The sequence below is a fragment of the Cibotium barometz genome, chromosome 40 (genome assembly GCF_041138505.1).
Source record: "Cibotium barometz isolate CiBa-2024 chromosome 40, ASM4113850v1, whole genome shotgun sequence".
NCBI classification, from domain to species: Eukaryota; Viridiplantae; Streptophyta; class Polypodiopsida; order Cyatheales; family Cibotiaceae; genus Cibotium; species Cibotium barometz.
This window is the reverse complement of record NC_141085.1, coordinates 11,991,045-12,063,133: the sequence shown is the minus strand read 5'-3', so window position 1 is coordinate 12,063,133 and position 72,089 is coordinate 11,991,045. Positions and strand designations below refer to the sequence as shown.

General features: G+C 43.6%; 2 protein-coding genes across 2 annotated transcripts; both read left to right on the top strand.

The window, feature by feature from the left end:
* The first annotated feature begins 19,409 nt into the window (after nt 1–19,409).
* On the top strand, nt 19,410–38,050 carry LOC147615209 (plasma membrane, autoregulation-binding site, misato segment II, myosin-like, tubulin/FtsZ protein). The gene is made up of 9 exons (XM_086779239.1): nt 19,410–19,862; nt 20,142–20,243; nt 31,522–31,567; nt 31,709–31,787; nt 31,898–32,288; nt 32,650–32,899; nt 33,008–33,247; nt 33,402–33,521; nt 36,985–38,050. Exons 1-9 carry the CDS (start codon nt 19,791–19,793, stop codon nt 37,386–37,388), a joined length of 1,704 nt encoding a protein of 567 aa, XP_086635365.1. The 5' UTR covers nt 19,410–19,790; the 3' UTR covers nt 37,389–38,050.
* Nucleotides 38,051–41,011: 2,961 nt separating this feature from the next.
* LOC147615208 (Class I peptide chain release factor) lies at nt 41,012–57,807 on the top strand. Its single transcript, XM_086779238.1, has 7 exons — nt 41,012–41,382; nt 41,970–42,029; nt 42,131–42,213; nt 49,917–49,981; nt 50,090–50,123; nt 50,203–50,273; nt 57,488–57,807. Exons 1-7 carry the CDS (start codon nt 41,097–41,099, stop codon nt 57,570–57,572), a joined length of 684 nt encoding a protein of 227 aa, XP_086635364.1. The 5' UTR covers nt 41,012–41,096; the 3' UTR covers nt 57,573–57,807.
* Nucleotides 57,808–72,089: the final 14,282 nt, after the last annotated feature.

Genomic DNA, 72,089 nt, shown 5'->3' with positions numbered 1-72,089 from the left:
ACTCTCTCAATGTGACCATCAGACTGCGGAATGATCAGCCATACTCATACTTAGAGTAGTGTCCAACTTTTTGAAGACTTCCCTCCAAAAGTGGCTATCGAACTTTCTGCCCCTGGGGCAGACCATATAGCTTGTAGAGATGTTCGATAAACAACCTAGCTAACTCAACAGTTTTCACGTCCTTTTTAGTATAGGCATAAATTTGGCCATCTTGGTCAATATGTGAACCACTACCTAAAACGAATCATTCTCTCAAGTTGTTTTAGGTAAACCAGTGATAAAATCCATGTAAATACTCTCTCATTTTTCTTTGGGAATATCCAATGGGATGTAGCAAACCTCCAACTTTGAGACGCTCATGCTTATTAGCCAAGCACTTCTTACATTTCAGCATGAAGTCTTGGATGTCCTTGAACAAACTAGGCCAATAAATTATCTTTTAACTAGTGCATAGGTCTTTTATACCCCATGGTGACCAACGCTTAGACCATCATGACTTTCAATAAGAATTTGGCATTGAAAGACACCAATACATGGGGCACAAACGCTATCTTTGTAAAGCAAGTACCCGTCATCATCGATTAAAAAAGTTCCTAAACCTTTCCCCCAAATAAACTTTATCACCTCTACTTCTTAAAACAATGTCGAATGTTGGTGAAGGGTCCATCCATGAGTTCTCCATCTCGGTACATAACACAAGAGACCCATCTAGTCTCTCTAGGACTAGAACTCCTTGTTGAAAGTGTGGATCAAGCTCTCCTAATGATAATAAACTACCTAATGAGATACAAAGTCTACTCTAATTAAACATAATTAAGATGATTAATCTAAGGTGGATGTAATCTAAGTGTACTCATGGTGATGAGTAAGTGCAATAGACTCAAGCAGCACAATTAGGTTACAAGATTAAGACTTGTACTCATAAAGAGGCTTGAGTTATGTGCAAGTGATATGATTCATTGCTTGAAATGGCTCCCTTTTATACGAGGAGATACACCCTTAGGCTTATACAACAATGTGGGATAAATCCCTTTGCTCATGTGGTTGCATGCTATGCCTTGCACTTTCTTAGCTTACTCAACTCACTCCCTTGTGCTCTTTGGCACCACATTTCTCAACACCCCCCTTGGTGCCGAATCTTTAGGCTACTCAAGGTGGTTGGATGTCGATTATAAAATATTGTTTTGAATTGTTGCTTATTACATTCCCCTATATGATGTGAGCTACTTTGGCTCATGTGTGCTACTTTGGCTCATGTGTGCTACTTTAGCACTTCCCCCCCTTGATGGTGACTTGACCTATATTTGAGGCCTAGAGGTCATCTCTAAGAGTGACGTCCCTCCCTTGATAGAGACTTGACCTATGTTTGAGGTCTAGAGGTCTCTTCGAAGAGTGAGGTTAGAAATTTTTGGCTATTTTTTCTACCTTGGCTACATCATCGGTGCCAGAAGATAGTTACAAGTACTTTTTGTAGGAAAAGTAAGATTTTTTTTAATCACAAATATTTGTTCAAGAATTGGGTAGTGGTTGTGGTAGCTTCTTTGATGTGGACTAGATGCACTTTCCCATTTATGGTTTTCACACATATGCTTGCATACTCATGTGGTTGCGGCATTTTTTTACAAAGATTGTACTTTTTCTTTTCACACACACACACACACTAGGTGCTCATTTGGCCGCTTTTATAATCTTTTGACTCATGATCAATCACATATACTTTCTTATGTAACTACTTACAAAGGTTACAATAATGATAAAAACATTGTTGAAATTTTTTGTCGTGGTAACTCCCAATTTCATAAAGAAGATTTATCAATGATGATGTAGTGGGTGCTAGTGAAGCCCAAGCCTTGCACTTTTGAAGGCCCAGATAAATAGTCTCTTATTTAGGACTCTTTCCACCAAGGTTTATAAAACCTAGGGTTTTAACCTTAATGTATTTTTATACTATTTTTTAAATTTTATTTTTTTTAAATGCAACGTTATCCTTTAACTCTCCGCTCTTGTGAGTTTTTATGGTGCCGGTTGCTGCTGGTTCTCTGCTTCCAAATCGCAGCATGGAGTTCTTCTCTCTCCTTTGCTCTTTTGTGATGGAAGGCTTCTATTCTTACACTAAGGATGATAGGCTCTTGTAATTTCTAACGCTTCCTTGCTGCTGTACATGATATTTGCTATGGCTTGCGCTCTAGAGTTGGCTGTTCTTCTACTCTTCTTCAGTTGGACAATGCTTGAAGCGGGTGCTGGATTGCTAGCACTAGTACTTTGTCCTTCTTCTACTCTTCTTCAGTCGGCCAATGTTGTTTTTTGATGCTTTGAAAAATTGTTTTTGCAATGCTACAGCCCTACTACAACCGCATACAATAGCTTTGCCTTCTTTCCAACAGCCTTCTTGCTGTCACACTCTACTAGGTTGCCTTCAAAGAGTACTTCTCTATTATGCCCAAACAGGAAGCTTCTCTATCTTCTCTATTATGCCCAAGTAGGAGGCTTCTCATAAAGAAAAGACACAAAGAGAAGATGATGACAACCATAAATAACTAGTCCTAGTTAGAAAACTCAAGAGACCCTAATCTCATGAGAACCCTAAAAACTCATAACCCTAATCATTGCTAACATGCTAGACCTAAGCTATGAGAGCTAGACCTAAGCTCTAATACCATGTTGAAAGTATGGATAGAGCTCTCCTAATAATAATCAACTATCTAATGAGATACTAATTTTACTCTAATTAACATGATTAAGATGATTAATCTAAGGTGGATGTAATCTAAGTGTACTCATGTTGATGAGTAAGTGCAATAGACTTGAGCACAATTAGGTTATAAGATTAAGACTTGTACTCATAATGAGGTTTAAGATGTGTGCAAGTGATATGATTCATTACTTGAAATGGTTCCCTTTTATATGAGGAGGTATACCCTTAGGCTTGTACAACAATGTAGGATAAATTCCTTTGCTCATGCGGCTGCATGCTATGCTTTGTACTTTCTTAGCTTACTCAACTCACTCCCTACCTCTTCCTTGTGCTCTTTGGGGCACCACATTTCTCAACATCCCCCCTTGGTGCCGAATCTTTGGGCTACTCAAGGCAGTTGGATGTCGGTTACAAAACGTTGTTTTAAATTGTTGCTTTCTACATTCCCCTATGTGATGTGAGCTACTTTGACTCATGTGTGCTACTTTAGCACTTCCCCCCCCTTGATGGTGACTTGACCTATCTTTCAAGCCTAGAGGTCATCTCTAAGAGTGAGGCCCCCCTCCCCTTGATAGAGACTTGACTTATCTTTGAGTTCTAGAGGTCTCTTCTAAGTGTGAGGTTACAAAGTTTTGACTATTTTTTCTACCTTGGCTACATCATCAGTGCAAAAGGGCAGTTACAAGAACTTTTTATAGAAAGTAGGATTTTTTTAAAAAAATAAATTTTTGTTCAAAAATTGGGTAGTGGTTGGTAGCTTCTTTGATGTGGACTAGATGCACTTTCCCATTTATGGTTTTCACACATATGCTCGCATACTCATGTGGTTGCAGCATTTTACAAAGATTGTACTTTTTCTTTTCACACACACACTAGGTGCTCATTTGGTCGCTTTTACAATCTTTTGATTCATGATCAATCACATACACCTGCTCATATAACGACTTACAAATGTTACAATAATGATAAAAAAAGTTATTGACATTTTTTGTCACGATAACTCCCAATTTCGTAAAGAAGATTTATCAATGATGATGTCGTGGGTGCTAATGAAGCCCAAACCTTGCCCTTTTGAAGACTCATATGAATAGTCTCTTATTTAGGACTCTTTCCACCAAGGTTTATAAAACCTAAGGGTTTAAACCTTAATGTATTTTAATTTTTTATTTTTTATTTTTTATTTTTTTTAAATGCAACCTTATCCTTTAGCTCTGCGCTCTTGTGAGTTTTTGTGGTGCCGGTTGCTACCTGCTGTTAGTTCTCTGCTTCCCAATCACGTCATCATCAACATGGAGTACATCTCTCTCCTTTGCTCTTTTGTGATGGACAACTTCTATTCTTTTTGCACTGAGGACGATATGCTCTAGTGATTTCTAGTGCTTTGCTGTTATACGTGATATTTGTTATGGCTTGCACTCTAAAGTTGGTTGAGATGCCACTGTTCTCAAGTCGCCTACTGTGGGCTAGAATGGTTTCCTGCCCACACGATAGCCTTGCTTGGGTGGTAGATCTCGATGGTGAGGCAGGCTTCCTCGATCTCCTTGTTCACATAGAGTGTGAACTTCTGACTCTAGCTTGGCTCGGTGTCCCCACCTACGTTCACTCTAGTGGTCACCTTGGCCTGCTCATTCACCCACGACGTGACTGCATAGGCACACAATTCTCTTTGCTTCCAGTTCACATTCTTCAGGTCTTTTTCTCAGTGTGCCCCACACAAGGGAAGGGGATGTTACTTAATGCGAGCACTAGATTACTAGCACTGGTACTTTGTCCTTCTTCTACTCTTCTTGAGTTGGCTAATGTTGTTGCTTGATGCTTTGAAAATTTATTTTTGCAGTGTTTTACAGCCTTACAACCGCATACAACAGCTTTGCCTTCTTTCCAATAGCCTTCTTGGTGCTGTCACACTCTACTAGGTTGCCTTCAAAGAGTACTTCTCTATTATGCCCAAACAAGAGTGTTATGGCTCACCCTAACCCTCCTTTGCAACCCATCCAAAAAGAGATTACCTGGTGAACCGCAACTATCGCGAGGATCTTTTCAATGGCCGAACTCGTAACCCTTGAGGTCTCCAAGCTCTACAACTCCTTGAGAAGCAATTCCACCATGTCTCACACAGAGCGTTATCACACCGCTGCGTTGCACTATAGGTCCTCGTCCCTCCTCTCACCTCACTTCACTCAAACACACTCACTAGCATACATTAGGGAGAGAGATTAGCAAGAGGATTAGCAAGAGCAAGACTCAATTGCACAATGGGAGAGTATGTTGTATTATGAGAGAAATTCACTTATATACATGGCCATAAGTGTTCACACTCACTTAAACTATGGCCGGCCGGGCACTTTAGGCTCATAAGAGGCCTAATGCTATTACAATGACTACTCTCATAATATATCCATGAAGTACATCACTTAGGACTTCATCCTAACTTGTTACCACATGCTCTTGAAGCAAGAATCGCCATAAATACTTCGTCATACCATTACGGGCGCCCGTCCAAGTTGTAGCTTTGGACACTATTGCTTCATATCTTGAATGTATGATCCTTGGTGTATCTATCGTGACTCCTTGATGTAAAATAATGGCGGTAGCTCTTGTTAGTCCTAGAATTGGATTAACATCCCCCCCTTCCTGATGGCAATCATCACGTCCTCTCATGATCGCATTGAAGACCTTTGTGTGGGCTTTGATGTTGAATGGTATTCAATGGTCTTTGTTCCTCCGCGGAGGAAATAAGAAAAGCTAGTTAATGAGAATGAAGAGGTTAGTGGTTTATTGGGAATTTTGAACAGGGTGGGGGGTGGGGTTTTTAACGAATGATTGCATTTTCACATTTGTGTGAGTCCCCCTTTTTTGGACTCAATTTGTTTTTGGCAATCATCAGTAAGGTTACATGTGATTTTTGTTAGGGGGGACACTAAGAAATGTTAATAATAGAAGAGAAGAGAGAGAAGAAGGATCCGAAGGATCCAAAGGAACGTAGACTTAATCATCAGAACGAGATGGTGATTCTCAGTTCCTCGTTTGATTCATTGAAACGACATTCATCCTTTGAAGTAATTGGCTTGTGATGATGTCCCTTTGTGTGGCAGGATTCTTGTCAAATGTTGTTGAGTAGGACCTGATCCTGTCTTCTTTTGTCCATATGCTTTTTATGTTTTTATGCATATTTAAGTGCTCTAATGAAGCAGATTTACATGAAGTACAAGAATTGAGTCATATAGACTCTTATTGAACTGCGCTGTGTTGAAGTAGCCACTTTTTTGGTGAGGATTGAAAGAATTACGTCGACTTGCGAGGCTAATATAGACATCTTCACTAGGGATTGAAAATCATTGAGTTGTGAAGATTGTGGTATCGTTTGGAGAGGTTTGTAATGTGAAGGAAAACTCAAGGTGATGGGTTGTACCATTGACCAGGCTTTTGCCCACCATGGCCTCCCCATCGAGAGATGTACTTGGAAGTTGTCGATGGGGTGAGGCTTTGGTGCAAATATTCTCCAGTGCATGAGTATGGATATGTACTCATGGAGCAGCTGCTACATTAATTTAGCCAAAAGAATAGTAAGCAATAAGCTTAACAAATACATAGTGGCTATTACGTGATATGGCTTAATCCGTGATGGGGCTTAAATCGTGAGACAGTGCCGGTTCTTAAGACGTGAGATGAAACTCCGTGAATTGTAATTTTATGAGATGGAATTCTGTGAATTTGCAAGTTTTGACCTCGAGGATTTTTTTAAATGGGTCATCTAGTCATGATTTGCAAGCAACAGCTCCTTGTGCGCTCATTTCTCACTCCCAAAGGGGTGACAAGAGCATTGTTATTCTGTTCTTGATGTGCTCGTATTGATTCTTGAATTTGTTTGTTACTGAAATGATGTCGAGGCAATAGAGAAGACTGTTGATTGTTTGCTTGAACAGACAAGCTCTTGTGTTGGTGCTGAATGCACGAGAGTGGTTGAGTGATTTGCTTGCTATTGCTTGGGCCTCCATTCTTGTTGAACTTTAGGTGAAGTTATTGGGGTTGAAGTCGGTGGTAAAGTTTTCTTCACATTGTTCGATTTTGGTACCTATATGATGGAATTACCATCATAGTATCCTTGTTGTGAAGTACATACACAGGCACCCATCTTTGACGAACACTACAATTTGGTGGGGCCGATGTGCTTGGTGTTGAGGCTTTTTCCTTTGTGAAAGCTTAGGGGACTTTGTTATGTGCTTGGGGACCTAAGCTTTAGTATTTCTTTGGTAGTACCCTTGTGCTTGCAGCAGTGTTTTTTGTACCCACAGTTGTTGCATTGGTGGAGTTCTTTGAGGAACTTGCATAGGCTTTTGTGGATGTTGTTGTGGAGTACTTTTCTTTTTCCTTGGCTTTCGAGTGCTGCATTGAGGAAGAGGTTTTGACTATCGAGGCACCCAAATTTGATTGGCACCTTCATAGTAGCCTTGAGATACAAGTAGTTGCTTCTCCACCCATATTTTGATACTATTAAGATATCTTGATTGTGGTTGTCATAGTGGAGTTTTATTTTGGTTTGGGGTCCTCCTTGACTTTGGCTGACGCTGAGGCTATAGGTTTGAGACTCATGGGCATTGTTGATGGATGATGAGGTTAGAGTCTCTATTTCGATGAACGAGGCCTTTGATGAGCATGTGGTTGTCTCCTTTGATGAGGTTTGTCGATGAAGATGCATAGGATCTGGGGCCTTTCCTTTGAGTTCCCTATTAGAGATAGATGGTTGGGCTCTAGGAACTTCTTCAGGAATAGCTGTTGATTGCGAGGTTTTGAAACTTTGTAGGTGAGGATAGGGTTGAAGGATAGAGGCTTTATCGGAGTTGGTTGTTTTGACATATGGTAGATCATTGTGTAGACGGGGCTTTTGTGGAAGAGGCTTATATCTGTTTGTGTTTAGTATCATAGATATCCATTAAAGTTGGATCCTCTTCCTGGCAGTATGGTATTGTCAACTTTTTGTCGTTGGCCATCATGATGACTCTATCACAAGCAAAGCACAGTGGTGCTTGGGCAGCAACAATCCATTTATGCCCCAAGATTAAGTCTACTTCCAACACATACTCAACCACAAAAAACTTGCAAGAGAGGGGGTTAGTTTCAATATACATTGTATGTTCAAAGTACCCCAAACATCGCATGTTCAAGTCTTGTGTAAAGGTAATCCTTTCAGGATACCATGAGTGTTGGGTTGACCTAACAAATCCCATAGCTCGAGAGTGATAAGATTGTTTTTGCGTGTTGGATAAAGCTGTGCTTGAGCTGTGGTGATTTTATTTGAAATTTTCAGTCCAACCAAAATCCTAGGGATCTTTTCAGTAAGAGATGTTGGAAGTTCCAGCTCCTACAAGGTTTCTTCCTCCCGTACTAGCAGTTGTACATTGCATGCAGGAGTATTCAAGGTGACTATTTGCATGGATTCATCTAGTGAATACAACGATTCCCTTATCTAAGTTCTGCCCAAGGATGACATCATACTCAAGGGAATCTAGGGTAACATGGAATGTAAATTCCATATCGCCAACATCAATTGTTTGAGTAGTGTTCTAAAGTAACATGAACTTTAATGTTTTGTCCATTGGCTCCTCTTGCAATACTATTGCTTGCAAGGATGAGTTTAGGTTGTCCCAATGACACCCAAGTGTCATTTGTCATGATGATATGACTTGCTCGAGGACTAATCAATGCGCGTTTGCGCTGAGCATCATTGCTTGTACGAAAATCCAACCATACCATGATAGAATCTTCCAAAGGAACCATGGGTGTTTCGGTTATTGTTTCAGCTTCAGATCCTATGTCTGTTTCATATTCCCATTCACTTTCATCCTCTATTTGGGTCTGAGCTTTTTCAAGAGTGCCCAATGTATACACTGGCACACTTGGCCCTCTGACAATTCTTAATGAGGGCTGTTTGGAAACTTGTGAACCTTCACAATCCTATTTTATGGAGTTCATTATGTCCTTGTATAACTCAGGAGGATGAGCCATTAAAGGTGCAAGTGCTGATGTGATGCTAGATTTATCATGAGAGAAGAGCATTCCTCTGAATGAGGTTTTGAGAGACTGTTTTAATCTTGTAAGGGAATTATCAAATTTCTCACGTGCTTTCTCAAGCCTATAGTTCGTACAGTCTGTTTCAAATGACTCTTTTGTAGAGAGTATGTCTTTCTCTTGAAAGGGGAAGCGGTACTCCTCTAGGCTTTGTATCTTGGTTGCTCTTTTAGGATTGGCATTATGAGGCTCAATCACAACAATGACCCTGTAAGACATTCAACCAAGCTAAGCATGCTCTCTTGAGCTTGCTTTTTGCATTCCGCATATGTCATTTGATTATCATTATCCATTTGGGGTGGTTGGGTGGGTTCTAGTTTCTTGATTGGTCTATGTGGTGCACTGAGCGAAGAGTAAGAACTTGTTTTATCCTCACTTAATGATGTACTAGAACTTGTTTCATTCTCTAACTTTCTTTAGTTTGTCAGTTTTTCATTATGTTTACCCATGCGACAAGATCAAATTTTCTTTTGGGTTTTTATATCATGTGCCGTACATATGGGTTTTTGTATCATGTGTCGTACGTATGGGTGTTGAGGTTTATGTGGTGGTCTTTGCTTTTGCATCCTATATAGCTTTTGGCTCTTTCGTGTTTATGTTCCCTTTTGGGTTTATGTCTTGTATAGACTCCTTTTCCCTCTCTTTTAATTCGACCTTGGTTTCGATAGTTTTTTGTCCCTTGTCTTTCTTTGGTTTAGAAGGTTTTGTTTTCTCTTTTAGGTTCTATTTTAAAAGCATGTTCTTCTACCCATGTTGAGGTGTTGTCTTTTACATTCCTTTTGACTATTTCTCGTGCCTTGGCTTGTAAGCGTGTAAGCACATTCAAGGGTACCATGGCCGATTGCCCATTTTGTGCACTTAAGATATTAAGAGTTATATTTTGTGAGAAAAGTTGTATTGAAGCAACTCATCTTGGGCAATCTTGGAACATGTGATCAATGCCACATCGTTCACACATTGGTCACAAGGTGTCAGTGACTATAGGCATGGAAGTATTCCAAACCGTGTAATCTGCCACCTTGTGAGGTCCATGATAATAGAAACACTAAAGTGTCCAATTAACTGCTTCCCGAGCATTTTCTACCCTTTGGACTGTTTCTGTTTGGTGCACGGGAGATGGAGGTTTTGAGTCCATTGTGGATGAAGCGAGACGCTTTTTAGTATCATGGTCAAAGGTTTTACAATATATGTAGTATAGAAGAACATGTGCCTTGTGTGCACAATGAGGATTGGGATAGTCATAGTGATTGCATTCAACACAAGGCATTTTGCTCCTCACTTTTAGAGGTATTAAGGATGTCTGGTTTTGAAGGTTTTCATCCTGTCTTATAGATGTCTACTGTAATGTTTTAAGCAAGGCTGCATAAAATTCGGGGAATGTTAATTCCAAGATCGATCTTTCTTTTGCCATTGCTTCACTTGGTTTAGATGAGGAACACCTCGTAGTAGGCATGCTCATCTTCTAGCATGTTGTCATCTAAACGTATTTCTTCTTTGCAACATTGATTGAATGTTTCCAGATTGGATACAATGATCAAGTTCTGTAAGCTGTTATTCTTCAAGCCCATCATGAAACATCTCCTCAATTGAACATCATTTAATTCTTCCCATGACTCACAACATGAGTCCAAGAGTTATCTGAAGGATAAAATCTCTAATGGATTCATTGGGTTGATGCTCAATTGAATAGAGTTCTGTTACTGCACTCCATCGATCACCTTGTCTAGAAAAGCCATGTATAAAGGCTGATTTCAAGGTTTTGAAGTTGGTCTTGATCGTCGGCATCAATGCGATGAACCATCGATTAGCTTTTCCCTCTAAGCATAAGTTCAACGCATGTACCTTAGTGGGGCAGTTGGGATTTCCAAAGGCTTCACATCTTTGTTCAAACATTTAAATGAATTGAACAGGGTCTATTGTTCCGTTATATTTGCCTATAGTTTTGGAAATTTGTACGGCCATATTTCTGTATGAATCACTGAGGCTGTATGTGAGTGCTCTTGTTGAAAGAGACTCAATGAGTCCTTTGGCCACCCCCCTTCCTAGACTAGTCAGTATGTCCAAGGTGTGGGCATCCAGGAAAGGGTTGGTACCTATAGGATTTGCGAGAATGTTAGGCAAGGAACCAAAGCCCGGTGGGATCGAAGTCATAGGAGGGGGTGTAAAACCTGATAACACGCTTGTTATAGGCATGGCCAATGGCATGGGGATGTAAATTGGTGGCATAGATCTCAATGGCTCGAAGATGACAGCCATTGGGTTTAGTCCTTGTAGCCATTGGGTTTAGTCCTTGTGTGATCCCTGGCACTCCCTCTATCGTGGCCATGTCGGAGTGCCTAAATACTCCTTAATGAGCAATCACAGTTTTTTTTTAACTTTTTATACTTTCCCACAGCCAATTACAGCCTCAAGAGGCTTGGCGTGCTCTTCGTTGGATCAAACGGGTGTCCATTGCCCTAATTAGCTTAGGCGCTATACGCACGTAAATGCTGAGATATTTTTTCAAAAAAAGTGTATGCTAGGAACTTCCCAAATGGAAGAGGAGGTCCTGAAACCTATTTTCCATCATTGTCTCAAGACGAAAAAAATTCTCGAGAATTTTTCCCTCGCAACATGTTTTTAAGGGTGTTCCAAAAAGGAATTTTGAAAAACTCTATATGAGGGGGTTATAGTATTTTTGGAGCACTATAACTTTGTTTCCCTGAGTCGTCCATGATTTTGTCATTTAGACCCTCAAAAAGTAACCTGAATATGGCTCGTCGTCGTTTTCGAGCTAATTTTTATGATTTCTCATGGTTTTTGGGCTGCTTTCTCCTCGATTTTTGGGTCGAATTTTGAGGCTGCTAGTCAGAGGCCAAAATGGTCAATTTTGACTTCGAAAGACCGAGTCCAAAGTCGAAGAGCTCAATGTCAGCTTTTCGATGAGCCCTAGAGTGCCTTCATCAGATATACGGTTCAGGAGATACGGGCCTCCAAATAGGGATGGTTTCTATAGAGTTTTTTTGTTTTTTCCGAGACAGACCCCTTTTCAAGCCAGAATTGACTTTCATAGCCGGAATTTTTCACCGAAATTGCCTTTCACACGGCCAAAATTTTTCATACGGATTTGCCTTTCACGGGTGGAATTTTCGCCAGATTTGCCTTTCACAGGCCGGAATTTTTGGCCAGAATTGCCTTTCACAATCGGGTTTTTTTTTTTGGAGTCTAGTGGGAAATACGAATTTCCCTTTTTGGAGGGAATATTTTTTGAATTTAAAATGAAAGGGATATGGCTATTTTCCCAAAAAGGTAAGTGGGAATCAAAAAAGTCAACCTTTTAATGACACCCTACACCCTTCATAAATGACTCCCAAAATGGACAAATTAACAACTCATGTGAGCATCTACTCATTGAATGCTCATTATGTAAAAAAGTGATTAAAGATTAATCCAAGATTTATCCTTTCACTAATCTTTTTCTCTTTTACACTAATCAAAGACTCTAAGTAACCACTTATCCCAAATTAATTCACACAATTGAGCAAGGGAATGCTAATCTTTGTGCATCAACAATGGTGTAAATTAATCTAAAATAGGGGATTAATTAGACTCTTAATTATAGTCTCCTCTTTTAAGGTAAAATTAATCAAAGAGAGTCTAATTTCTCAAATCGATAAAAAAAATTTAAACTTATTAGGTGTTTTGATGCATCTAGATGCTCTCAAAACACTCAAAAACCTCAATTTTGACTACTCCTATAATCAATTTAGACCCCAATTAACACATTTTCTAATTTTTTGGCCTCTTGAACAAGGTAAATCACCCTTAATGACAAAAACCAGTCTATTAAGAGAAGTTAGTCAAATTCAAGGGTTTTTTTATGGTTTTAAGAAATGTTTTGAAAGATTAAGCTACTCCTAATGCTTGCTAACACTCTAATCTAAACAATTTCAACAAAAAACACACAATTAAACTAAAATTAATTATCTTAGTTCTATATTTAAACTAAAGAGAGCTAACATTCACTAAAAATTACATTCTATTGCATTGTTTGATGTAATGGATACAAACTAAGCCTAATACAAACTATGTGCAAGTCCTATGAACATGAAAAACCACTAAAACAACAATAAAAATAATAAATTAATCTAAAAATTAAGCAAAAAGCATTCTTTTCAAAAATAAAAAAGAGAGCTATTCTACACCAAATCTCACACAAATGTTATGGCTCACCCCCTTAACCCTCCTTGAAACACATCCAAAAAGAGATTACCTCGTGAACCACAACTGTCTCATGAGGATCTTTCCAATGGCCCAGCTTGTAACCCTTGAGGTCTCTAAGCTCTACAACTCCTTGAGAAGCAATTCCACCGCGTCTCCCGTGGAGCGTTGTCACACCGTCGCATTGCACTATGGGTCCTCACCCCTCCTCTCACCTCACTTAACTCACACACACTCACTAGCATGCAATAGGAAGAGAGATTAGTAAGAGCAAGACTCAATTGCACAATCGAAGAGTATGTTGTATTATGAGAGAAATTCACTTATATACATGGCCATAAGTGTTTATACTCACTTAAACTATGGCCGGCCGGGCACTTTAGGCTCATAAGAGGCCTAATGCTATTACAATGACTACTCTCATAATATATCCATGAAGTACATCACTTAGGACTTCATCCTAACTTGCTACCACATGCTCTTGAAGTGGGAATCACCATAAATACTTCGTCATACCATTACGGGTACCCATCCAAGTTGTAGCTTTGAAAACTATTGCTTCATATCTTGAATGTATGACCCTTGGTGTATCTACTGTGACTCCTTGATGTAAGATAATGGCGGTAGCTCTTGTTAATCCTAGAATTGGATTAACAAGGAGGCTTCTCTATTATGTCCAAATAGGAGGCTTCTCATAAAGAAAAGACACAAAGAGAAGATGATGACAACCATAAATAACTAGTCCTAGCTAGAAAACTCAAGAGACCTTAATCTCACGAGAACCCTAAAAACTCATAACCTTAATCATTGCTAATATGCTAGACCTAAGCTATGAGAGCTAGACCTAAGCTCTGATACCATGTTGAAAGTATGGATAGAGCTCTCTTAATAATAATCAACTACTTAATGAGATACTAATTTCACTCTAATTAAACATGATTAAGATGATTAATCTAAGGTGGATGTAATCTAAGTGTACTCATGTTGATGAGTAAGTGCAATAGACTCAAGCACAATTAGGTTACAAGAATAATACTTGTACTCAATCATAAAGAGGCTTGAGATGCGTGCAAGTGATATGATTCATTGCTTGAAATGGCCCGTTTATATGAGGAGATACACCCTTGGGCTTGTACAACAACGTGGGATAAATCCCTTTGCTCATGTGGCTGCATGCTATGCTTTGCACTTTCCTTGCTTACTCAACTCACTCCCTACCTCTTCTTTGTGCTCTTTGGCACCACATTTCTCAACACTCCCCCCCCTTGGTGCCGAATCTTTGGACTACTCAAGGTGGTTGGATGTCGGTTACAAAACGTTGTTTTGAATTGTTGCTTTCTACATTCCCCTATGTGTTGTGAGCTACTTTGGCTCATGTGTGCTACTTTAGCACTTCCCCCCCTTGATGGTGACTTAACCTATCTTTCAGGCCTAGAGGTCATCTCTAAGAGTGAGGTCCCCCCCTTGATAGAGACTTGACTTATCTTTGAGTTCATGCTATTTTCATTTTATCCATTACAAAGAGCATGTACTCATGCTTAGCTTCAATTAAGGACTCCCAAGATCAATGCAATCATTGGCTCATGTAGGCACATGCATGTGCTTTCTTTAGGCTAAGATTTGGCAATAATATGAAGCCACAACTCACTGTTTTCATGTATACCACTTCAGTCCTTTGCCTTTACTGCATAGCCATCATTAATGAGCAAAACTATTATCCAAATGGCAACTAGAAGATTCAATGGCTCAATGATCACACAAGGTGTGATGCTTGCTTAATGCTAAGCAAAAGCTCATGACAAGGCCAAGAAATTGTAGCCTCAATTGTGACATATGCATGCATCCCCAATTCATTCAAGGGTGGAAAATTTAACCATGTAAAACCTTCCAACTATCATGGCATAGCATCACTGCATGTAGCATGTAATTGATTGGAGTAATGGTGTTGCTACAAGAGCTTATGGAAATCTTTAAAAAAAAACACAGCCTTAATGATGCTTATCAATGGTAATCACATGATTAGAGATCATAGTCTTACACATCAGTTGAGTCTCACAAAATCGAGCTTATTGTGAAATGCTACTTCACACAGCCACGGCCAACCACGCAGAAAACCAAATTCGATTCAGAAATGCCAACGATTCAACTGTATTGTTGCAAAAATAGCCATCCGAAGATGAAGCGTTTCACTTGATTAGGCTTGATTAAGCATAGTAGATGCTTAATCAAGCCCTTAGTAGCCTTGAATTGACACAAACACGCAGCCAACCTCTCCCAAAAGCAACGCACGATTCAACAACTAATGAAGCAAAAATGGCAGTGCCAAATCTATCCATTAATCAACATTGATCTTTTCTTAGTCTTGATTAGGAGGGAAATGACTGAAACCCTAGGTAATGGCTGAGATCTAGATGGAAGAAACCCTATTTCTCAAAGGATCAACATGAGGAGAGAAGAGAGAGAAAAGCATAAACGTTTTAATTAAGGTAACTAATCATGATTAGCAATAAATTTCCCCCAATTTTGGTCATGCTCGTCAAATTTTGGAGTGGCTACCCTAAATTTTGGTCCACATTGACTTAGATCAATTAAAAAATCAAGGGAATTTCCAGCATCCCACAATCTCCATGTCCCATTTCTTGATCAAGAAATTAAAAAACTCAAGAAAATTTCCATAGATTCAATGCATGTACCTTGGTGGGGTAATTCAAATTTCCAAAGGCTTCACATAATACTTACATGAATTGAACATGCATCATATTTTCCCCTGAGCTTGGAGATCTCTATATCCATAGTTTGAGATAATTTGCTTGGGCCATGTGCAACTCCTCTTCAGTTTGGAGAACTATTTATTTCTTATGGGACCCCCCTTCCTAGATTGTTTAGTATTACTAAAGTTTGGGCATGTAAGGGTGTTGAGTATTAAATTTGAGCATTTGTAGGAGATTAAGACTCATTATGGTTGGCAAAGGATGGGGGATTAGGGGTCACCAACTATGTGAACCATGGGGACACACTAGTGGAGACATATGATGGGCCCAATGCACAGACGATGTAAGTGGAAGTTGTACTTGAGGCATAGACCTCAAGAGTTGGTAGATTGGATTCAATTCTGTCAAGGGCATGTTCAATTCACTTGAGTTGGTCATGGCTTACATTGTGATGAATTCTCCTTTATGTAGACACTATTTTTGGGTTTTATTGTTGTTGCTCCTACTCTTTATAGATAAATTATTGGGAGCCCCATTTTAAGGCTTGGTATCAGTTTTGCACTTACTTATGTGGCCCAATACATGCAAGAGTCATAAAAAATTTGTTGGAATGCAACAAAGGTATTGAGAAATGTTAAAGGTATGATTGACTATAGTGTTATGTTTGAATTTTCCAAATGTTTTAGATATAATGATGCTAAATGGGTTAATTAACCATACAAGATGTTTTTTAAAATTATATCTCAATTAGAAATAGTTTTTTCGTTTGTTTTTTTGGGTCTACATCGACATTGTGCAAATGAGGGAACAAAAGGTGTTCTACCACATTTGTCTTTGAATATACATGGAGTTGTATGATGTATTTGATTTTAAGGCTAGATAGAGAGTTTGGTGAATGTAAATTGATGAGAAAAGGTAAATAGATGTAGAGATTCCATAGGTCATGTGATTGATGTCATGAGGTCACATAAAAAAACGTGTATTGATTTTAAGGCTAGCTAGAGAGTTTGGTGAATGTAAATTGATGAGAAAAGGTGAATAGATGTAGAGATTCCATAGGTCATGATTGATGATTCATATATTATACGAATCACATGGAATGTGTGAGTCATTGATTCTCTTTTGAGTTATAAGTTTATGTACTTGGCTTCTCACTTTTCAAGAGATAGAATTTGATGGAAGTGATTGAATTTACTATCTTGTTAAGCCTCATTTTAATTGAATTTTTATTTATCATCCAATTGTAAGGGTAATTATTTGCTTTGATCCTCACTAGCTACCATGATCTTTAAGTAAAAATTACATAGGGTAGGATTTGTATGTTGATTACATGTTCATTTAGGTTTTGAGCATGTCCTCCTTCTTTGTCCTTTATCACTTGATTCTATTCTTAGTGACAACATTAGAGAGAAAGAAAGATATGTGAATAGAGACTAGCAAATAAATGCTTCATCTCAATGTTGTCTAGCATGATATCTTCAAGGTGATAACAAGCAATCAATAGCACACTAAATATGTTGTTGGAATTCCTATGAATGAGAAGAAGAAAGATTAATAGTGTGTCAAGGTCAAAACAATGATCACCTTCAAAAGAGGAAAATAAGTATGAGAGAGAGAGAGAGAGAGAGAGAGCATACATGCAACAACAATATTAGAAAGGTAGTAAAAAGCACCACTTTTTTCTACCAACTATAGGTAGATTTGCCCACAAAAGGGAAGTGAGATAGAACACAATAGCATCATCAAGGGGTAGTGTGTGCAAAATATAACAACCTTAACGCAATGAAGAATCAAACACAACTTTCTCTAAGGTCTACAAATTAGGAAAGATCTAAGTTTTAGTATGTCTATCACAATCACAAGTCAATTCATATAACTATCAAACCTACCTCCCTCCCCCCCCAATCGGTGGTGTCCTTATCTAGCTAATGCTTACTTGTGAAAACATACTAAAACCATCAATTTTAGACCTATCTTGCACCACATTCTAGTAACCAAAGCAAAATAATTTGGCCTCTACACATATAATAGGAAACGCCCCTTTCATTGAGAGTAGTAGTGATACATTTAATATGGCATTCTCCTTTGTAGCATATAATACGAGTGCTTAATGGAATACCACATGCACTCAAGGGAGTACCACCATAGCCATAGAAGCTTGGAGCTCCAAAAAGTATGATTTGATTAGTCAAAATGATAAGGTATCCTAATTACAATTTGTTCACTTATATACTTCCCCACCTTTTCATACTTATTAAAGTTGGGCCCCCATACTTACCTAGCTATATCCATGCCCATGGGCTTTCCTTATGTTCAAACCCAAGCCCCTTTCATTACAAGCGGGTTCTAGTTTCTTGTTGATTGGTCTGTGAGGTGCACCTAGTGCTGTATCAAAACTTGTTTCATCCTCACTTAACGACGTACTAGAACTTGTTTCATCTTCTGACTTTCTTTGGATCGTCAAGTTTTCATTATGTTTACCCATGCGACGAGAATGATTTTTCTTTCAGACTTTTGTATTCTATGTCGCACATATGGGTGTTGTGGTTTGTGTGGTAGCCTTTGAGGTGGATGCTTTTGCATCATGTGTAGGTTTTGGCTCTTTTGGGGTTATGTCATGCACAGGCTCTTTTTCCTTATCCTTTATTTCAACTTTGGTTTCGTTAGTTTGTTGCCCCTTGTCCTTCTTGGATTTAGAAGGTTTTGAAGCATGTTCTTCTACCCATTTCGAAGTGTTTACTTTTGCATACTTTTTTACTGTCTCTCATGCCTTGGCTTGTAAACATGTAAGCATATTCAAGGGTACTGTGGACAATTTCCCGTTTTGTACACTTAAGATGTTAAGAGTTGTATTTTGTGAGACAAGTTGCAGTGAAGCAACTCACCTTGGGTAGTCTTGGAACATGTGGTTGATGCCACATCGTTCACACATGGGTTGCAAAGTGTCAGTGATTATGGGATGGAAGTATACCAAACTATACAGTCTGCCACTGGCAGCCATGTGGCCATTTATAAAGTAATTTTTGGTAATATATCTTTTATTACGAGAGAGAGAGAGAGAGAGAGAGAGAGAGAGAGAGAGAGAGAGAGAGAGAGAGAGAGAGAGAGAGAGAGAGAGAGAGAGAGAGAGAGCTCTATTAGTAGCCATTCTTGGTGATTGGATGCTCTCTATTAGTAGCCAATATATCTTTTATTACGAGAGAGAGAGAGAGAGAGAGAGAGAGAGAGAGAGAGAGAGAGCTCTATTAGTAGCCATTCTTAGTGATTGGATGCTCTCTATTAGTAGCCAATCTCAGTGATTGGATGCTCTCTATTAGCAGCCAATCACTTGTTGTGTGAAAGTGATCCCTCTCTGTTAATCAACGAAAAGGGAGAGAGATTAACTCTCTATTCCATCAGCGAAAAGGGAGAAATAAATATTCGTTGGATGCTTTTGATCCGAGAGAGAGAGAGAGAGAGAGAGAGAGAGAGAGAGAGATTTGGTGGGTGGTGCAGGTGGAGAGAACGAGAGAGATATGTTCATATGCTTTTGATCGCTGGTCGCAACAATTAAGTTCAGAAAATGTCGAATTGTTTGAGGTAAAATTAACTAAGGTCTATTAAAGTTAAGGTACCCTAGTTTATGAAGCCGCATTTTGGTAAGTAATTGATGATTACAAAGCGATATAGATTGTTGCAAAAGGAGGACCAAAAAGAAAGGTTTACTACTTAGGATAATGTAAATTCAAAAGTTTGCTGTCTTGGCTGTATGCACATGTACATACACATACACGTATGCACACACAACACCCTTCAAGCTACGGATGTTAAGACCGCCTCCCTTCATCGCCTTCAGCCTCAATCAGACTGTTCCGGAAAGATCCCAGCCTGGTCTCCGTCAAGGCTAGCGCCTCCCAGCCAGCCAGCAAAGCTACACAAGCTACGAAGCTCTATGAGCGGCCAGCAATTGAGATGGAGATCAAGAGCGTGACAGAGGAAAACTAGCTTGCGATAGCATCGAGTGCCCCTCTGTTTGGTCGCCGTTCTCAACCTCCCCATCCTCAGAGTAAAAAAAAAGATTAATCAGATATCCCCTCAACACTCGACGAGTCCCATGCTACCTGAGTCGTGGAGCTATGAAAGAGATTATCTCCATTCAAGTTGGTGGCTATGCTAACTTTGTGGGATCACACTTTTGGAACCTTCAAGTAAGTCTCTCTCTCTCTCTCTCTCTCTCTCTCTCTCTCTCTCTCTCTCTCTCTTACATATATATAAATTTGGTGCTATCATTCAGTAAAATGAACTCGGGACCTCCTGCTCAAGAGTCCAATTACTTACCAACTTGCCTACTAAGCCGCGGCGGCTGCGGATTATCGGGTTTTTTTTTTCCTCTGGCATTGAATGTGGAGCTCTAGCTAGCCTAGTTTAATTCATATGAAAACAAATGTATTCCTGCACTATGCTTACACTAATCTTTACAACTCTAGGACGAGTTGCTGGGTTTGCAGAGTGAACCAGATGCAGACCCCTGTTTCTTGAACTGTGGTGTCAATTTTGATGTGCTTTACAGAGTTGGTGAAACACCACAGGTATGTGTACTATCTTGATAAATCAGCACATATGCCTTTTGTCAAGCATGCATATAGCACATTTAACAAGCATGTATGCACACATTCTAGGACAGCAAAGAGCACAGAAGTATCCTGCAGGAGTTTCTTTTCTCTCAAATAAAGCTCTTCTATGTCATAAGCATAAGGTGAAGCAATGTTTGTTAGTCCCTTCAAAAGATCTTGCCTGGAGGATAAATCTTTTTCTTTGTTGAAAAACACTCTCTTTGAAAGGTAACACGGTGTGCAGTCTAACAACAACCGACACCAACACACACAAGGATCTTTCACAACAAAATTGAATGCACAGCTTGCACAATACACGAGAAAAACAAAACTCAAATAGGTGCCTTTCTTTAGCGATGCATTCCTGAAACGGTTACAGATGATATGATGGAGGATATTCAATAGAGGCTAGAAGCTGCTTCAGGAATGAGGAGATCCTTGCATGACTGATATGAAAGAACGAGGAGATCCTTGCATGACTGATATGAAAGAATGAGGAAATACAGGATTCTTATAGTGGCCCCTAGGTCGTACTATTGGTATATCGTCCAAGTGTCGAAATGCAAATTGACCTATAACGAAGTAGAGATAACCTTAAATGGATGATGCCCTCACGGGACCACATACATCACTGTGTATAAGCTACAACAATCCTCACTGAACCATCCTTGGGAAACGGTGCTTGATGCATCTTGCCTTGAAGAGACCAAGGTAGGGAGAGGAGGTGGTTGAAGATGCAAATTGCTACCACATAAAAAATGGGCTGCTTTAGGTGAGTTGCTATTGTAGATGTGAGTCCCCAGAATCACAGAGCTTAAGGTTGTGATACCAAATGTTGGAGAGATGCTGCAACCAAGCACAGAAATCCACACACAAAGAAGTACAGTCGTGAGAGAACAAGGAGAGGCACACAAAGCAATGTTACGTGATAAGTGCCAAAAGTACAATATAAGATGAACCCTATAATGAAGTAAGGGTGGGTTCACACCTAGAGTGCATGGAAAAAAAACCCTCTTATGGAGGGTAAAAAGTGTCCCAGCTGGTCCTACTAGAGTTCACCCATCATTGCCATGACATAGATGTCTATAGTTGTAGCAGATGAATTGGCCTTATCCTTGCCCTTACCATTTTGCTTCTTCATGTTCTTTGGACAATTCTTCCCAATATGCCTACGTGACGCCCTTTGGGGGTGAGGCGAGACACCGAGGCTCCCCCACTTGCCTTGTCCTTACCATCCTTGGTGTTGCATGCGCGGAAGCCTTGCTGTACTGATCTTCAGCCCTAAGCCTGATTAAAAACATTGATGTTGAATTAAGATGATTAAGACAGAGGGGAGAGAAGAGATGGTGAGTATTTGGTGTCAGGGTTTTCTTGTATTAATATGGTACAAAAAGGTAGCTGAATGCTTGTACATGGTTTAGGGCTTTGGTCAGCCCCATAGGGGTGTCCCCTTCTACATGATTTATGCTGATATCTAATGAATGAATGATGAACTACTTGATTGCTGAATGCTGACTTATGATTTATGCTTATATATGTGTGTGGGGATGCAGCCGGCCAGTTGTCCTTGCTGTCGGCCAGTCATGCTAGACAAATAATTAATTTTGCTTCTCTTTAATGCTGCGCTTATGCATGATGTGATGCCACCTTCTGGCCTTTATGCTGAGAATAGCCGATTGGCTGCCAAGGATCTATACTGGCTGCTGTGGCTGCTGTCGACAGGGTTCCATGGCCCCAAATGTTGGTGATGATGGTGATGATGAAGATAATGATGCTGCTGATGCTGCCAATGATGACGTTAATGATGCTGATGATGATGTGGCTGCTTATCTGATAATGATGATGATGATTCTATTGCTGATGCTACTGATGGTGACCTAAATGCTTATCCTAACTACTAGATTAGTCAGGGATTAAGCTTGTTCATGCTGAAGATTAAGCCATGGCACGGGCGTGCACGTGACACTCGGCCTTGGACTGGCCACCCTTGTCTTTGCCTTTTTGTTGCCCTTGATGCTAAGTCCTTGACTTGGAACTCTTTCGCATCTCGAGGGTAGTAGCCATACGTACCTTGTCCAAGAGATCGTACACGCACATCTGCATGTAGAAATGATTTCAAACCATCCACAAAGCACTCAACCGGTGCTCCGATTGTCGGACGGTTCTTGGGACCATGAGTAGAAGCTTTCAAAATTTTTTTTTTTCCCGGAAAAAAGATCCTTCTATTAGTTAATGAGAAAACGCCATATGGCTACAAAGCTCACCTCGCAAGGAGGGATAAAACACAATGAACACCTGAGCTCCCCCCCGTGGCTGGCCGCTCTCTGGGGGGGGCTACCTAGTAATACATGAAGGAGGTGAGAAAAGCCAAACTGGCGGCCGATAGTGCCAAATGACATCCTCGTCCCTCGCGGTGAGGAAAGGGCCAGGCTGCCAAGTGCGGAGGAAAGCCTTGCGGCGCCCTCTCATGCGATCCGAGTCTCCCTGGAGTTTCCCCCAGTGTCCTCTCAAGGTGTGGATGATGTCCACCCAGAGGGCCTGTATGACCTCCGCCGGTGGAGTCGTCTGGTGGTCAATGGCCTCCCTGCATCGGGCTCTCCATATGTGCCAGGCCGTCATGCTGCTGATCAACTCCCATCTCTGCCCGACCCCCTCCTGAGAGGCTGCCGAGGAGAAGTCTGGCGTCGGAACCACCGCCATCGCCCTGTCAGAGACCTGGATGGTCACACTGCCAGGAGCGTCCTCATATCCAAGTGCAGGGCCGCTATCCGTGGCCCAAGCTACCGCACCCCATGTCACCAACATCTCCCCTGGAGAACCTGCAAAAACCATCCTGAGAGCGCGCTGCCAGACCTGCTGTGCCTGTGGGCAATCCCATAAGCAGTGCCGCTGTGACTCCTGTGCATGATCGCACCGAGGGCAGGACGCTGGGTGTCTACCAAAAGCAAGCCAAGCCCCCACAGCCAATCCTCTATGCGCTGTGAGCCAGAGAAAAAGTGTCACCTTCCGGGGACGGAAGCTGGCCCAAAGGCGCTGCCAGAAGTCCCTAAGAAAGGCAGGGGAGAGCCCCTGTCGCCGCCAATGCTCGGCCGCTGCCGGGGTGCTCTCTATCCTGTGTCTCTGAATCCGCCGCCCCAGCCTCGCTGTGTACTGAAAAAAGGGAATGGCAAGGCTGGTAGGGGCCGAGTAGGGATCTCGCCAAAACCACTCCCCTGGGTCCCACTGAAGGCGAACAAGAGGCTTGCTGTCCCAAGCCCAGAGTCTCCAAGAACAATCCTCCCCTATCGAGGCCGGTGAGGGGTCTACATACCACTGTCTCTGATGAAAGCCGACCACCCGAACCCTCTGAAGGATACAACCCTGGAACCCATCCAAATCTAGTCGTGACCTCTGAAGCTGGCCACCCTCTCCCACCTCGAAAGTGAGTGGGGCGACTCTCTCCGCTGTGCCGCAGACCGCTAGGAGGATCTCATGCCGAGTAAAGACACCCATCCACTGTGGAGGTGAAGGGTCCTGTACTGGGGTCCGCCACTCCCGGGGGATGGCCGCCTCAATATCTTGTCTCATCAACTCTCTGCCCCTCATCCCACTGAGTCTCCTCTCCTGAGCCTCTGGAGGCAGCTGCTGAAAACATATCCAGTCGTCTAGGGACTGGGCTGGGCCGGAGCTCAACGGGCCCCACGACACGTGAGACCGCGAGCCAACCATATGGCCACTGGGGAGACGAATCAAGGGGTTCCAGATCAATGGCTGCCTCAGGCGCTCCTCATCGGTGCCCGGGGGAGTCTGGAAGAGTGCCGGCCTCAGATGCGCCCAGGCCCTCAGAAGGCTGGTTGCAAAACGCTCCTCGAAGCCAAGGCCCACTCCTCTGGAGCGCTGCTCCGTAAAGATCCACCTGATGCTGGGGTTCCAGGGGCCGCTAAGAGACGGAGTGCGGCTGAGCATCCTGGAAACAAGAAGCTCCTTCCACGGCTCAACACCTGGCAGGAGACCACGAACTACCAGCTTGCCAAGCAAAGCTCGGCTTTGGCAAATAGGATCTACAATGCCCAGGCCGCCTCTCTCCCTCGGCTGAGTGATCACAGCCCATGCCACCTTTGCCCTAGCGGGTCGCCCATCGCCTCCGGACCAAAGAAAGTTCCTGATGAGCCTCTGCACCTGGCCAATGCACGCCCGAGAGAAGTCCCAGCAGGAAGTGATGTACCACATGGTAGCGAGCAGAACCTGGTTGGCCACCACTACGCGGCCAGCCAGAGATAAACGAGCAGTACTCCAATACAGAAGCTTCTTCCGAATGCTCAGAAGAAGGGGGGCTATCTGCTGCTCCGGAGATATATCAATGCCCACATAGCAGCCCAAATAACGCACTGTAGTGCCGGGGGGCAGCCACTGAAAACCATCAACTGGCCTCCAAGTCGGGGGGGGCATAGAACTGACCCACAGCCCACACGACTTGTGCCAGTTGATCAAAGCGCCCGAGGCTCTGCAAAACCTGTCCATGGCTGAGGCGAAGCGGCGGAGGTTCTCCTCACCTCCCTGAAGATAGACAGCAGTGTCATCCGCAAACTCCGAGTCTAGGAGCTCCTCCGAGGTGCGGATGGGAAGCTGGAGGCCCCTCAAACCTGTATCCTGTGCCGTCAAGAAGGTGCTCATGGCCTCCGCCACAAAAAGAAAAAGAAAGGGCGCCAAGGGGCACCCCTGCCGCACCGAGCGCGAAAGCTGGAACCTCTCTCCGCACACACCCTGTATCAGCACCTGGCTATGAGCCGAAGTGTAGAGTGCAGATACCCCACGGATCCACTGAGGGGGGAAGCCCATCCTCTCCATAGTGCCTTCCAAGAAGGCCCAGTCCACCCGATCATATGCCTTCTCGAAGTCGAGAAGGAGCACCGCCAAATCCTCCTGCCGAAGTCTAGCCAAGGCCGTAGCCTCCCAGAAAGAGAAAATGTTATCCAGAATGCTCCGATCCTGGATGAAGCCTGTCTGCGTGGAGTGGATGATGTCCGGAAGGTGAGGCTGAAGCCGCCTGCTGATCGCCTTAGCTAGGACCTTGTAGGCCGTGCCTAGCAAGGTGATCGGTCTCCACTGTCTAATCTCCAGTCTGTCTCCGCCCTCTTTGGGGATCAAGTGAATCAACCCCTCTGCAATGCTGTCCGGCATGACTCCCGTCTCCATAATCTCCTGGAATGCCAATCTGAAGCCCCTATGAAGGAGGCCCCAGTACCTCTGGAAGAAAGCCACTGAAAGACCGTCCTCTCCTGGGCATTTGCCCCGCGGTAATGCCTGAAGAGCCTCCTCCAGCTCCGTATCCGAGAAGGGGGAGAGAAGGGAGTGCTGTAGATGGGCCGGCACAACCGGTCTCGTGAAGCTCCAGACTGCCTCCCTAGCCTCTCTCACCCTGTCGTCTGCCGGCTCAGCAGAGAGAAGAACCCTGTAAAAATCTGTGGCTATCGCCCGCACCCTGGGGGGATCCACCACAACCTGGCCATCAGCCTGACGAAGCCGCCTGAGACCCTCTCGTCTGAAGCGAGGCCCAGTCGCCTCAAAGAAATCCCGAGTCACTCTATCTCCAGCCTGAGTCCAAAAAGAAGACCGAGAATGGAATCGGAACTCCACCCGCCTCTCCTCGATGGATCTGATCTCAGTGCGAGCTGTCTCCATCTGCTCAGAGATCCAAGGGCTCAGAGGATCTCTCTCCTGGAGTCTCTGGAGGGACGCTAAACTCCTCCGAAGGCTCCTCTCCTGCTCCCTGAAGGCCTCCAGACGGTCCAAGGCAGCCAGTCTGAGCATCCGACTAATCTCCTGCAAGCCACTGGCAAGATCACTGGCTGCCGAGCCTCTCCTGAACTGTAGCTCCTGCCAGACCTGCTCAACTCTGAGTGCGATCTCAGGCTCCTCTATGAGACAATCAGGAATCCGGACGCTCTGGCCCCGCTCTCCTCTCGTAGGGTCCTCAATCTGGAGAAGCACTGGGAAGTGGTCTGAAAAGGAGGAGCCAGCAAGTATGCCCACAGTGCCGCCTCTATCACAGGCCCACTCATCAATGTAGAATCTGTCGATGCGGGAAAGGTTAACGCCTGTGGCTCGTCTATCCGAGCGCGAGAAAGATAGACTCCCCTGCAACCTGCCAAACTCCGGGAGAGTCCACGGATCCTGGCCTCTCACCTGTAGCACTAGCTCCTCCCAGGCAGCTAGCTCTGGCCCATGAATGGTCTCCTGGCTGCCCCCCATCCTATCCTCTGCGTCCTCCAGCATGTTGCAATCCCCTCCTAGGCACCAGTGGTCTGCCAAGGGGAGGGACTGCCTGATGGTGCTCCAGAACTCGGCTCTCCCGGACGCCCCGTTAGGGGCGTAGAAGTTGAGGAAGCCAATGCGGTCTTCCCCAACCCGAAGGATGACCCACTGCGCTCGACCCTGAACCAGAGTGCCAGAGTCCACAACCTCAGAAAGAAGCTGCTCGCTGACTGAGATGCATACTCCGCCCTGGTTCCCCTGGGGGCCATATGCCGGGGACCAAAAAGTGTGACTCCTGCCTGGCAAGATCTTCCCGCAGATGCGGGTACGCCCGGCAGAAAGGTGGTGCTCCTGGATGAAAAGAATATCTATGGGTCCTCCAACGAGAGCCCTCTGGATCTCCTGACGAAGTCTACCCCGACCAATGTGGCAGCGATGTCCACCGAGACCCTGGATGTTCCATGAGAGGATCCTCATGGATGAGCTGAGGCAAGTGAAGAAGCCGCCACTGGCTCACCCCTCTCAGTCGGCCCGGATGATCTGCCCTCCACTCTAGGAGTCTTGGGCGCCGGCTTGGAGGGAGAATAATCACTGTCTGTCCGGGTGCGGAGTCTCTCCAGAAAGAGGGTGACCTGTGTCTGAGTCCAGCCCCACTCCGCCTTCGCCCTATCCAGAGCATAGGCGTGAGACCAATCCTCTGCATATAAGTACCTAAAGGAAGGCTGCACCCTCGGGGCGGCATGGAGGAGAATCAGTAGCACCGCCTCAACTGATGTGTGGACCGGATCCACCCGCCAATCTCCTATACCAAACAGGCTCATGCGGGCTGAGTGAAGTCGGGTCTGCAGTAGATCCGTGAGCCTCAGGTCGCTGAAGTGGTGAGAAAACTCCAGTATCTGGTCACGCAGAACTTCCTCTACTGAGCTGCAATCCCAGGCTGTGTCTGGGGCAACGCTGAGAGGAAAGGAGAAGGCCACCATGCTGCTCACCACTGAAGGAGAACGCGAGGGATGGCACACCACGCAAACTCGCAGGGGCGCGACCAGAGTCTCGAATGGGCCAGCATCCAGCTGGAGGCACCTGAAAAAACTGTAATCCACTGGTAGCCCCATCACTCGCGGGGGCCCCCCAGGGGAGGCTGGGGCGAACTCTGTGGCGGGTGAAGCGAGGATCGCCATCTCCACCGGCCCGGAGTGGCGGTGAAACAGCCGCTGGACTGAACTCTGGCCTACCCAGCTGCGCTGCCCCGGGGCAGTGGGTGGTCTGGCGAAGTATCCTGGAGAGGCTGAAGGAGGGATGGGGGCGCGCGGCGAGGAGGGGGGAGAGCGAGGGGAGGATGGAAAGGCATCTGCCAGAGGATAGGAGTCAGGGGGGGCCGCCGGGGGAGGAGGGAGGGGGGGGGGCGGGGGGGGGAGGGGGGGAGGAGGGAAGAGTGCTCTCCGGGTGGGGGGGAGGGGAGCCGGGGGTCGCAGAGTGCGGCCGGGGATCCTCAGGGAACTGCTCCAAGGAGGGGGCGGGGCCCCCCGCGGGGGGAGGCGGGAGTGGGGTCTCCACGTGGGAGACTCCTCCATCGGCCTCAGCAACGGGCACTGAGACTGAATCCTCGTCCATCGGGGTGGGACCTACCGGCCGCCTATCCCTGACTGGAGCATAAATGCGGGTAGGTGCCTGTGGGCCAGCCGGAGTCGCCCGTCCACCATCCTGTCCGCCAGCCTGCGCTGCCTGCTGGCGTCTGCGACGGTCCCTGCGAGCCGGGCGTTTCCGCCGGCGAACCTCCTGCCAGCCTCCAGCCTCCTGAGTCTGTGCGGTGTCCTCCGCCGGAGCCTGCTCGTCCGATGGTGGCGCCTGCTGTGACGAGCCAGAGATGTCCGGTCTCGGAGGTGGATGGCCACCTCTCGGGTCTCCCGCAGGGGGTCCAGAGGCAGCAAAGCGTGAAGGATTAGCCCCCTTGCGGGGACAGGAGCGTGCGAGATGGCCCATCTCCCGACATATGAAGCACTGACCGGGGAGGCCTGAATACTCCACGCGCTGAATCAGATGTCCTCCAGAAAGACAAGGGAGGAGGATCGTCTTCGGGAGGGACTCCGGTGACGAAACAACAACACGAATGGCCGGGAGTCCTGCTGCCCGAGCAACCACTGAAGCCGCGGTCTGTGGCACCTCCACCACCTGCCCGATAGCCTTGCCTATGGCCGGCAGGAGGGGCAAGTACTCCCTTCGGAGACCTGGAAAGCAGACGGTGATGGGGAATCCAGTCGCGCCTGCCAGTGGATCAGACGATGGGTCGAAACCGTGTGTCCATCGCGCCAAGAACGCCCGAGAGGAGCGTAGGGCAATGGGGCTCCGAGCCAGCACCCTCTGAGCTGCTGGTGGGGACTCGAACTCCACCTGGTAGTAGCCGCGGCCTAAAAAATCCACGCTGACGATTCTGGCAGTCTCGCCGATGAGGCTACCCTGAAGTAGGTCGCGTAACTCTCTCCGCATTGGGCGGCTACCCACCACCTTGCAAACCAAGGAGGAGGCCTCCAAAGAAGAAACGGAGGACGCGAGAAGCTGCTGCTCTGCATCTGAGAAGTCTAGTCGAAGACCTGTATCGGTCGGGGCTGACGGAGAGGCTGCCATGGAGTCCTCCTAGGGGAAAAAGACCAGGTACTGGCTGAATCGACGAGACGACCCAAGAAAGACCACGCCACTCCGCTGAAGACGCCGAAAAAAACAAAAAAAGGGGGGGGGGGGATGGGGGGGGCTGAGGCAGGGAGAAAGGGAGACGCAGGGACGGGGGGCGGAGAAGCCGACGACGCAGGGAGGGGGGGGAAAGGAGGTGGAAAAAGGCGGGCGGGGGGGAGGGAGAGAGGCGGAGGAAGAAAGATGGCGAGGGGGGGGCTGCGCAGAGAAGGCGAGAAAAGGGGGGGGAAGTGGAGGGCGGCGCGGAAGAGGAAGGCCGGGGGCGGAAGGGTCTGGCTCAGGCGGGGGGCAGAGGGGGGCAGGCGGAATGAAGGCGGAGGGGAGGAAGGGCTGCGGGGACAGGCGGGTGAAGGCGGAGGGGAGGAAGGGCTGCGGGGACAGGCGGGTGAAGGAGGAGGGGGAGGAGGCGGCGGCGACTGCGAAGGGGGAGGCGCAGGGGGCAGCGGGCTACACGCTCCTTAACCTTTCTTTGAAGCTTTCAAAATTGGGCTAGATAGTGTCGATTATCAATTCTCCATGTTTTTGTGAAAAGCACTCCCATTGCTTCTTTAGGTCACGTTAGTAATCTACATGAAGAAACTCCTTTAAGACTGCTTTGTGGCAATCATCTTAGCAAGTGGAGTGGTGCCTGAGGTAGTCTTCCCACCACAACAAGGCAGGACCTGTCACTCAATGCTCTGTGTTCCAAATAGAGCTGAAACACACCGGAAACACTTGCTACCACCAACATGGCAACCATCTCCTTGGTCTAGTTGGTGATGACTTCTCTGTCCATTTTCCTATTGAACTTGGGAGGCTTTAGAAGCTTTTCGATTGGCTCTTGAGTTCGTTCCTCACGAGGCATGGAGGAAGAACCAAGCAAACCAATCGTCACTTGTTGCTGGGCTGTTGAAGGCAAATAGGAGCTATCCAAGGAACCCAATGGAGAGGGACTTTGAGAAGGAGACCGTTGGTGAACGCGAACGACATCTCCTTACTGGTTCAGAATGATAATTGCTAGGAGTTCATCGATACTGCCCACATCCAGGGGAGTAAAAACCCTACCCTAAGTAGTAGGGTGTTGTGCCACTTTGTCTTTGGAATCGACTGGCCCTTGTTCAGAAGCACAAGCTTGGGCAGACACCAAACTTGGAGCAACAAGTGCTCGGGCTGACATGTCCATCCTATCGAGATGGTTAGGCAACTCCTCTATGAGTCACCTGTGCAACAAAAATCGCCATCATGCTGAGGAGTAGATTTGTGAGTTGAGTCCATAACGAATAGCTAGTGATGAGAGAACCCAAATAAAAACTTTCCCTAAACCCGACCTTGTGCCCTTCTGGAATCTAGAGGCTCTATCCTATCAAAGCAGTTATGCACATGAATGCCAAAAAAGGAAAATTTGCAGGTTCCCTAAGCTTTGATACCAACTCTAGAGCTCTTGTGCCTTTGTGCTGGGGTTTTTAGAATAGACACAGAAAACATCAATGGAACTCAACAGAGCACAGATAATAGCCCTGAACCTATTGTATTGTATTATGTACAAAGAATACAATTGGATTTGGAAGTACAGAATGTGGCTGAAACTGATGATCACAAAACTCAGCCTTATACCCTGCTGTAGATCCTCCTTGGCCAGCCTTACTCCAGAGAAACACTCTGCTAGGCTTGATCGCTTGAGAAAGTACCAGATGGGAAATGCTGAAAACCTACGCATGCTTATATAGGAGCCCCATTTGCAAGTTGGCCTGCTAACATGCTGTCATCCTACTGAGGACCTGCCCACAACCACTTTACTGCTGGCTGCCAAGTGGCACTTGCACTGGTGTTGTTGCTGCTTGACTGCATCTACAGGCATTTGGCTGCTCTTGGTCATGTGCTGATCACCTGGAATGTGTGCCATGAAGACTCTTATGTGTGCCACAGGGCTGGCCTCCAAATGTGCAGGAAGGTTATGCGGCTCTCTTGCATAGTTCTGTAACTACCCTAGAAGTGAAGTTGCCGGAGTTGGGCCATAAAGAATGGGATGGACTTTGCAGGAGGGGTTTCCAAATCCTTGATGGTCTCACAGCAGTGGGGGTGCCAGATTTGTCGTGCAGCTACGCGGTTCATCAGCAGGCTCAAGGTGCATTGTGGGCACCCACGCGAAAGGACGTGACTTTTTAAACTCAACACAAGATGCTTGGCTTTTTCTCACCACAATTCCATGATGACAGTTTAACTGTTTTGGGCATTTGTATATTTTCTTTAGGTGTTATTCTGTATGAGTTGATTATCTTGCTGTAGCGAGCATGCTAGTTTTAACAGTGGAAGGTAAAGAACTTTCTGATACTCTGCCAATTTTACTTTATCATAGGGCCTTGCAACCTATACGCCACGCTTGCTTGCAATTGACTCAAGAGGTAACACTGACCTACGTCTCAATTGATTGATGCCTCATGATGATTGCTTTGCTGTCACTTGCTTTTTGGCATTAACAAATGAAAACTCCAGAGAAACATTTCTGCAGTTTCATGGGTGACGAGATCTTGATTGTAGTGCAGGAAGCTTGGGGTCTGTAAAAGCAACTGGGTATTTGTACGAGCAACCTCCATCACTTGACACCTCCTCTGTGACTTCTTGGTAAGATTTCAAGGTTTCTAAAGCGATTCTGTGTTATACAACAAAACCTCAAACTGGTTTTGTCTTATGCTAAAGTGATTGGAAAAGGTTGGTGCTACTTTTTTTTCCAGGAGAGGGAAAGTCTCCAAGCACATATCAGAGCCACATGCAAAGAATGAGTTTCTTCAAAGCCTCGATCAAGAAGAACTTGAGTGGAAGTGTCAGCAGGCAGAAAAGCTGCAGGGTGGTTCTGGTAACGGATCTGTAGATAATGGAAAAGCTCTTGAAAGCAGAAATACTGAACAGAACCTTCTTGAAAGCTTGGAGGACACGGTGCAGTTCTGGACTGACTATTCCAAGGTCCATTTTCATCCCTTAAGCTTGTACGAGCTTGAAGGGATATGGCATGGGATAACTCCGCTTGATGATTATGGAAGTGGCAAAGGGCTCCTGAAAGGCTCTATGAAAGAAGAGGCACTTGATAGGCTACGGTTTTTTGTGGAGGAAGCGGATCAATTACAGGTATCATGGGCAAGAAGCTATACATATCTATCACGCAACATGTATGTGCATTTATGATGTATGTATGTATGTAGGTCGATAGGTAACTATGTAGGTATGAATTTATGTTTGTACATATGCATATATATGCACTTGTGTATGTGTGTATGTGTACACACATACGTATGTATCCATTTGTATACACACATACATACACATGCTTGGATGTATGGATATGCACATACATAGACATATAAATTCTTATGTATGTACGTATAAACACAAATATTCATACATACATATATGCATGTTTGTATGTGTATGTTTATAAAACTTTTCACCTTTTCTAGCCCATTTGAGCTTGATTAGAAACTTGCTGCAGGGACTACAAGTTTTAGTGGATGATTCGAACGGATTTGCAGGAGTAGCAACGGATTTCTTAGAGGCAGTGGTTGACGACTATAATAAAAGCCCTGTTTTGCTGTTTACGACTCGGCCTCCATCATCTCTTCAAAAGCCAAGGACTTTTCATACTTCCGCTGTAAGGGCACTTCACGATGCGATTTCCTTCAGCGAACTAAGCAGCTTCAGTCCATGCATGATTCCACTCGGACTCTCTAGCTTTGCCAAAAGTGAGAGAAAACCTTTCTTATTTTCTGTCCTGAACATTAAGTGCAACAAGGAGAGAAATATTTGACATTGTCTCTTCTGAATTCTTCTTTCTTGCTGTTTGTGTGAAGTGTCAAAGTACCTGCAGGTCGACGACGCGAAGGATTTTCATACTAGTGCAGTGTATGCATCTGCTGTCAGCTGCATCACACTACCTTTTCGCATGGAACTTTCTGGGCGGCTAGCAACTGTCTCGCGCCAGATGGGTATAGGAGGCATAGACATGGCAAGTTTGGTGCATGTGCTGTCGGGTCAGATGGGGAGACGAGTCTCAATCCTGGATTTAGCAATGCCAGCCCCACCAGTACCAGGTCTTTTTAATGACATTGTACAATCATAGTAGGGAAAAACTAGTATATTCTCTTGTCTCTAAGAAGACAGCTGTCTTGAGGAACAGAAGCCATGTAAAGAGCACCACACACCTTGTGTTGATTGGCACCATGCTTCTTGTGAACTTGACCTTAGGTGCTGGAAAGCTTGAAGCTGTTGATTTCTCAAGGTTCCAGCCACTTACTTCAGATGTGATTGATATTGATGATCAAGCAGCATTGGAGGCATTGGTTGTTCAGGGTGCTGTATTGGCAGGTATGCATCTATCAATGCTTGCAAGGACATCTTTTTGTTACCCCATGTGCGTGCACGCACACACGTTTTGTGTATGTGTACATGCCAGCGTGTTTTATCTCCATAGCTTTTTTTCCCTTGAAAAAGGCTCTTGTTAGTCCAAAAAATAAGCCCTGATCAATGCAGCTACAACCCTTGAAATAGGAACTAAGCTACAAGAAGAACCCTTGTGTGAGTTCAAAGAACAAAAAACCAAGGAAAAGAGGTGAACTCCCTTTCTGGCTGGCTGCTCTTGGGGCTAGACAGACCGGGTGTTTGTACTGCTAAACAAGTCTGGTGTCCCCTCACTGGGGGGACACAGGCTCCAAATGCGCAAGAAGGCGGCTTAGTGCTGCTGCATCTGGTCTGAGTAAACGGCTAGGTGCTCTCAACATCCCCGGATGGTGTGAATGAGGTCCATCCAAATGGAGTCGATTGTCTTTGGTGTGGGGTGATGGAATTGTCAATAGTCTCATGGCATTGCTGCTGATGAGCTCACGAGATTCTAGGGTGCATGGAGGAGTGGGATTGAAGAGGCGGGAATGGCCGGAATTTGAAAATGAGTAAGCTGAAGCACAAGGCTGCTGGTGCGGTCTCCCTCGTGTAGTAAAGCAGACCCCACCACTGCGCACCAAGCAATGATCCCCAGGTGGTGTATCGGAGAATATTGTGCTTGGACTCTGGAGGTGAATAGGTGAAGGATTGGGCAGTGACATTGGGTCTCTTGGGGGGGTCGTCACATAGTCCACATGGAGAAGGTCGACCTACAATGGCTGACCGAGTGTCCACTGCGAGGCTCCTATGCAGCCAAAGGAAGAGGGTGATCTTCAGTAGGGGGAAACTCTCCCAAAGCTGGTGTTAAAAGAAAAGTCCATGAGGAATAGGGGAGAGATACTCGGCTTGCAGTGGGTGGCGGCAGCAGGTGTCGTCAATCTCTTGTAACAGAATGTGGCGGCCTAGTTTGGTGGAGTACTGGAAGAAGGGGATGCCTGGGGTTTTTAGGTGAATGATTGGATCCCTCCAATGCCACTCTCTGGGATCCCATTGCAGCTGGGTAAGCGGGCGGTTTTCCTAGAGCCACAGATGCCACAAAGGGTCGTATGCAATCTTGAGAGGGCTGTGGCTGCCAACGACAAAGACCAAAGAGGGGAGTCCTCGTGGATGCCGAAGGTTGCCATGGGGATGTCGAGCCAGAAGAAAGAGGTGATCTAGGTCGGAGAGGGAGGTGAGGCCATTGGAGGGTGCCAATCTGGAGGGATGCTCAAGTAAGTTGGTTGCCATCCCAGTGCCCGTCCTGCTGCTAGGAGGGGGCTAGCTCTCTGAAATTTTCCAAGAGCCTACCGACTGAGCAGGACCGAAGCTGATACGCCCCCAAGAGATGTGAGAGCGGGCGCCAAGGTACTGTCTAGAGAGAAGTCGGGTGAGCTCATTCCTTTACAGGGGCTGATGATGCCACTTCTTGTTGCAGGTGGGGGGTGACTGGAAGAGGGCAGGGTGAAGAGAATCCTAGGGGGCCGGGGCCGGGGCGGAAGAGGCTAGTGGCAAACTGCTCAAGGGAGGCACCAAGTCTGCATAGCGGATCGGATACATTGGATGCCAGTAGGCCAAGGGCCTTTATGGGAGAGGATGCGGGCTAAAAGAAAACCCTTCCATGCCTCTCCCCTCGGCTGGATGTCATGTGCATGTCCAAGCAGAGTTGCACAAAGACATGCTTTTCCTTTGCAGCTGCCTGTTGGGCAAGTTATGGGGATGTGTTTGGAACAAAAGGGCAAGGTTTTGGGCACCCGGACAGTGGGCAGCCAGGTGCCCATGGCCAGGATAGGTGTGGTCACTTTGGGCACATCTTTTTATGGTCCTGATCAATTGACCTAGTTTGCTGACCAGCCGTGCCGACATCTATATAAGGGCAGGTCAAGTGTCATTGTAGGATGATCCATACGCCAGAATTTGCAGAACCAGAAGCTGATGCAGCAAAGGGTGAGTTTTGGTCATCAGAAGGCAGTTTTTTGAGCATTTCTCAGAGGGACAACAGAAGCATCGGTTTAGGATATACATGTAGCTTAGGTTTGCACAGCATACAATATGGATCTGCCTTATGATCTGTGCAGTGTGGACTCATTGTATATATTCATGTTTTGACAATATACAATAGTTTAGGTCATTTCAGCCTTGTCTTTTGTGTATTTGCAGAATTGATTAGCATTGATATCTGTGTTTGCTCAGCTTTATTCACGATCAGCTTTGTGTGCATGTGGATTAATATTAGAGCATCTAGGTTCATCTAGAGGCAGAACATCAGAGCATTTAGGTCAGCTTTTGTGCTAGTTTGTGTTAGGTCAGTCTGTGTGTTTTGATGGGTTTGCAGGGTAGGCTGGAAGGAGTAATGGTGGAGTCTTGCAGAATTGAATATGAGCACACATTTGCTGTTGTAGATTTTGGCAGAGTCCCACATTACAAGGTGATTCGTGGAAGGCCATTTATGTGCCAATGGTAGATGATTCATGTTTGGGGATTTGGCAATGCAACTCTCGCCATCAAGTTAAGCAGGATGCCATGTGCACAACTGTTGTACTAGGGTGCCACATGGCCAATCTACTTAGTTAGTACACTTAGGACTCCAATTTGATTGGCACGGTGCATTTATGGCCAGATGTCTAGGGTAAGGAGAATTATCAAGTCAGTCAGTCAATATAGGTCTTACAATCAGTGGTCACATGTGTGAACAATCTCTTCTCTAGAGGCTTACTAACAATGTGAACCGGAGAGGTTGGGCCTTGGTTGAAGGCATTTTAAAATGGTAAATGTGCAAATGTGCAAATTCCCTGAGATAAGATTGAGATGACCTAAGCAAGGAGGTCACTAGTAGGTGGCCATGAGCTTCTTTTATTTAGTACATGCCTAAGAGACGGGAAGTTTACAAGGAGCAGAGCTGCTTGAAGAACATACAAGCAGTGTGGCAACCTTCATCCTGGTCTGAGGTAAACTGATAAAGATCAGTATGGGGTCTTTAGCATCGACACAGCTGTAATAATCTACAAAGGCTAACTCAAGGAAGGCTCACAGCCCCCTTCAAATGGGGTCAGTATCTCAACAATTTTTAAAGTAAAAGGTAATTGAGACCTTAGGTTGTGTATGCGGACAGTGGTATGAGGTAACACAAGATAGGTTATGAGCTTATGTGATGTTGAACTTGCCTTACCATATTGAGTGAGAAAGGAAGTTCATGTGTTCTTTCAATGCCTTCTCTCACTTCTCTTATTTTGTTTTTGCCAAGTTCATGAGTGTTATTTCAATGCCTCTTCATTTCTCTTTTTTTGTTTTTGCCACCCTATGTGCACCCTGTTTTGAGGTATCCTTACCGCCTTATTCAGCATACCTCGTTGTCATTATTTTTTCTTTCATGGCTTAGCATGCTAGGTGCTAACAATTGATGTTATCTTTGCAGATTCAGCAGATCGCGCCTCACTACAGGATGTGCTAAATGGCTTTAGTAGAAAGCACAAGCCTCCCTGTCATTTGGCTGCTTCCCTTTGTCCTATGGCTATTCCTCTACCATTTCCAAACTTGTTTGGACCCTCGATCAGGTCAAAAGGGCAAGTGACAAGAACTGGATCAGATGTCTCATCCATACCCATAGCTGCAAGGCTTCGTGTAAGTGCGGCTATCTTGCCTTACCTTGAGAGGAGGCTTCACAGCCTCCAGCATCCAGATGGGGGGTCGCTTGGATGGCAGATCCTTGAAGGGTGGGGTTTGCATAAAGATGAAGTTCGGGAGCTTTGTGAGCTTACCTCAAGCATTGTTGCCGCCTATGGGAGTACCATGGGGGATTCTGCATCGGATTCTGAATGATATGCATAGTTCTTCGCCTCAATGCTGAAAAGGCAGAAGTCTGGAGTCGCCTCAAACAAAACGGCTATGCAGAATAGAACCTTGTTCACATGGCACATTTTGACAGCTCATTATAATGTATAGCTCTAGGTATCTTTCACCTAACAGTTTTAACAGTGTTACAGCTGCTTAGTATAGTGTAGGGCCAACTGATGCCCCCTGCACACAAACCAATACTTTCTAGGGAATCAAAGAGTAAGTACCTTTGTTGAATCAGGATCTTACATTCCTTTTTTATTTTGCAAGTGTGCAAGAATATCATTCCAGCCAGTGCACGGACAGCGATAATCAATGCACTGTATGTGGCTTTCTCAGGCAAGACATCAGAATTTAAACTGATTTGTGGTCTGACAAGGACTTGGTGTTACTCCTCATGCTTGGCACTCACAGGCCTCTTAGTTGGTGCAGTAAATTTTCTTGTACTAGACTGTGATATATATCTTGGAGTAAGTCAAAAGGGTGAAGGAAGCGAGTAAGAGTTTTGTCTTAGAGGCAGTAGGCTTTGGTGGGTGATAGGGCTTGCTGAAAGGCAGGTCTCAGGTTTATAACATGGCACCTTAAATTAGGAAAATGGAATTTTGTCAAAGTAGTAAACAACTTATTGACTTTTGTCACAATTCAAATAGGTGTAATTTAAGTGATTGGTTGATTAGCAGGCTAATACAACCACAAAACATATCAATAGTGTAAGTAATTTATCCATGAAACTTAGAACTCTTGTACAAATGAAGGGCTCCCATTTTGGGGATTTAGTTAAGCCTCTTAGTTTCCATAAGAAATGCATGTTGCACCAGTTTTTTTAGCAATGCAATATAGCAAAATCTTAATCGAGATAAATGAGGAAGAAAACCTTGAAAATAACAGTAGTGTTTAACAATGTTGGAAGTGCACATATAATATTCCAGAAATAGAACAATGTGGCTAAAATTTTATCATAAAATTCTACATATACCTAGAATGAAGTAAATAAAGAGAGAAAAAAAAGCAGATGTAAAACACGGGAAATAAAATGTTTAATGTATTTGAAATTTTGAAAAATTATAATTGTAAATTTAAAAAAACTAGGGGTGCTTTGTTTTTGTGGCATGTGGTAATGGGAAATGAAGCGTGAAAGAGAATATGAACTGTTATTAAGAGGTTAAAATGCCAATAGACAATGTAGAATGTGAAGGTCTCTCTCTCTTCTCCCCCCTCTATATCTCCAAATAAAGACAAGGTCAAAGATAAAACTTAGGATCTATCTTTTGTAGACTCTCTAAATTTCTTGCTTTTTGTGCTATTGTAAAATCCTCCTCCTCATCAACATGGACCCCCCCTCCCTTTCTCTCTCTCTCTCTCTCTCTCTCTCCCTCTCAATCAATCCAATGGAATTTCCATTAGTAAAAATTTGAAATACTCAGTAATCATGCAATTTGTACCAAAGTGTGGATTGTCCTTTTTGTGATGGAAGAGTCTTTGTCTAAGATTTTTATAAATTGAAATCAATTATTTCTTCAATGGTACCTTTTTTCAACATTGCCTCACCAATAGCAAATCCTTGATCTCATAGTGTTGTAATTGTTGCATCTCCTAGTGATCTAATAGAGGAACACTAGGACTTTATTTCAACTTTTCTAGTCTAGTTTGAGTTTTCATTCTTAGGTCACAAATTTTGCTTAAGACCTTTATGGTCTTCATGCTATGTTATGTTGGGGGTCATTTTTGCTTTTGATAGATGATAATAAAATTCTCTCTCTCTCTCTCTCTCTCATGCACACGTGCGCACACATACACATCCAATAAAGTTAGCGATGAATGTTGTCCTCACCTATATGACACAAACTCAACAAAGTGCTTTATGGTTTGTTTATTTTTTGTGCTTTTTGGATTTATGGGATATATGTATTTTTTATTTTTTGAAGATATATGTTTTTTTAAATTTTTAATTTTGAGGTTCTACATTCTTGTTTCGATTTGGTAGGCTTTAGGGCTTATGTTATTACCTAAAACAAACGTGCAAAGATTAAAATAATGTAAAGAACTCTTATACAAATACATTATATATGCACATGTAAAGTATTTTGCATGTAGCACTACTACCACACAGCTTTGGCAGCTCCTCAACACCAACTCCAAGCATGCAATATCTTAACAACAACTAAACACACATTAATACTCTCTCTCTCTCTCTCTCAACAAAATAAAACAAAACAAAATTAAACTAAAAACTTAGAAAAAACTAATTCTACTCTCTCTCTCTCCCCCCTTCCATTTTATAGTTATATACATTTTTCTCGTCAAATAAAACAACAAAAAATATTTTTTTCAACTAATTATACTCTCTCTCTCCCTCTTTGTCTCTCTCTCATTCGGTTTTTCTTTTAAAGCAAATTTTTTTCGTACTAATTCTTCTTCTTCTTCTTCTCTCTCTTTCTCTCTAAACAAAATAAAACAAAAAAGTAAATAATAATAATAATTCTACTCTCTCCCCAGAGTCTCTCTCTCTCTTTCCTTGGAGTGACCTCGCTCACATAAATAATCAAGCTCATTGCTATGCAAAAAGAAAGCTTTGCTCTGCTCTTTCTCTTGTTGAGATATTGAGCTCAACTAGTGCTGCGAACATTGATGACCTTTCTAGGTGCTAGCTTCTGTATTGGCTCGATTGGTGAGATTATGGGCGATATGCCACTAGAGTGGGATGTGACAGCCACTTTAGTGGATTAGAGTCATGGCATAGTTATAGCACCAACTCATGTAGTCGGGTTTACACTATAGACCGACCATTGTATGTTATAATAGGAGAATACTTTCCCTTACAATATGTTCTTTTATCTCTTTTCGTTATGGTTGTAGAGAAGATAAGAGATTAGAAGAAAATTCAACTATCCATTTCTCTTGTGTGCTTGTCTACTCTTAAAGTATGTACTTTTATCTCTTTATGTTATGGTTATAGAGAAGATAAGATATTAGAAGAAAATTCAAGTGCTTGTCTACTTTTGTGTGTGTGTGTGTGTGTGTGTGTGTGTGTGTGTGTGTGTGTGTTTGCTTGCAAGGAGCTCAAGCTCATCTCATCTCATCTCTCTCTGTCTCTCTCCCTGGGTTGACCTTGTGCGAATAATCAAGCTTGTTGGTGCGTACAATGGTGATGTTCTGCCTCCTCGAGCTCGCGGTTTGGTTTGGCACGCTCTCTTGGGAGTCTCATCTTCTTATGTGCTATTGCTTGACCCTCTTCCTACTTTGACGGATTGCTCTCATCACATGTTGAGCAAGGGGGAGTTGCCACGTGGCCGAGCAGGGAGGTGCCACATAGCAGCTCATCTAAGATAAGAAGAAGAAGGGAATAAGAAGACCTAAGACTCCCATGTGTGACGATAGTCAAAACTAAAGTAAGTAAAATGCAAGGCACACATCGCAAAGAAGCCTCTTGAGGCTTTTAAGACTTGGCAAATTCTTCCGGTGTTTTTCGAAATCAAGTGCTCTTGCCAAAAACCGGTAGTAAGAGTTCGAGTGCCTTCCTGAGGTCATGGGATCGAATGTGTCCTCGAAGGCACGATAGTGTGTTGTGGAGGCACGTAGTAGTAGGTAGTGTGTTTGTTGTGGTGTTCAATTCCAGTAAAAAAAAAGGAAACAAAGAAATTAGGCTCTCTCTCTCTCTCGCTCACTTCCACAGGTTATGAAGTGAACTCCGCCATGGCGATGACGATGCTGATGGGCCTGGCCACGGGCAGGGCTGCTCTCCTTCGCCTTGCGTTCCCTTCTACCCGTAATCGTTCATCTTGCGGATTATCATCCAAACCATCATCACCATCATCATCATCATGCAAGGTGCCCTCGCCCCCGCTCCTGGTGCGCTGCCTGTGCGGGGCCCCCGATACCCCCCGCGCTCCCGCCCGCCTCTTGCAGACCCGGCGCCTCCTGGATGAGTCGGAATCTCGAAGCTCCGGCCCCCGTGAGGAGGTCCCAAAGGTCTCTCTAGGTGCCGCTATCTCATTTCTTACTGTAACTAATCTTCTTCCATGTAGGTGCCTGCGAGCATGATGGTTAGTGAATTATGGAAAACTCACAGAAATCTTCAAGCAATGCCAGACATAAAGTTATGTTATTTTTTGAAGCAATGCTGCACATACTACATACACATGTACTTAAGTACTCATGCTAAACCTAGTACATACATACATTCACAAGTATCATGCTGTGCCTAATCACATATGTACCATACACCATGCACCCTGAAGCAATGTACACCTTACGTTTGTATGCTCCGCGTGTATATCGGTACATGATACGTGTATAAGTATGTCCCTCGAATCATGTATGTGTGTATGCCTCGAATCATGTATGTGTGTATGCCTCAAATCATGTATGTATGTGTGTATGTATGTACCTCTATGTGTTTCTATGTACGTGCGTGCATGTGTATACGCTTCATTGAAACAGTGAATACTGTAATTCATGTAAACATTTAAAGAATTCTGCTGGGCTTCCAATTTTTTCACACGAGGACCTTTTCTGTTGCAATGGAAGCATGTTCCAACCTGTAGTAACACATTGAACTTGGCACAGAACATGTAACAGTCAATTTTGCTAGAAGTGGAGGACCTGGAGGGCAAAATGTTAATAAAGGTATACATTTTCCCCCCTCCTTCCATCTTTGTCAAGCAAGGAATTGTTCCTCTCACCGTTTGTTTTGCAAAGCTTGTTCTCTAACATGTAGCTGCATGCAGTGAACACAAAAGTAGACATGCGATTTAATGTGGAGGCGGCAGACTGGTTACCCAACAGAATTAAGGAGAAGATTTTGCAAATGGTCCGTATAAAGCTTGGTGATGCGATTGTTAGTTATCTACAAACTTGACTATGATAACAAATCATTGAATTGTCAAATATGTCACCACTTTTTTACATTATTTGCTATATAAACAGTTGTCAAGTGCAAGTATTAAGGTGGAGAAAAAATGATTGTGCTCCAAGAGGGAGTGGGGTTCCTCCGTCTGTCCCCCCCTTTTTGGGCTTTGCTTTTTACAAAAAAGGAGGAAAGGGGAGCGCGCTATTTCCATTGGCCGTTCTTGGAGGGTGACTACATCCGGAAGGGGGGAGGGATTAAGAGAGAGAGAGAGAGTGGGCGTGGAAAGGGATGATGTACCAGGGAGCATGTATCTTGGAGTACTTAACAATTCAGTTAATTAACATGCAATAAACCACAATGATTATGCCACACACACACAAAAGATCTTAATACACCACATTGGGGGCGGAAGATGGCCTTACACCCCCCCCCTTCTTTTAGTATTTCATTACCAGTGTAGAATTTGCTTGTACAAGCTTTGTGGGTGCCCATGAAAACCCCAGCTGGCACACCTAGATTTCCAAGACCAAAATCAATAATAAAACAAGAAATTGATGATATCATTGTTGGTTTTCCAATGGATCCCCTTGCCGTTGACCTACCAAGCAAGAGATCCAAGGCTCGCCACTTGACAACATGGATCTCTGCTGTGCAGCAGCCTCTGTATCACCTGCTTGCTGAACCTGTTTCTGTTTAGGACAGCCTCTCCTTCTACTTGTTGCTATATGGCCTGTTTAGGGAAACCTCTCCATCTACCTGCTGCAGTTTAGGGGCTGTTTTGGCTCTGTTTTGGATTCCGGTGCTGCCCGCAGCCTGAGGGTTTATGTGCTATGTTCAAAATTTGAAGAACACAATTTCAAGATTTTGAACAGCTGGTCCATGTGTTGGAGAAGTTGTGGGAGCTATCCAAACTGATTGGAGAAATCTTTGAAGACCTTTGGGTGGTGTTGAAGTTGTCCATGCTGATAGGAGAGCTAATTTGAAGACTTGAAGGCAAGGGAGGCCATTGATAGAGCTACAGAGAACCACGTTAAGAGGATGGAGGAGAGGCTGGCCAAAACAGGTCGTACACCAAGGAGCTGATTTAGAGGCTGCCCAAAACAGGCCGTTCAGCAAGAGGTGGGGTCTGTATAAGGTGGAGAGAAGAGAGAGGCCAAGAGGTCTTGCACTCCCTTGGTAGCCCTCCTGACTACCGCGTGGATACCTCCATAACTCATAAGTGCCCCTAAGGTCACTTTTATAGCAATAACTTGGCTATTATTGGCCCTTGCTTTATTTATAAGCTTTTAGTCATTTTTAGTCCTAGGCTATTGATTATAAGCTCTTAGCCAATCTAGACCATAGTTGCATGAAACGGAAACGGTAACGGCAATGGCCAGCCTCTAGGAAACGGCAACGGCTTAAAACTAGGAAACGGAGACGGCATGGTATTTTCTCATTTCCGTTGCTCATTTTGACATGGTATCGGAGCCCAGGTGGCTTGAAGCTTTGGAGATGGTGAGAGCATTCGGGACTGCTGCGCTTGGTGCTGATCGGAGTATTTTTGGGCTGTACGGGACGTGGAGAAGAAGGTAGAAGGTGGCATCACTGTTGGACAGCCACCTTGCATTGAGGTGGGGCCTCTTCTTCATATTTTTTTTCCCACCCACCCTCCCTTCACAAGGCAGATTTGCTCGAGATGGCAGAGAAACATGTGAAGACCCCCACTCTCTCGACGTTCCCGATGGACCGACAGTTGGACGGGAACAACTATGGCAGCTGGAAGGTAATTATGGAGTCTGTCTTGGAGTCTTATGATTTAGCTGATTTCATTGTGGTTGGAGTTCCAAGGCCAAAGTTGGAGGAGGAGGAGCTTTCACTATGCTCCAAGAAAGAGCGGGAGGCCTAGGCACAGTTGTAACTTGTGGGATCGTGTCAATGCCCGTGTTCATTCTTTCATCTTCCTTAATTGCACACCCCAAGTGATCAACCACATCAAACACATGACGCTGGCTCGAGGGATTTGATAGCACTTAGCTTCTTTGTACAATCAGGCATCGCCTATGAAGACGATTTCCTTGGAAGTGCATATGCGAGTGTTTAATATTACAAAGTCTTCGACGATGCGAGAGCACATCAACAAACTCCAGGCTCTTCAGCAGGAGGTTCTTCAGGCTGGGAAGGAGATATCATCAGAGGACATGGCCATCACCTTGTTGTCTCATTTATCCCCTCAATACTCAGCTTTCTATTCTTCTTTGATCACCGGTGGGAGGCTCAGTACCATTACATGGGAGGAGCTTGTGCCAATGGTTTTGGACCAGGAAGAGCGGTTTCTGAACCCTCCAGAGGACGGAGGTTCTGAGGCTTTGTTTGGCCAGCGGTCGAAAGGCCATAACAACAATAACAACAAGGGCAAAGGGAAGTCTTCCAGGCGGAGTCTTCTGAGAAGAAGCTCGACTCAGAGCGTGATGCTTTGAAGGCCGAGCAGACCTGTAACCGTCGTGGCTAGAAGGGTCATTATTGAAAGAAATGTTCTCAACGGAGCACCGAGAAAGGTGTTGGACACTGGAGCTTCATCTTCTTAGAGCAGGGAGGCGGTTAGTCTCACTGTTGAACGCTGGAGATACTCGGGAGTGGATTCTAGACAGTGGTGCTTCCACGCACATACTTCTTCTCGAGAGTTGTTACATGATCTTCGGTAGAGGGGGGAAGCATTCCTCCCGGGTTCTTTATGTCCCATCTCTCGGCTTTCATCTTTTGTCAGTGCATGAGGTTTGCAAGAATGTCATGCGGGTGGAGATTGATGAGCATTTTGTTGGTATCTGGGACAAAGCGATAGGCCTGGTTGTTTGGGAAGGTGGAGTGGAGAATGGGATTTACAGACTCTCATCACTCTCTTCTCGTACAGGTACTCAACACGGTGATTGTGACATTTTCATTTTGGCCACTTGAATGTGGATGTGCTGCAGCGGGCTTTCCGGGATTAGATGGTGGATGGCTTGCCAGATGTTGGCAGCAAGCAAGGACATTGCAGTTCTTGCATTCGTGGGAAGCGGCATAGGGAGTCTTTTCCGAAGCAAGCTACTAGGCGGGCTTTGAAACCACTGGAGTTGAGGCCACTATTGGAGAAAGTGTCCTAAGCGGAATATCGAGAAGAGTGTTGATTCTTCAGCTGCAGCTGCAAAGACTCCCACCTTTGTTCACTTCGAGATTTTGGACACAGATGCTTCATCTTCTTCGAGCGAGGATGTAGTTGGCTTCACCGCCAGGGATATAGTTGGGAGTGGATTCTTGGTAGTGGTGCTTCCAGGCACATGACTCTTTCCCGTGAGTTCTTACAGGATCTTAAACGGCAGTCAGGTTGCATTTTCATTGGCGACAATTCCACTATACCGATTCATAGTGAGGGTAGGATGGAGATTATTCCCGATGGCAAAGGGGGGAAGCATTCCTCGTGTTCTTTACGTTCCAACACTTGGTTTTCATCTCTTGTCAGTGCACGAGGTTTGCAAGATTGGCTTCTGGGTGGAGTTTGAGGAGCATTCTGTTGCTCTACGGGACAGAGAAACAAGCCAGGTTGTTTGGGAAGGCGGAGTGGAGAACGGTATCTATAAACTCTCAGCACTCTCTTCTCTGACAAGCACTTAGATCGGTGACTTGTGGCACTTCCGTTTTGGCCATTTGAATATGGATGCGTTGCGGCGCGCTTTTCAGGACCAGATGGTGGATGGCTTGCCAAATGTTGGCAGCAGGCAAGGACGTTGTAGTTCTTGCCTTCGTGGTAAGCAGCACAGGGAATCTTTTCCAAAGCAGGCTTCTAGGCAGGCTTCGAAACCTTTGGAGTTGGTACACACTGACTTGTGTGGACCTATGCAGACCCCATCCTTGGGAGGTTCTTTGTATTTTATGCTGCTGCTTGATGATTGTAGCAAATTTACATGGGTTTATTTCCTTTCTTCCCAGAAGGACCTTTTGCTCGGTTCAAGGAGTGGCATGTGATGGTGGAGAAAGAGCCTGGATTGCAGATAAAGACTCTTCGGGTTGACAAAGGAGGAGAGTTTTCTTCCAATGCGTTTGTGCGGTTTTGTGCGGAACATGGCATCAAGCGGAAGCTGGCCAATACAAGTTCGCCTTCAGAGAATGGAGTGGTTGAGCATAAGAACCGTACTGTGGTGGAGATGGCAAGGACGATGTTGGAGCATCGTGATATTCCTCGTCCACTTTGGGGAGAGGCTGTTGCTATGATTGTCCATATCCTCAACCGATCTCCGACGACTTCAGTACCAAAGATGACTCCATTTGAGGCTTATTTTGGCAGGGAACCAGATGTCTCCCATTTCTGTGTGTTTGGGAGTGATGCCTGTGTGCACATTCCAAAGAAGCAGAGGGGGAAGCTTGACTCAAAGTCCCAGAAGCTTGTATTTGTGGGATATAACTCTCTTTCCAAAGGATACAAGTTGTATGACCCGGAGCGGAACGAGGTTGTTGTCAGCAGAGATGTTGTCTTTGATGAGCATGTTCCGGCTTCCACTGTTGATGAGCCGCCACTTCTTGGAGACCCAGATGAGTCTGATGATGATTCCCAATCTATTATTCCAGCTGGACAGCCTCAGTCAGTTGTAGAGGTTGAGCTCGTGGGTGGAGTTGAGCCCCCGCAGCAGCAGGAGGCTCCGCGTTCTATTCGAGTATCCAGGTGGTTGTCAGCCACCCTTCGGGAGTCAGGTGTTATGGAGCTTACCTCCAAGTGGACCACAGAGGATGGACCTCAAAGATCGCATAGAGGTCGTGACAACTGTGGCACGAGCATGCACGTAACATTCCCTCCTGCTAAACTTGATGACAAGGTGGACACTCTATCATCCTTCCTCCCTGTACTACTGACTTTGACCTTCTACTTTAACTGTCTTTGACTTTAATTTTTTGTTTGGACACCGTCACTCCTGATCTCCACTTCCAAGTCTTGCTAAAGAACCGAGCATCTGTTCCAGTGTTGTCCCCATGCCTTCTTTTCTCTTATCCTTAACACAACAGTGGGTCACCTGTCGGAATTGATCATGCCTATTGCTAGGCCTTGGAAACTATTTTGAGAGCTTAATGATATATTGGTTATGCGTACACTTAGTGAATGCTTCCTCTGGCTTCGCCTGTTGTTTGCAGACCACTCCATCTGCTACACCTTGCTACATTCTTCTACTGGAATTTTGCACCTCCCTTGGGACTATGTTATGTGGGCCGAGCCTCAATGCTATGATACCAATGTTGCATGCGCGGAAGCCTTGTTGTATTGAGCCACATCCCTACGCTTGATTAAGAACAAGATGCTGATTTAAACATGATTAAGACAGAGGAGAGAGAAGAAGAGAGAGAGAGAGAGATTGGTGTCAAGGTTTTCTTTGTATTATATGGTACAAAAAGGTGGCTGAATGTATGTACATGACTGAGCCCTAGGTCAGCCCCAAAGGCGTGATGCCTTGGTCTTTCACATGACTTCTATAGATGACTTATATTCTGAAATGACGAATGAACTTGATTACCTATGTTGAATTATGACTTGTGCATTATATATAATGCTGGAGTGCTGGTCGTCTAGGAGAACTATTGTTGGCCAGCTCTTGGACAAATATTTAGGGATTTAATCCCATAAAATACAGCTCTTTGCTACCCATGCTGCTGACCATCTCCTGATGCTAGGCCGACTAGCTGCCTAAGTCCCTTGTTGGGCAGCCAATTGTTGTTTGGGTTGCCAACTGGGCACTTATGCTCCTCCATAATGCTCATGATGATGATGATGGTGCTGATACTGATGCTGATGACGCTTCTGATGAAGATGATGCTAATGATGATACTTGAGGATGACCTACATGCTATCCTAACTGATGGTTAATCAGGGATTAAGACTGTTCATGCTGGAGATTAGCCATGGCACGGGCGAGCATATAACATTCCCTCCTGCTAAACTTGATGACAGGGTGGACACTCTGTCATCCTTCCTCCCTAGACTACTTACCGACTTTGACCTTCTACTTTAACTGTTTTTGACTTTAAATGATATTTTTTTGTCTGGACACCTTCACTCCTGATCTCCACTTGCAAGTCTTATTGAAGAACTGAGCATCTGTTCCACTGTTGTCCCCATGCCTTCTTTTTTCCCTTACCCTTAACACAATGGTGGCTCACTTGCCGAAACTGATCATGCCTGTTGCTAGGCCTTTGGAACTGTTCTGAGAGCTTAATGTACTGGTTCTGTGTACATACCCTCAAGGAATGCTTCCTTTGGCTTCGCCTGTTGTAGACCACTCCATTTGCTACCCGGTTGCATTCCTCTACTGGAATTGTGCACCTCCCTTGGGACTATGCTTAGTGGGCTGAGCCTAAATGTTGTGATACCAATGTTGCATGCGTAGAAGCCTTGTTGTATTGATCCACATACCTAAGCTTGATTAAGAACAAGATGCTGATTTAAACATGATTAAGACATAGGAGAGAAGAAGAGAGAGAGAGATTGGTGTCACGGTTTTCTTTGTATATATGGTGCAAAATGTATGTACATGACTGAGCCCTAGGTCAGCCCCAAAGGGGTGACCCCTTGGCCTTTCACATGACTTCTACTCATGACTTATATTCTGAAATGATGAATGAACTTGATTGCCTTTGCTGAATTATGACTTGTGCTTATATATACTGCTGGAGTGCTGGTCGCCTAGGAGAACTGCTGTCGGCCAGCTCTTGGACAAATATTTAGGGGTTTAATCCCATAAAATACTGCGCTTTGCTGCCCGTGCTGTTGACCATCTCCTGATGCTAGGCTGACTAGCTGCCTAAGTCCCCTGCTGGCAGCCAACTGCTGTTGGGGCTGCCGACTGGGCACTTATGCTCTTCCGTAATGCTGGTGATGATGATGATGATGGTGCTGATACTGATGCCGATGATGCTTCTGATGAAGATGATGCTGATGATGATACTTGATGATGACCTACATGCTGTCCTAACTGATGGTTAATGAGGGATTAAGACTGTTCATGCTGGAGATTAGCCATGGCACGGGCGTGCACGTGACAGCGAGTCTGATTGGCTCTATGGTTGGGTGGTGAGCTAGATGCCAGTGTCTTTGTGTTTCCATGTTTTGCTTAATTGCAGGGTCTATGAGCTTGGGGACTTTACAGTAGGGCTAGTTGAGCAGCCCTACCGAAGCCTGAGTCGTCATGACCATCTAGGGCTGGTCAGCCAGGGTCGGCCACTCTACAACTGCCCGAATTCGCATGGGTCTGCCTGGGTCTGTCCAACTCAGACGGGTGGCTGCCCCAGGGTGTGGGCTGGCAGTTGGACCATCCAGAGGGGTGCCACAAGCATTGGGGAGGCAAGAAGTATCAGCAGTATTCCATTTGGTGATAATAAGGAAGAAAGAGGTGGCCTTTTGTAAATTAAGGCAGTCTTTTGATAAGTTAGTTTTTCTAGTGGACAGGTAATTGGATTTAGGCAGCAAGAAAATAACTGAATCAATCAGCCACACGTGCCGGCAGTGGATCCCTGAGGCCAGCCTTCCCTGTTCTCCCCCCTCCCCCTCCCCCTCCCCCTCCTCCCTCTTCCCTCGTGCCCCCTCTCCTCATCTGGAGGTATAGAAGTAGAGAGGCAAAATTAACAAAATGACTCCATGGTAATTAGTTGAATCAATGAACATGCAGGAAAAGAACCGTATCAACAGTGAAGGCGAATTGGTCATCTCCTCAACAAAGACCAGGACACAGAAGTAAGACTTGATTTCTTTGTTGCAGGTGGGCCTTTTAAATATGCATGTGTAGTGCCTGAATTTTGTAACTCTAAGTGCTATGTTTGATTTGAATGCTGCATGCAACAGGGGTAACATTGAAGATGCACTATCAAAGCTTCAGGTAATGCTTTAAAGCTACACTGCAATTTTCTGCTAAATCAACCTTGGGTTATGTCTAAAAGACATGTAGATGAGCGCAGGCTTTGATTGACGCAGCTGCATATGTTCCGCCGCCACCTTCAGAGAAGACAAAAAATAAAATAAATAAATTGTAAGTCCATTTGGCTTGACTTAAGCATGTGCATTTAAATTTGTTTGTTAACATGGTAAACTTCCCATAATGCAAGGGGCTGTGCCTCAAAAATTGTCTTAGGACTAAGGGGTTGCTTCCTTGGGGGCTTGGTCTTCATCTGGTGCTGCTGTCCTTGCGTGTTGGCTTTGTGCGCACATGGCCTACCCTTGTGGAACTTTGGCTTGCCTAGCGGGGCTCTTGCTCGGTACTCTAGCTTTGCTGTTGCGCTGTTTCTGTTGCAATCATGTGGGGTCTAGGAGAACTGTTATAAAGCTTGAAGCAAAAAATTTCTTAACATCCTATCATTCAACATGTCACCGTATTTCTAGCAACCCAAGGTTATTACAAACACACAGAGGAAGAAAAAAACATGATTTATGGAAGGCCAAAATGGAATAAAAGACCAAAGAAGTAGAACTGATGCACTCTGTAATCTCAGGTTGCCTAGAGACGCTATTGCAAGTGTAAGATCCCTCCAAGATCTCCTAAACACAAGCAACAAGGATTAGTACTATACAGAAGGGGGTGGAGGCTAGCTCACCATACTCCCATTAAAAGTGTCTTATGTTAGTGAGTTGGCTACCAACTCTACCAAACGTAATAATAATGTCCAACTATGTGTGTTCACACAATAACCCAATAACTCTGTCCACACTGGGTTGCTCTATGGGCGTGGCAAGTGTGCACATGACACCTCCCAACTGTACGTTTGGACCCTAGAGCCAGAGGCTAAGGCTCACTCCCATCTGCCAAGTCCATGGCGGGAGTCTTTGGTCTAGGCTCATACCCATTGTCAACAATATAATAATAATAATTCCACAAGTCACTTTTATAGTGGTTACTGCTGCTATAAATAACCAACTAGTCATAAATATCTAGTAACTATGGTTTTACTAATAATCCACCTTAGCCCCCTGTATCAGCCTGCTTTCCCTGATCCCAAGGTTCCCCTAACTCTATCATATTAGGCCACTAATCCCAAGGATTAGCGTTAGATACATAACAAAAACAAAGAAATGAAAAATGAAAGAGTATCGTGCTATAAAATCACTTGAATTTTTGTGAGTTCAGGCGAGATTCTATAGTGCTAAGACTGCAAGCTTACTCTTTGTTTACAAAGGTGGCATGGGTCTAGATGCTTAACCCTCCATGTATCATGAATTATGATATCTATCTGAGATCTGGATGTGTCTTGGCTGCTCATGATTGGTGACTCCTCTTGACCCTTTATGATCCCCTTTGGGAACTGTCTCCAAGTAATTTGGATTTGCCGCTACAAGTTACGTAGAATGTGTGGAGATTCGTCTTCTATGGATGGGCCTCAATCTGAGCGTGGATTGGGTGGTCTTGTGGGCTGGTACCAGCCTTCTGCCTGCATGTGTGCTTGGCAAGAGTCTCATTATGTCTATCAATTTCATGCAAGTTGAGGGATACGCATCTCTGGTCCTCCAAACTTGATGACTCTCCATGGAGCAAATATTGCGCAAGCACCCCTGAATATCAAGAGCAGCGCCCTCATGTCTATGCATGCATAGAAAGTCTATGAGATGTGATTCAATTCTTGTCCATGAAGTATATTACGCAGAAGAAGATATGGCAAGTTTGGAAATAATCTGAACTTTCCATTGGTATATAATTGCTGGACCCTCATGGCAAGTGTGCTTCAGACTTTGTCTTGTTTTGCTGAGTTTGGTTGAACTCCATCTGTGTACAATGGTGGAAGAAAGTTTTCTAGAGAATCTATCAGCTCAGCTAGCCATTTTGCTGTCATACTCACTCCCTTCTACAGGCCCCTTCCACACAGCCGAACAACCACCTGCACGTACTGGACTTACTCATATTATACCAGTGTTAACTCAAGGTTAACACGGACCACTGACAAGCTTAATGGAAGTGTGCATTGGTCACAAGTGGAGATGAGGCATCTACAAGGAGTCCAAAGCATGCACAAGCAGTGCAGAGTCACTAAAGGATGTACACACATAATGGGGACTACCTAAAAGATCCTTGTCCACCCTCACTTATGTGTTGCCCGTCTAAGCAGAAATTAAAAACTTGTTTCAATCATTGTATTTCCCGCATAATTGCGCTTAATGATGTACTCAAGGAATGACCGAGATAAGTGAAAGAGCCAACATCCACCCAATGTGTCCTTAGACTAGCCTAGATAAGGTTAGTCTAAGCACACAATCAGGCCCAAAAGGGTAGCCCAAATGCGACAATCAGGCCCAAAAAGGCCCTCATTAAAAGGCCTAAAAAGGCCTTTCTGTAGGTCGGCTAGGCTGGCCAATAGGGCCAGCTGACCTGGTTGGGTGGGGGGGCAGCGCTATATAAAGCATGTGGGTTGCCCTTCCTTCAATTATCTTCATCAATCAGCATTCAGCACGGCCTACTCCTTTACCATCCAACATTCAGCAGCGGCACTCTGCCCCATAGTATCCTGCAGCGCAACCCTGCCCCCATGTCATCAATCATCCAGTATTCAGCAGGGCAGCCCCCTCCATCAATTGGGTCACAGCCCTGCTCCTTCTGCAGCCACCCTGCCCTCTGGTAGTCTTGCATTTTGCAGGTCCTGCTCAGCACCCATTCAGTAGCAGGCCTACGTTCGCAGCCCTATATACCACTCAGAGTGCCACCACAGTCTCCGACGCGAGCCTTTGTCCTCGACCGTGCTTTTGCTCTGACTTTGTCCTTAACTGCATCGCCGGTCTACTTCCTCAGGGTCACTTCATCAGTGCCTCACACAGAGGCCCTCTTGTACTGGATTACATTCACCATTTTACATATATTCATTCATCCATTTCATGCTGTGTAGATTTGCTTTGATTTCTCGCACATCAAGTTCTTTCCTCCTTTTGCCCTCACATGGCATCAGAGCTATCGTGAGCAAAGGGAAGGAAGACCTTCATCTCTAGGTGCTCCTTTTGAGGAAGAACGTATCGTTATGGTCACTCTCAATGATCACACTCCTCTCTTTCTTAGCTCTAGAAATTTGTTCTAGTCAGGGTTTAGACTTCTTATGTTGTCTCCTTTCTCGCTTCTTTTGTCCTTTGGAACACTTCGTAGAAGCGTGCGAGATCTCGAGACACTGTCTTTTGAGCTATGAAGAGCCTTGGCCTGGGCTCGTGTGAGGACCATTGCATAAGCGAACACCAAAAAGCTTTTTTCTCTCAAAGCACTTAGCATGTTCAATTGGGGGGTGGGTCCTTGATCATTGCTGGGGGGAGGTTGATCAGGGCAATCTTGAATGATGTGAGTTATGCCACAACTTAGATACCATCGTGACAATGTTGAGATGCTTTTGGCAACTTCTGCTGAGACCTTGGCTATTAGCCACCTGTCCAGCCGTTCTTCGTAGTTTACTGCGTGTTTGGCATTCTCTCAGGCGTGCCTCATTCACCCATAGGCCACTCTTACATAGGAGATTGAGCGACAGCCTATCCTCACAAGAGAGACGCTTTCGGGCACATGATTGGTGAGCAATTTAACATCTCTTGTGCTTGTTGGGATGCAGGTCCTGCTCGCTATGTGCGGACTTGGAGGTATACATTCAGCAACATATCCGACCTTGATCTTGCCCAGCATGTTGGAGGTCTCACTTCCGTGCATGCTGGACAGACTGAGATGGATGAGGCTATTCGTTTACAGTGGCTGTTCAGATTGGATCATCACATTGAGGGGGATTCCAAGCCCTTTTGCCAGGCCCAATTCTCATCGACAAGAATTCCTCTCATGGTTACTAGAGGAGTTGCTGGTTATGGCACCTCTTACTTCCGGGTCGGTGACAGAGGCCAGTTACACAGGATTGATCCTCCTTTAGTCCCAGCGATTGATGGCAGCAGATTAGGGTTGTTGCCTCTCGCGGCAAGGAGTGGTTTGTTGACCCTGTGTTGATCGATTCCAGTTTATGTGAGTACAAACTGTGACTGTGGGAGAACCGACCTTTGGCAGACTTAGATTGGGATCCAGGTGTGTGGTTTTGGCCTCCATTACGGCAAGGCCAAGAGCCGGTTCCCTTCTTTCAGTACAGTGCCAAGATTGGGCGTCGCGCATTGCTAAGACAGTCCACACACCCCCCTTCTAGAGCCCCTCATTGGCATGCAGAGGGGATTTCTCTGGCTTTCTTGGACAGATTTTGGAGGCAGCTTTGGGATTCGTGGAGACCACACAGGATGACTTACTTTATGTGGATGTTGGCACATGCTGGTCTACCAGTGGGCAGTTGGCTAGTGCAAATGGGCATTCTTGGCACATGCTCAATTTGCTCAGATGGGGCCTGGAGACGACTCATCATTGTCTGTGGTCGTGCCAGTCCTCTCGGATGGTGTGGATAGGTGTTTTTCAGCGTCTCTGACGGATTGCTCCGGATCTCGGTTACATTACTTGGGGTGCATTTTGTTGGTTGCAGCCAAATTTGGTAGGCCGGCATCTTGGATACGAGGCTACTCCGGATGATTTAGTTCTCCACATTGAGCATGGGATCTCTGCTCGCATGTTTTTTTCTGATCTCTCTCATCATGTCTTCATTCTCAGGAATCATCGCTTAGAGACCTTTAGTATCATAGGTGCTATTACTGGCTGGTGCATTCGGAGGGCCAGATGTTGCCACACTCTTGGAGGAGAATCTTCTTCCACTCATCACAAATATTTGGTCGGATACTTACACACACTTCGTGGTGAATGGGACTATTTGATGACTCTCTCCTCTCGGTCTGGTGAGTAGCAGAGAGAACATTTCTTGGACACTTGGAGTCATCACCAGATTTACTTTCACTTGCAGGGCAGTACCCCAAGATGGAAGTACATTCCTCCACAATGGTTTATGTCCTGCATCTCTTATCTCCCTCCTTGAGATTTTGTATAGGCTTTGTTTTTTGGCATAAAATTTTGCCTTTGAGTGTGGTTGGTCGCACTTGTGTACTTTTTGACGCTTTAGCGCGTGTTTGTATGAGATCTTGTCAGTCCTGTTTTAGAAAAAAATAAAAATAAAAATGCATCAAATCTTGCATGGACGACCACGATAGATTCTGGCTAGCAGCTCACCTCCCTGCCATAGGTTTCCTAGTAGACCAACCCGAGCTTGAGGTCTGGATTGCCATGAGTGAAGACATACCCCACCTGGGGTGACTTGTGGCCCTGGTATCCAATGCTTCTGGCAGATGTCTCTGGCCATGGATTCCATAATAATCATAATTGAGCTCTAGCCTTGAATGATATTAGCTCTCAGTCCTATGTTTGGTCGTTTTTCCTTTTTAGCCACTAGTCTGCTTTTAATGTGATCCGTCCAAACCTCATCCTTGCTAGCCCCAGCCTCTTGCCTAGGGTCCAATCATGGTTAGTTAGTACGAAAGGTACGATACGGTACGGTACGATAAAATACGGTACTAATTGGTACCTTAAAATTTTTTGAGGTACGGTACGATATTAGTACGTTTTTTTAAAAAAAATACTTCCTAAACTTAAAAATTGTAGTCAAGAAGTTACAAAATAGTAGAACCATAAACATAATGTCATCATGCCATTAGATTACAAAATTGCTACAAAAGGATAGGCCAAAAACTCATGGCATGGGCGACCGCCAACATGCGTACATACATGATACTACATACTACAATACATCATCGATGGGCTAGAAGGAGATAGATGCCCAATGCCTAGAGAGCTATAACATATCAAAAGTCTACATCATCACCAACATCTGCATGATCATCAACATGATCACTACTAGAGTGTCCATCAAGAGAGTTCTCTGAAGAGGACTCTTCGAAGGTGGACGAGACACTCTGGGGATCATTCTCGCTAAGTAGGTTGCCATCATCATCAAACAAGGGCTCTCTAGGCAGTGGGGTATCATCATGAGGGGGCAATGGAATATCATCATGAAGGCGGGGATTGGAGCTCGAGGATCCCCGCCTCACATATGTGCGAAGGCCACCCTTTGCCGATGCCGAAGGCGGAGGCCTATGAACTCCAACTGCTCGGGCCCCCGTCCATGCTGACTCCTGGTGCTGCGAGTATCTGCTGCCACAAGCTCACTATAGAGCTCCATGAAGATTGCCTCGTCCTCCTCATCAGGCAATATGATCGCTTGCCTAATATGGCAATGGCAAGTGCACACGCTGACAAACAGCTCCCTATAGGCTGCAAATGGCGATGAATGGCTCTCTAGAAGACTGAAATTGCTCCACGCAACAGCAACAGCAACAGCAACAGCAACAGCAACAGCAACAGCAACAACAACGACGACGACGACGACGACGACAACAACAACCCCCCCCCCCCAAAAAAAAAATAAAAAAAAATCTCATACGGTATCGTACGAATCCGTACCGTACAGCAAGTACGTACGATTTCAGTCGTACGACGTACGGAACTAAGCCTAGGTCCAATCGAGACCCCCAAGCCCAGCTAAGCTCTAACCTTATTGGCTTACTTTGCTAAGCTCTAACCTTATTGGCCCTAGCAGTCTTGCTCTTTTTTTTTTTGAATCACGTTGATTGTGTTTAATCAAGTTCAAAGCTAAGTGTTCCAAAATCCATGCTCCCTGGTTATAGGATCCAATGAATAAAATTATATAACTATAATATGAATGGGAGATATGGCCTGGTGATTGCGGCATATTTGCATTCCATTCTGGTACTCAACCTTGTGATCCCCATACAGCCTGTATGCATTATGTGTACACGATTGTTTTCAATATACCATATTATTTATTTATTCTAATTGAAGTGCCGAACTTAATGTACCTTATCAGTACTTTCTGTACCCGTATTGAACAATATTGTACATATCATACCTAATGTACCACCTTGGAGTGAGGCCATATGGGCATCCCATTAAATAGTAGTCTTGGACTGTTCCCATCTTAAGAAAGTCAAATAGATCCTCTTTGAAATTCAACATTTAACTTTCTGGCTATTCCAACATCAAAATCTTGTCATGGTGAGAGAACTTCCATCTTTGCAATGTGCGTGTTCAGGCCATGCTATCTTTTGCAAACTGCATGTAGACTCGTTGAGCCTTCAATTTGTGTTTCGCGTAATGAAGCCAGCTACCTCATCATTGTTTAACCTAGAGAAAGTAGATGCATATCTTGCAGGGTGACGAATATCAGATTTAATTAAATATTATTCATCTTAGTTTTTTTCCTTAACCTTACAGTTGCCTTGACGCATGTGATTTGTGAATTTCAGGGCAAGAATTGAGAACGAGAGGAGATTAGATTCCAAGAAAAAAGCCTCCTTAAAGAAGGCTGGCCGAAGAGGTGGCTGGGATTAACGCCAGGGATAAGGTGTTTTGATTGAAGGGGTTTTAAGGTGTATTAGAGGGCAATCCTGACATCATAACTTGGTCTGTAGTTGTTGAACGATGTCATGAAAGGTCCTGATGATGTGCTCCTCAAAGCCTATTTGAATGTTGATGTCAGTTGCCCTTTGTTGTTATAAGCGCTGGCATCAGATTGCCTCGGGAGGGATGCAGAAATAGGTTATGTTATAAGCCAGGTGTTGGAGTATGTTTGGTTCAAGTCTTGATCCATTTCTGGCATGTTAAAACATGTTTTTTTTTTTGGTTATGTAATAGCCTCATTAAAAAAGCGTGATAAGATTTGGGATATGGTCTTTCCGCCATATGCAAAAATTTCAGTACCAACTCATTATGGTACATCATGCATCTCGGTTTTTCACATTGTATGCTATAACTAGAGATTAACTGGCCGTTGACATATGCTTTAAAAAGGGGGATTTATGATGGTTGTAAGATGGTGAATTACTTCATCGATGTTAGGATTCATTTCTTGTTCCCACTCAATCTCACTTAAAAGTCTTTGCCAAGACTTACCTTACTATTAAAATTCAAATTCTTACAAAGAGATCATGTCAAGGAGGAAGGGCTAAAGTTGTTGATTGATGGTTTTGCACAGCGACTTTGTAGGTGGTAGTGAGCCAAGGTTGTTTGGTCTTTTCTTATGGCAATCTCCTCTCTACCCTTTCCTAGTAGATGAGGCCTTGCAAGAGCCTCTTTGACATGTTGACCATTGTTGACTTATGGAGTGGTTAGCATGCCCTCCTTTCTAATGGTGACCTCGTCCGTGTAGTTGTTGAGTTGGAAAGGTGTGGATGGTCCAAGAGACCCCATGAAGTCGGCAACTGATGTAAGTGGTATGGTTCAGGATTTATCTGCAGTTGGAGGCAGGTCAAAGTGGTGGGAAGCTTTGGGTAGTCCTCATTGTAGGCATCATGTCAAGGCGGCATCGAAAGTGATAGGCAATGTAGAGTTTCTTCATGCCAAATCTTCATTGGTTATGAAAGTAGCATGGACATGTGAACACTAGGTAGTCCGAAGAAGCAATCTGCACCCTGTGATCAGCGGAGTAACGGCCAGGACCACTATGGAATGATTTGCATGGGTAGACTCAAGACAACATGAGGGTATATCTGGATGTCATAGCGCGATGTTAAGAGATGAGGCTTCTTTGTGGCGAATATATCGATCAGGGTGATGGTGAATTGGAGTCAAAACAAAGGTTACATGGATGGAAGCTCGTTAGAGGTACCAACAAGGTTGAGGATTCTCCAAGTGATGGGTTGTAGCATGGGCCAGGCTTGTGCCCCCCCATCCAAAGATGCATTTGGAGGGTTAGCATTGACGAGGTTAGTTGCAGGTGCATGTCTTTGTATGTGTCGTGGGATGCGAGAAGTGAAGAAATTGTGATGCCTTTAATGACATGTAAATGACGTGCATAGGCAATGGGGGGAAGGTGTGCCCGTGTGTGAGTACTTCTTCAACATGAAGACTTCTCCAACTCAACTGCTTTCTTCGAGTCTCTCTGTTACATTCTTCAACATCTGCTTGACATCTCGTTTCTTGGGGAGTCAAGAACCTTAGATTGTTGATGCATGGGAGCTGGCTTTGCCCATAGTTGCAATGGACCTGGGCAGCCTCTGTGGCTCAAGGAGTTTCGTGTTAAGGAGCATTTTGGATATAGGCAATGTGGATCGATGGGTGGTGGGATTAAAGAAAAGGCCATGTACGGTTTCTATTGATTTGAGGAAGGTCCAAGTGATGGGTCTTACATGGGCCAGGCTTGCACTTGCCATGGTTCCCCATCGAGAGAGATACTAGGACGACTGTCAACGATGAGGTTCAATGCAATTGTATGAACGATGAGTCAATTGAGAACAATAGAGATAAGAGAATTATCTTGAATAACCTCATCAATATTGATCAGCTATTCCCACAAATGCTTGACACGGGTCAGAAATGCATCCATAGATTCACCCTCTATTAGATGCTCCAAGTCGAGCTTTTTTTGAAGATAGGCAACTCGGGCTTCATTACGGATCTGATAGAGGCAAGGACATCCCATGCACTCTTAGAAGGGAAACATGATCAGAGGAACAAAACGAAAGTTGATGTAGAATCAACAAGTTTGATGTTGATGTGGAGTCAACGGGTTTGAAGGTGATGTGGCGTAAGAAGGTCCGAAGTTGACATGGAGACAGTGGATCCGCATCAACAGACATGTAATCTAACTCTGTTGAAAGTAAGTGTGGCATCAGAAGATCCGAAGCTGGCATGGATAGATCGGCATTGGCAGACGTGTAATTTGACTCTGCTGAAAGTAAACTCGACCAACTGCTGAATTTGGAATGCGGAGTGCTGATTTCTAAAGATAGCAAATCATAGACAAAAAAATAGACTTTTGAATGTAGAGCAAATTACTAAATGGAAGAGCCACGCACTAAAGCGGAGAGTGAAGCACTCAATTCTAAAGATTGAATGCGAAAATCAAAGGGCTGAGCTACATATAAAATAATACTGACAGACGCAGTTCAGTAAGCTAACCAAGCAAAATCAAATGATGCAAAAGTCGATTGCTCAAGAGGAATGTTGAGAGGCTATCAAGATGATGGACATAGAAGTCCAATGTCAAAAGAAAGCTGAATGATTGAACAGTGTAGCAAGAGTAGTACCAGCTAAGAACCTCTGTTCAAAGCTGAGTGAAGATCTAGTGCGGGGGTGGGCCTTGAATGTACGACATTATTAACAAAAAGAATGGCAATGTACAAAAGAAGGCAAAACCCTAGATCTAATTGAAAGTTCACAGAGCAAGATCTTACCTAGAACGAGCGGCAATATGAGATGATGATCAACAAGAGTGGCAACAGAACAACAAGGCTCTAATACCAATGTTGGATGTGAAAGAAGATGCTCTGCACAGACTCAAACAAAACACACACACGAGTTGAGATCGAGACAGAGACGATGGCGATAACTCAAATGAGATAAAGCGTAAGTGGAGTACAACTTTAGTAGCCCTCGCACTAGGGTTGACGTGGTTGCTAACACACTTAAGGGTGTGTTTTCACGGGGAAAGCCCGCTGCGAGCATAGGGTGAAAAGTGCTCGTGATCAACTCAGTTCACACCTAAACTTCTCGAAGGCAGAAAGCTAACAATGAGGTGTGTGCATAAGGTGCAAAAGTGTGAAGTGCACCAAATGTGTGTGCACACAGGGGCATGGTGCAAGTGTGTAGGAGTGGGGTGCTGAGCGTGCAAATGTACAAAGGGGCTAAAAATTTAACAAGGGGGGAGGGGGGGGATTTTTGCATGTGTATGTTTGGGGGGGGGGGGTGCGTGTACACGAATGTGCACATGGGTGCACAATGTGCATGCACACATGCGTACTTTGTGTAACTGGATGCATATGTACTTGTGGTTGTGTGCACATACATGTGCAAATGAATATACACGCACGTGGGTGATTGTACATGTGTGTGGGGTGCACGTGCGTGTGCAAATGCAAGTGAATGGATAAACGTGTAAGAGTGTGTACGTAGATGTATGTCGAGTGCATGTGCGGAGAACAAAGGTGTGTGTATGTGTGCATGAAGATGGGTGCAATTGCAGACGTGTGAGGTGCACAAACATGCATGTGCATGGCCCTTGTGTGTTTTCATGTGTACACATAAATAGAAGCATGTTCACACGTGGGATGCGTGTAGGTAAGTGTACGTGAACATGCCAATGTGTAAGAGTGTGCCAATAGGAATGTGTGGGGTGCACATTTATGTGCGAATGTGAGTGCACGTGTACATGCATAAATATAAGCATGTTCACGTGTGACGTGTGCACGTGAGTGTGCGTGAGCGTGCCAATGTGTAAGCGTGTGCCAATAGGAATGTGGAGTGTACATGCATGTGCGAATGTGAGTGCATGTGTAAGTGCAAGTAAATGTGCACGTACGTGCAAATGCGTATGCACGTGTGTTTTTAGTTGTTTTTTAACATTTCTTGTTATGTTTTTGGGTTTTTATATTTTTATCATTCTTGGTGTAGGTAGTGACTATAAACTTGAGCACGGGGGGCTACATTACATATGTACACATAGGTTGAGAGTTTGTGGCTTATACTATGGCACATGCTCTATGGGCGAGGGTGGAGAATCGCTTGCCTATCCATGACAAAATCTTGGACACTACTTGGTCAGCATGGCTGGTGTATCATATGAACTTTAGTCTTCCAGTTGGCAAGTTGATGTTGTGGCATGATACACGAGGATGTTGTGGGACCATGGGGATCCCTTTGAGTTTGGAAAGCACTTGTGGGGTGCAATGAAGTAGTTTGTACCTAGCATGACTTAATAGAAATTGGAACTATTTGAGATGCAACTAGTGTGCACATAAATGGTGCCAAGGATTTTTCCGTCTCCTTCATTGGTAGGTGTAGCATGCCTAGGTTCTTCCACATGTTTCATTGGTAGGTCTCGCACGTCTTGCTCCACTGCTCTCCATTCTTGCTTAGATATTGGGGGTGGCGTTAGAGATAGGGCCTTGCATCTCCACATTTTGCTTCTAGTAATTTTGTCGGGATCCAATGAAGCGTTGCCATAGCTTGGATCATTTTGGCTTCGGCGGGGATTGTACTGATGGCGGGATTCTAGGGACCCAAACAGATGGGTTCCCTTTGTAGAAGCCTTGGGCTTCTAGCAACTTGAGGGGAGTCCAATGAGGCTTAGGGTTTGGATAGAGCTCTGTTTCATCGGGCTCCCTCTTGGTATAGCAGATCTCTGCTTAAGGTTGGGCTTTGTTCCAAATGGTGGCTGCCAGATATTTGCATGGCCGTCATATCTTTCTTGGCTAGCCAGGGTACTCTTAGGTATCCACTCTTTCTTGATGACCTCCCCTAGAGCCTATAGAGGTTAACGTTTGGGGGATGGCCTTCGTGTCTATTGATGAGGTTGTTGGAGAAGGTTTTGTTGGTTCTCCCATAGGGTTGGAGGAGGTGGCCGATGCGGAGAGGCAAGAATGTTGTGTAGTATTAGAGGTTACCTGAGGTGGTGGCTTGTAGGTGGAGGACGAGGCTTAGGATGTTGATAGGTTTGGTAACCATTTTGAAGCTCGAGCATTGCAGTCCTTCTTTGCCAAATGATGAAATCTATGGCCATGATCATCCCCTTTCGAGGATGATGCTTTGTCTCATTGTACTTGTGAATGTCATATAAAACTTGCATGACACAGGTTTAGATTCAATAAGAAACTTTGCTTCAAAACAACCAATTGGGAATTGTTGTTTACCATGGTGGTAATTGTCACAGTGGAAGGTGTGAGAGGTGGGTGGCCTAACTTCCACATCTCCCAAGGCAAAATATTTTGGGTAGCTTTGATGTGTCTGTGAAGGCTGGCCACACCACTAGATGGTCTTCTTGGGGAAACTCCAGCTCAAGGCGAGCAAGTTCCATGGGTATTTCTATTTTGATTGTATCATGGAGATCGGCTACATGTATAGAGATCTATATGTTGGGGGGTCTCGGCTTTGGGTCTTGTTTTATTGGGCGATCCCCTCGAGGCATACTCTCTGTTTTTATGTTGTCAGCCTCTCGTTTCTTCTCTTTTTTCTTGTGGATTTGGAAGAGCATGTCCTAGTTGAGAGGTCCATAGTAGCACTATAACTGAAGTATCCTTCCATCTCAATCCTATCCAAGGTCTCTATCCTTATGCGCCTTGAGGAGCAATTTCGGTGACTCGGTAGGGACCTTTGCCTTTGTACTTAAGTTTCTATTCTAGTGTTCTTGATAATGTACATTAGCACCATGTCTCCTATAATTCTAAGCATAAGACTGGAGTCATATGTAGTAATAGACTCTATGCATAATACACTTGTTCTTGAGTTGGTCGTGTCAAATCACTTCTTGCATCATCATTTTTCAACCATTAATCCATAAGCAGATCACAGTCTTTGCTCACCAGGTTACTCTACGACAACTAACCACTCCATGAGGCTTGGAAACAAGTGTTCCATAAGCATGATTGCATCAACTCTTTACTTGAAGTCATTGTTAGCTCCCAAAAGGGATGCTGCACTAAGCATGAACACTGAGGTGATATCCTTCCCATCTAGTCATGCAAACCTTGTTCCAAAAGCGTTTATGGAAGAGTGTCCATGTGGTTGCCAAAACATGGAACCAATCCTTAGAGTCATCACAGTCTAGGAGAAGCTCATAGTCTTGGCTCTCATCTTTACTATCCACCAACAACTTGTTGTAACATTTACACATATTGATTGAAGTGGTTCAAACAGTTGTGTCAGACTCATTAGCAAGAATGCCTTGACCCATGGGATGAGTCTTTCCTATCTTCAAGTTTATCTTCAAGGGTTGGTTTCCTTTGCATATATAAATATGATTGGTTTTCCATTCATGAACTAACCTTACTTCTCTCATGTAACGCCATCCAAGGATCATCGTGTATGACCCTCTTCTGTGAAAATCCATCACTGCAAATGTGTAGAAGCTTACTCCAAAGGTCTTGGATCTTTGCATTGTAAGATCTCTCTTTCCATATCCTAATGTAAATGACATATTAATTTTCTAAGGTGCACTTTCTAGTGAGATAATGTGATTTTTTTAAAATAAGGTGTACATTTAATAGGGGAGACTTGGGAGACCGAGTAATTGAGAAATTAGGAAAAATAAAATTTAAGATTAATTTCTAGGTTTTCATATGAATAAATTATTTGGGACTTTCCCATATTAGAGTTAAAAAGAGAGAAAAAAGGAAGTTAGAAATTTTTAAAAGAAATAAATGAGTTATTTCTAGGAAAATTAAATAATAATTATTATTCATAAAATGTGGTAAGACATGTGAGCATTAGTTAGTCTTAGAAAAATTTTTAAAGAGAGAAGAATGTATATTTGAGTTAAACTAAGGTTGAATGGGTGAAAATATAAAGTCTAAAGTTAGAAGGTGGAGTAGAAAACCTTAAGAGTAAATTTTAGAAAGTAAAATAAATATTAAATATGGAGATAAGCATGGGGACTAATAGATAACTCTAACGATGTATAAATGTAGGAGTTAACTTAATGTAGGAGTGAATGCATAAAGTCTAAGGTTAAGTTGCATGGGATATTGGGGGTTACCAACCTTGAGTTAACTAGGGGAGCATGTAGAGTGGTCATCCCTATATAAAGGCCCCCTTTCTAATGAGAAATCCATAAATTTTTGGAGAGTACTTTTTAGATAGATTTTATTGCTTCACTTGTTCTTTGTCGCATGATTGCATTTACAAGTAGTAATATTGTAACCTAACTAAACTTGAGTCTAAATATTAATTAGCTTAGTTTTTATCATTAAAACATCCACCTTAGCGTAGGGTTTTGCATTATCTCTTTAGTCTACAAGCTTCCATAGCCATAGCTTGAGATGTGTTTTTCAACATGGTATCAAAGCCTCCCATCTCCTTATGAGCCTCTCAACTTTTAGCTTAGTTCATCTTTGTCAACTTCATTATCACTAATCTTATCATTAAGCTCACTAATCACAATCTTATCTATGCACTCCCCTTGTGTGGCGTAAAATGGTTAAGCTTCAGTCTCTCTTCACCATTAGTCAAGCTACTTTAGGGTAAACTTTTCCATCTCTAGGCGACTCCCTACTACAAGTCTCTCAACCCAATTCACAAAATCGTCAACAATCTGTAAAATTTCAATGCATTTTGAAAATCATCATGGTGAACATTGAGCTATAAGCTCTTAGGGGCTTCTTCCTTATCATTTAAGAAACCCATAATTCAAGTCTCAAAGCATTTAAAGCACCAGTCATGACTCTACAACAGCCAAAAAATGAGTCGGCATTTTTCAAATCAATATTATTTGAGTATTAAGAGTTGAATTTTTGGGCTTAATCCTGCAATCAAGATTGAAGTCTCCATCACATTTTTCCCTTGTGATTAGCCCCATTGGTAAGGCCTCCATCTCTCAACCCTCATAAAGCTACAAATAGTAAAATCAAGCTTAATTAAGGCCAAATTTGAAAAAGGGAGGGTGTATTTGGGTTTGCACTTTGGGCGTGTTGGAAAGGTTTGAGAAGAAAAAAATCTCATATCTCCGAGAAGTCTCGGGTTTATATCTATCTACTAAGCATTACTAATCTTGTATTATCATTTTCAATACCATAAAATAAAAATATTTTTCTTATCCTTTCATTGCGCACTTCTCTTATTGCATCTAGCTTGAAGAAAATCATTGCAAATCAAAGCCTATCTTACATGCCAAATCTTGTAAGAGATATAGAGACTACAGAGAGTAGTACTCCAATAAGATCACCTCAAAAGGACAACAAACACAACAAGTCATGCAGAGAAGTTCGTTGGGGAAGGGTTTCGCACCTGACTACACAATTGAAGTACCTGTTAATGCACAAAAAGCTATGGAAGATGCTTAAGGAAGATACAACTAATAATAAAACTGATGAGTGGGTAGAGAAAGATGAGCAAGCATTGTCACTTATTGGGTACATTTGGGGCCTAATCTCATTCACCACATTGATCACAAGGATAATGCCAAAGATGCATGGAAAGAGTCAAACTTGGTGTTTGGGGAGCTAAAGTAAAAAATCAAGAAATTCATCTCAAAATTGAATTCTATGGGCTAGAAATGAATTTCAGTAAGTCACTAGCATAATTTTTTAGCAAGATGAAAAGCATAATCACACAACTGGATAACATATGTGCCAAGATAGGAGATAAATATGTATTAGGTATTCTCTTAAAAAGCATGCCAAAGGAGTACAATGCATTGGTGTTACACTAAATTTTTTTCCCAGAACCAAGCTTTGAAGGATGTGTCTCCTCTCTTCTTGAAGAAGAAAAAGAGTTAAATCAAGGAAGCACAACTGTGCCAACATGCATCCTTCAACAAAATAATAAAGAAATGCTTTCAATGGGGAAGGATGAGACATTACCAAAGTGAATGCAAACTGAAGCACAAGCAAAAGTGCAACCATTGCAAGAAGATGGGACACAAAAAAGAGAAATGTAGATTTAAGAACCAAGAAGCCAACTACATGGAGTCTTCATCGAGCAAAGAGGAGATTTCCCAATGAAAAACTCTTCTAAAACTTTACTACCCAAGCCTATTTCTCATCGTACATGTTGTAAAAAGGGGTCACCGTATAAGTAGACACCCATCTTGAGAGAGATATAGTGCCATGGAACACAAGGAAGCAAGGGAGTGATTGTAAGTCTAGAAAGCTACCACGTGAGCAAGTAGGGATTGTCCCACATGAGCTAACAAATCCAAGATGTACCCATCGCATATAAAAGGGATCACTTTTAAGTAATCAAATTGAGCAAGCTCTCAAGTCTTTCTATGGGTACAAGTCTCAATCTTGTAACCTAACTAAACTTGAGTTTAAAGCTTAATTAGCTTAGTTTTTCATCATTATGTATGTACTTAGGCAACATCCAACTTAGCTTAGGGTTTTACATTATCTCTCGACTTTAAGCTCCCATAGCCATAGCCTGAGATGCTGTGTTTTTCAACACATAATGTCAAAGGATGGAATATCAACTAATCCCGTAAAGGTATAAGCTGCTATTAATTGGCTAGAACCGAAGATGGTAAAGGAAGTTAGAGGATTCTTAGGCTTAAAAAGGTGGTATCAAGGGTGGTATTGTATCTTCATTCCCCTATATGCCAAGCTTGCTTCTCCTTTAATGACACTTTTGAAGGACACTCCATTTCGATGGTCTCCTATGTGTCAAAGTGCCTTTGATAAACTAAAGTTTTCATTAGTAACAAAGTTATCACACTAATGCTAATGGATTCACTATTGGTGGAATCTTGATGCAGGAAGGACTCCTCGTAGCGTATGAATCCAAAAGATTGATACTGCATGAAATAAACTTTAATATTCACGATTTAGAGTTACTTGTGCAATAGTGCACATCTTAAAGCTTTGGTGACACTATCTTCTTGGGAAAAAGTTTGCTTTGGTATTAAGAGCTTAAAGTGGATTTTCACTCAAAATGCTCTTAACATGAGGCAAAGAAGATGGATGCAAACTCTTCAAGAGTTTAATTTTGAGATCAAATATAGATGAGGAAAAGAGAATGTGGTCATGTGGATGCACTTAGCACAAAAGCCTCCTTATTCACGGTATTCATAATTTCATATTCCTCTCAACTAGCAATAACCGCGCCTACACAAACGCATACAATAAAATCATTACATACTCCAGCTTCAACAAAAACATCTTATAAACATAGAAAGATTAAGGAGAAGATAGGGTCACATAAATTCTTCACCCTTATTATTGCCTTCCTCAAGTGCCTTCCTCAAGTAGAAAAGGAAGACAGTTCAAGGAATGAACAAAGTTCAGGGATTTAGGTTAGAGGATGCTCCCTGCACTTCAGCAATTGGGGTTGTGTGTTCAAGAAGGAGGAGATCTAAAAAGAAGGATTCTAAATGAGTTCCATGATGGCCCTATATAGAAAGACACGTTATAAGTGGTGTGATACTCATGTTGGATTAGTTGGGAATGCATGGCTAGACTGTGTGTGCACCGTGTTAGCTAGAAGGTATCATAGGCAACACCACTATAAGTATTTATGACCTAGTAATATTGGTATTTATTCTTGCTAGGCGATGCTCGATGACTAGTATTGTGGGTGATTTCCATGTTCATATTGACATTGCTAGTGATATTAGCTATTTGTGGTTAGTCATTATTAAGCATTTCTATTAGGGTTAATTGATGGATTTGTGACCTAGTAATATTGGTATTTATTCTTGCTACAAGATGCTATATGACTAGTATTGTGGGTGATTTCCATGTTCATATTGACATCGCTAGTAGTGATATTAACTATTTGTTGTTGTTCGTCATTGTTATTAAGCATTTCTATTGGGATTAATTGATGTATTTTAATCTATCTTATTTCTCAACAATAGATTATTAGATTGATGTATCTTATAACATTATGCTAATAGACCCCAAGAAAAAATTGCTATAATATTGAACCTAATTACCCCCAAACTTAATAGATGTATATAATAACATTATGATAACATAGTATTAAACCGAGTTAACCCCATACTTATTTGTCATTTAGAACTTGATTTGAGTAGCTGATGATGATAAATTTGAATTTATGTATATTTAAGCAAAGAGTGGATAATCTTTGTAAGAATTTATGAGATAGATGAATTTATATTGATTCATTGACCTTACCATCTAAGATTAGTTGAAAATAGAGACAAGTTTGCTAGAGATTTATTGAACCCAAATGGAAAGTTTTCTGTTAACAAAAAGGTAGTAATTGTTAGCACGTGATGATAGTATTTCATGACTTTATTTTGATAATATTTATTGAATATTAGTAAGTCACATTGCATTATTAAGATAAGATTGCATTATTTAGAATCAAATATAACCACTAGAGATGTTAAAGAGCTTAGATATTTTTATCAAACTCTAGTATGAAGAGAAACGAGATTTCTTAGTACTACCTTTGTTGAGGTTAGGTATTTAGGCTCAGAGATTTCTTAGTACTACCTTTGTTGAGGTTAGGTATTCAGGCTCAGAGATATCAAAACATATTACTCATATACTATCACACTTTTCCTAAGCAAGAGAGGCAACATCTAAAGGGAAAACCCATAGCATTGATCTTAGTTATGCAAGTGACATTATTATTAAGCAAGAGATTAAATCCATCATTGGAAGCAAGAAGAAATATAGATTACAAACCTTCCTTGACTTAGCAAGAAGAAATATAGATTACAAACCTTCCTTGACTTAGCATAGGAATGACCTTGTTAAATTCATACTTCAAATGGTCATGGTAGTTGATGATGGTCTGTATCTTCTAATCGTGGAAGAAAATACGTGTTGGACTACTAAGACTTGAGAAACCAAAATTTCTCGACTGATCATCACCAACAATAAAGATATGTTACTTATTGTTGTTCATATCAAAATAATTAAGTTTGCTTGTTGTTACTTTTCTCCATATCATATTGGTATGGGACAACATGAATATTGATGAATTTCACAATAATAATACTTGAAAAGATAAGGTAAATATTTCACTATAAAATTAGAATAAGTTTAATAAACTTAATTTGTTATAGTTAGACACTGTAAGTTAAAAAGAAGATAGTAGTTGTGAATACTATATGAAGGCATAAGTTTTCATGATTTCATTTGGAGTGAAGTTTTTGATATTCTATAATTAAGGGGTCTCTATTAGTATAGTTGTACACCTATTCTTGTTGTTGAGATGATGCTCAGTGGGGATGCTTGAGCTATTCTTTTGGGTTTTTCCAACCTCATCAGTTCATATCACCAAAAACGAAACTAAGGTCTATTGTAATTCTACGTGAGTGAGTGGTGTGATACTCATATTGGTGTGATATTGTGTGTGTACCATGCAACTTATAGCAGGTATCATGGGTGACTCCCCTAGTTTTGTCACTATCAAGCATTAATACATTGATGGATTGTAATTAATTTTAAGAATTAATACACTTCGAATATATTGATGAGTATAGGAGACTATCAAGCATTTGTATTGGGATTAATTGATGGATATCAATTAATTATGATAACTAATACACTTGGAACGTGTATTGATGAGTATTGGGTGACTAAGGTGGAGCAACAACGGCTACTAACATGTCCAATCGGCTAATGAAAACAAAGACACATGGAAGTGTTTCATGGAGTATTTAGATCTATTATGGTTTTGATTTATGCCCTATTTTGTCTTTAGCCGGGCATAGTGTTTGCAATAGCAATGTACACGATGTATATTGCAAGGGAATGTGTAGGGATTCATGTATTACGTGTAAAAGAAGTGTGCAAATACACTAAGGATAATTATTGTAAAAGAAAAGACCCAATTTTAGAATATGACACTATTATTGGTTCCAAGGGTCAAATTAGCAATACATGATTTAAATACCCACATGAGGGAGATGGAGCCACTCACATTGGCAGGGTTCTTGATTTTATTTTTCTTTCTCGTCTCTTGTTGATTTTATTAAGATATTACTATGGGGATTTTAATCTTGAAAATAATTGATGACGCATGGTTAATTTCCACTCCCTTACACCTTGTAGGGCAAAAGGTCAAAAAGAGACTTATCCATTTAGTGCATTTGCATTAATTGGTACACCTTGTATGGATTCTAGGGCAAAAAGTTCAAAAAGGGATCAAATGTCAAAGAGAGAAAATGTATTGGAGAAAAATTCAAGGATCAAAGCAATGAAGAAGAACAAGAAACAAAACAACCCAAATTGATAAGACATGTGGCACAACAATGGCGATAAAATATATGAAGAGTGTGATACTAAAAAGAGAAATGAAGAAGAAGAAAGAAAGAAAGAAAGAATCAATCAAGAAGAATACATAGCAAGAAATCACATGGCTAGCTACTGAAGAGAACTCCATCAACAACTAATAAATTGAAATTTGATTGAAGATACTCTAGTGCCATGGTCTCCACCTCATGCAACACCATCTAGAGCATGGAATGAAATAATACATACATTACATAAAGGTAATGCACCAATCTATAGTGTAAAATAATATGATTGTGTGTTTTTTTCTTCAAAATTATCAAGGATCTTCTAGATGGAGATATAATAATTCCAATTTACTATAATACAAGAGAATTCATTCTTTTGAACAAAATATCAAAAACGAATAGAACCAAACATACGCATAAGCCATAAACATAATTAAAAATAATTTGAGACATGACATATCTGGCCACCTCGTGATGGTGGTGCCGTGGTGGGAACAAAAAAAGGCCCAAGAGGATTACTCGAAGTAGAGCCGGTACTCCCAACTTGTGCTGCATAAGTAGCACTAGATGCACTAGAAGCAAAAAAGGAGGGATTTACAGCCATGGATCTTGCAAGTGGAGCTCAAAACACCTGTGCATCCCTTTCTTGTAACTCCTCGTTCTCTGTTGGAACTGATTGGCAAAAAGCCACATCATGGCCAAGTTCATGCATCAAATGAGCTCGCACACGATCGGCACCTCTTATCTTTGCTTGCTTGCAATATTTGCACTTCCATTTCTTGGAACCTCCACTTGCATATGTCTCATCACAGTCCACCTCCTCCCACCATGACCAATTATCTTGCTTCTTGGACCGCTTGTTGCCTGAAGCTCTAGTTGCCATTAAATGATTGATGATTGAAGGAGAAGAAGATGAAAGTGATGAGCAGGAGGAGGAACACACTACTCCACTGCAGTTTACAGCCTGTGAGAAGGAATCAAGAACGGCTTGTGAACTTTGAAGGAGCTTGAGTCTCTGTTCAATCCCAGGGAAGGGCAGCCAATGCACATAAAGTAGCAACCCCCCAATGTGAGTGGCTCCATCTCCCTCTCACAACATTTTAATCATGTTATCAAAAATAGCCCTTAGGTCCATTAATAGCATAGGTTTTCCAAAGTTGGGCTTCTTTTACAAAAAGTAATCAATGCCTAAAGTACTAAAGTTA

Coding starts and splice junctions, on each gene's coding strand:
- LOC147615208 (XM_086779238.1), top strand. CDS start 41,097: ATGGCGATGACGATGCTGATGGGCCTGGCCACGGGCAGGGCTGCTCTC. Junction 49,982..50,089: donor ACAAAGACCAGGACACAGAA/GTAAGACTTGAT, acceptor TGCATGCAACAG/GGGTAACATTGAAGATGCAC. Junction 50,274..57,487: donor AAAAATAAAATAAATAAATT/GTAAGTCCATTT, acceptor TGTGAATTTCAG/GGCAAGAATTGAGAACGAGA.
- LOC147615209 (XM_086779239.1), top strand. CDS start 19,791: ATGAAAGAGATTATCTCCATTCAAGTTGGTGGCTATGCTAACTTTGTG. Junction 32,900..33,007: donor ACTCTCTAGCTTTGCCAAAA/GTGAGAGAAAAC, acceptor GTTTGTGTGAAG/TGTCAAAGTACCTGCAGGTC. Junction 33,522..36,984: donor TCAGGGTGCTGTATTGGCAG/GTATGCATCTAT, acceptor TTATCTTTGCAG/ATTCAGCAGATCGCGCCTCA.